The sequence below is a fragment of the Uranotaenia lowii genome, chromosome 3, assembly GCF_029784155.1.
Source record: "Uranotaenia lowii strain MFRU-FL chromosome 3, ASM2978415v1, whole genome shotgun sequence".
Taxonomy (NCBI): Eukaryota; Metazoa; Arthropoda; class Insecta; order Diptera; family Culicidae; genus Uranotaenia; species Uranotaenia lowii.
This window is the reverse complement of record NC_073693.1, coordinates 315,259,686-315,331,774: the sequence shown is the minus strand read 5'-3', so window position 1 is coordinate 315,331,774 and position 72,089 is coordinate 315,259,686. Positions and strand designations below refer to the sequence as shown.

Sequence of the window (72,089 nt, the reverse complement as noted above, 5' to 3'; positions counted from 1 at the left end):
GCTATATCACAAGCCCTATTTCGCCAAATATTTTAGGCTACATATATAATAACGCGAGGAGAAAGTCGGGTGTCGATACGACGTCCGCCGGTTGGAGAATCCAGAGGTGAAAAGGGCATACGTTGAACAGCTAGAATCCCGAGCCTCGGAGCTGCCGACAGACGGAACAGTCGAAGAACAGTGGAGTGGAATCAAGAATGCCTTTATCACGACGAGCCATGGTACTCTCGGTAAAGTTTGTGGAAGACGAAGTGAATGGATGTCGGATGAAACCTGGAGGATGATCGATGATCGGAGAAAGGCGAAAGTCGGAATTGAGCAGGCATGTACCGGGTCAGCCAAAGCAGCCGCCCGCTTACGATATGCGGAGCTGGAAAAGGCAGTTAAACGAGCTTGTAGACGAGACAAGAGAGCCTGGACAAACTCCCTAGCCGAAGAGGGAGAAAGAGCCGCCGCCATTGGAGATATCCGATTATTATATGATATTTCTCGCCGCCTTAGTGGTGCAAGGACTAATGCAAGAATGCCGCTGAAAGACCGAGCAGGTCAGCTGCTGACAGATCGAACAGATCAGCTCAAGCGTTGGACTGAGCATTTTGATCAACTTTTCCGAGTTACAAATAGCAATGGCCAACAGAACCCGCAGCTCGAGGCGCCCACAGTAAGTCGCATTAATGGCGTCAACTCGGAAGCGCCCTCGCTGGCTGAAATAGAAGCGGCAATCAAGAACATGAAATCCAACAAAGCGCCTGGAATCGATTGCATTCCTGCTGAAATGCTCAAAGCCGACCCTGCCTTGTCAGCACAAATGTTGCACCGTCTTTTCGCTGACATTTGGGATACTGCAACATTCCCGGCCGACTGGATGCAGGGTATCCTCGTAAAGGTCCCAAAGAAAGGAGACCTAACAGAGTGCGGTAACTGGCGTGGCATAACTTTGATCTGTACAACCCTCAAAGTACTCTGCAAAGTGATCCTGAACAGGATCCAGGAGAAAATCGACGCTACACTCCGACGGCAACAAGCTGGATTCCGATCCGGACGATCATGTGTGGACCACATCACAACGCTACGAATAATACTGGAACAAATCAACGAATTCCAGGACTCTCTTCTGCTGGTGTTCGTTGATTTCGAAAAAGCATTTGACCGACTGAACCACGAAAACATCTGGGCTGCTCTTAGACGAAGAGGGGTCCCAGAGAAACTAGTCCATCTCATCGAAGCACAGTACGAGGCATTTTCGTGCAAGGTCTTGCACGACGGTGTCTTGTCCGAACCAATCCCGGTAACTGCTGGAGTGAGACAAGGATGTATTTTGTCACCACTGCTTTTTCTCATCGTAATGGATGAAATCTTGACTGGATCGATTGACTGTAGACCAAACCGAGGATTGCCGTGGAATCCTTCAACCATGGAGCAACTGAACGACCTTGACCTGGCAGACGATATTGTTTTGCTCGCCCAAACACAACAAGACATGCAGAGCAAACTCGACGACCTCACCGAAAGCTCCAAGGCAGCAGGTCTCAAAATCAATGTCGGAAAGACCAAGTCGATGGAAATCAATACAGAAAATCGTTCCAATTTCGTGGTAGCTGGACAACAGGTTGAGACAGTGGAGTGCTTCCAGTATCTTGGTAGCCAGATTACGCCTGATGGTGGTACCAAGAAGGACATCGAAACCCGGATCAGAAAAGCCCGATTTGCGTTTGCGAGTCTCCGAAACATCTGGCGGTCACGCCAGATCTCTCTACGAACTAAGATCCGAATCTTCAACTCAAACGTCAAATCCGTATTGCTGTACGGGTGTGAAACTTGGTGCACATATGCGGTGACGACGCGAAAACTGCAAGTTTTTGTGAATCGCTGCCTGCGGAACATCATCCGCGCTTGGTGGCCTGGCAACTGGATCTCAAACGTTGAACTTCATCGCCGGTGTCATCAAAAGGCGCTAGAAATCGAGATTCGAGAACGTAAGTGGAGATGGATTGGGCACACGCTGCGAAGAGATGAAAACGAGATTTGCAGAGAGGCGCTTGACTGGAATCCAGATGGGCATCGAAGAAGAGGCAGGCCCAAAAGCTCGTGGCGGCGAAGTCTAGCCGCTGAAATCCGCACAGTTGACGAGAACCTTGGCTGGCAGCAAGTGAAGACGCTGGCTCCGGATCGCCAGCAGTGGAGATCTTTTATCTCAGCCCTATGCGCCGGTCAATCGGCGCTGGATCCTTAGGTAGGTAGGTTAGGTTAATAATAATGATTTTTCTTTACATTTACAAAGTCAGGATCTTCTGTGCCTGTTTTGACATAGAAAAGTCTATGTTCTCATAATGTTTATTATAAATATAAATTAAACAATTCATTGGACTATATTTTCCATAATCAGTTCGAGGGGGGTTATAATGAAAATATTTCTTGTTCTTAAATGACAGCACGAACAATAAAAGTTTAATTGATTTAGTAGATAAGCAGACTGAACGCGCTGATTAATTATGTCGTTTACGAAACAGATTGCAGCAAACTCTCTTCTTACACTTAATGTTTCTATGTTTATAAGCAGGCAACGTGATTCATAGCTAGGTAATTGGCTCTGAGACCATCCTAAATTTCGTTAACCGAATAGAACAAATTGTTTCTGGACTGATTCCAAACGGCTTTTATGTGAAATTTGAAAAGGCGACCACACAACGCTACAATACTCAAGAATGGATCTAACATAAGCTGTGTACAATGTTTTTATTGTGTATGGGTCTTTGAAATTATAACAAAACGTTTTACAAATGCTAGCATACTGTTTGATTTCTGAATTATTGAGTTAAAGTGATCTACAAAGGTAAGTTTTGAGTCCAATATAACTTCAAGGTCTCTAATCTTGTTGACTCTCTCGACAGGATCATCTCCCAATTTGACAATTTCATATGACTGACATTTTCTGCCTGACTGACTGACAGCTGGAGTTTATGAAAATCGGTTCATTATTTTTTCAGCATTTAGTCTAAATAGTTATTCAGCTTAAGAAGTCAATTCTCTGTTCAGTTCACCGTATATTCTTGTAGACTCTCAAGGCCCCCCAGCAGCGGTAGGGAGCACTTTGAATACCACTACAATTATAGTCAATATATTTCTAATAGGCTAATTGTATTTTTCAATCCTAAATCAAAGCTCATTATTGCAATCAAATACCTCGTTCTGGTACCACGTGCTTTAAACAGTAGAAGGATAAAAAACACCCGCCAAAATTTCCTTTTTCAAATTTTTAATTCTGAGCAACCTTGATTTGCTGTCCAGTGCACATGAACTGCTGGATGGTTGCTGCTAATGTCCAGCCCATGGTGATGGTGAAAACAACCCGCCAAGGAAAAAAAGTCGGTTGATAAAATGGGTGCCATGACTTTAAATTTATGGAAATAAAAACGAAAGTTGTATGGGAGGGCTGAATGGGAAAATTCCTCCGTCGTGCATTCAACGTGCGTGGTTGTTCGATCTCTTCGGGTCGGTGTAAAGCTAGTGTTTTGTCGGTTTTAGGATTTCTTTTATCTGGGTTTTCTAAAAGATAGTTAGATGAAAGTTCAAGAATCGGAAGAAAAAATCGATTTATACAATCAAAATAGAATTTATTTGAGAAAAAGGCAGGGGAACAAGTGTTGAATAGGAGATTCAATCTGGAATGGCAGCCACCCATGCATGAGTATCGCACCCGGGCCGTGAATGGGGGAATTGCGATGCGATAAAGTTGTTAAGTTGTTTTGGTCTAAAAACCATTTTTCATTATCTGAAGTGTTCAGTGATGGCCTAAATATAAATAAAAATGCGTAATCGGCTAGAATTGGTGATGCAAATATGGCGGAAAAAACCAGCCGCAAACGGGGAATAAGTGGCATAAAAAAAATCGTGTTGAAAGTGTGGGTGAAGGTGTGGGTGGAATGGTTGAATAGAAAATTGGGATGATGTGTGTAAGTGGTTCAATTAGAAAAACATACCAAACACACACAAGTGCATGGTCGTGGGAGAGAATTTTCGATGCAGTGGAAGCATGAGAAGAGAGAAAACGTGATGATGCTTAATGGCACATTGAAGATATGCGGCATACGAATTGTTGTGGTGGTAAAATGCTGGGAGAGAAGGAACTGCTGACGATCAATGACTATGAACCCGTCACTGACTGGAATATGCTGTCAATTCGAATGTGATGCGCCTATCAAAGATTGAGCTGCGCACTGGATATTTGCTTAAAAGAGGATGGATTGCGGATAATAAGCATGGATGTTCAAAAGCTAAGTATTAAGGGATAAGTTGTTAGTTGTTGTTGGTATAGAGAAGCATCTTTTCAGTTCACTTGGCGTTCCGGCACCAATCGTTTTAATTTTACTCAAACGACCATAACGTAGAGTTTGTTTTTCTTTGATACAAGTGTTACCCAGCTCGCTATGTTCAGGCCAGTAAAAAACTACTTGAATGACGAAAAGTTGCCTAATTGAAATTATTTATTATTTTATCTGAAAATTGCTCCACAGTAACGCTTAACTTATAATGATTAATGCTACTTTCCATGGTCTTTTTATATTTTATCATATTTACTGATACAATTTCGTACAATAGATGGCCAGAAGTATGGTTTAAACTTAAATGACTTTTTCAATTTCAGTTTATTTATAAGAGTAATTATTCCATTACGTTTTATGATAATCTGTTTTCACCTTTTTGGTTTTCTTCAATTTCAAGTTATTTTCAGTCAGTATATTTGATTGTTGCATAATGTTGATGTCGATTTCGCAAGGAGCGACGAATATTCAAAGGTTTTTTTCATTTGAGGGTTTCGAAGGGAGCCCGGAAATGAGTGCTCATGCTGTTCTAGCCGTGTGTTCTTTTAGCAGAGATGAATTTTCCAATATGTTTAGGTGTTTTACAATAGGGTATTTACAAGTGTTTTTTTAGCGAAAACGACATAGTTACTATTTTCTAAATACAAATCAAATGAAACTTTATTGAATGTTGGATAAGGTAGGTCTCGTATAACAAGGTAAGAATATAAAAAAAAGGTTAAGAGGTGAGATAATGATGATCATCATTGTTTGTGGCGTTATGGATTTCATTTCATTCATTAATAGGATCGAAAAACAGAAAATTTTAAAACAGTTTACCGATTCCTTCACAAGTGCAAAACACGCACATACCTACATACCGATACATACATTCAAATTATAATTCAATATTTTACTTGCATTATCAGGCTTGATTGCATAGCTGAGTGATGATTCATAATAACATAAAAATTGTTTGTTTTAGATCAGAAGGAAAATGAAATGGTTATGAAATGGATTAAGGTCGGTTACAGCTACAGGTAAGCTGAGAGTGTCTAGAGGTAAGATTGGTGAAAAGGTAAGATTATTTTACCATGCAAATATTCCATTGAATTGAATATATAATATAAGAACGTACAAACATTTGCCAGCTGGGCAGGTATCTACACGAATGCGGAATACCTGTCGTAGATTCCTAACACTAAATACGTTATGAGTCTTATACGGTTGCGAAACTGTTTGTTCGTTCTACAAATAAGACATACACCTACACGAAACATTTTCATTACATGACAGTTCACACGAAGCCATGGTGTCGGGTATGCGGTAATTTGTATTGAAGATTGGCCGAACTAATAATCTAAAGGATGCAAGTTGGCGCATGCGTTGGCGAAACTGCGGTGAATCCGTGCACCCATGGTGGATTATCTACATACATACATACATAAAAACGAAAGTTGTATGGGAGGGTCCCTTTTCTTAGGTGGAAGGGTCTCAGAACTATTACTAAAACCTTACCCTGGTCCAAATACATCTCTGTACCAAATTTCAGGCAGATCGGTTAAGCGGTGTCGATTTGTATAAGGTGCATACAAACAAACAAACATATATAGTCCAACTCAACTTTATATATTAGAAGATTAACCCGTTAACCTTTAAAACTACAAAATTTATTTTCAAATTTATAAAATTTTTGCTAAATTTTTCTCATATTTTTATCAGATTTGTCATATTTTTCTCATAGTTTTAAATATCTGAGTTTCGTAGTTTTTTGTCATTATATTGTCATATTTTATCATAATTTTATTATAATTTAGTTTAAGTTTAATTAGATTTTGTGTTCATGCAATTTCCAGTCGTTAACAATACTTCAACGTCCAGCGGAAGCCACTAAATTGGATTTTTTGATGGAGGACCATAGCGTCAGATGGCGAAATACAACTTCTACAAATTGATTCCTTTCAACCAAACATCCAAATTATGGGTGTTTCATGTAGTTTTCTGAAGCGCATTTTGAAGTTCGATGGGAGCCGCCATCTTGGATTTTGAAATGGCGTCAAAAATCTATTTTTTGACGTCCACACAGAGTGCAAAGTCATTTTCTTCAGATTCCTTCAGATTTATAAGCTCTGCATTCCTGGAATTCGCAAGGTTTTTTATGCGGTTTTACAGAATTAATGCGGTTTAATTCCGGTTTCTCAACTTCAAAAAAGAATTTTGCGAAGTTCTCATTACAAGCTTCTTTAACAAATATAAGCAATTTTTATGTCACTTTTGTCGAACACTTGAACTTTTAGATCTTGTTGGCCAATCCTGTATGAGTACAATCGATAAAAAAAAGCAAGTGGATTCGGTTAAAATGACTAAAATACAGCATCAAATCCAAAATCATGTGATGAATGACAGCTTGCTGTTAAATACCCGAAAAAAAAATGCAAATTCGTCAAAAACTCTGTGTTTTGAGCTTTAAAAATCTAAAGATGTGAAAATGTGCAAAATTACGTCAACCTTCCAATCCTCTTTTCAAAATTTATCTGGTATGGCTTGAACAATTTTAATAGTTCATTGATTGAAAAGTTCAGTTTTAATACCTCTTTTTTACATTTTTGTGGTCATAATTTCGAGAAATTTCAAACGAGATACATATATCCTTGTGTGCAACGTATAGCATCTTACTTGTTTTAAGCATTCCGTAGCTGATCTACAGTCTTTTTCCGATGGATGTTTTTTCGGTTTTTTTTTCTTAGACTTTGAATAACGGAAAACTCAACTGTTGTATTTAGCTGAAGACAATATATTTGAAACATATTTGAGACATAGCGGAAATATAGCGGTTTTAGGCGAGGAGTGTCAAATTGACACTCAAAGTAAGATAAGGGAGTTCTTTTTCCTGGGCACCCATAAAATAGTAATAAAGCAAAATTTAAATTTTTTGAAATTTATTGAGGATCTCTGATGAGAATTTTTTATTTGTTTACAACCGAATAAAGTTACAAGCCGCTAAAATTCTAATAGTGTCATTTTGACACTCAAGAGTGGAAACGGGTTAATTACTATCAGAGGCCAAGTGCATTCTATCCATTATTAAGGAACTGAACTGTTTCAAAACTCTTATTTCAATCAAAAATCTATCCACTAACCTATAGATGCTCCCTCAAAGAATGCGATTATTCAATGAAACGACACTGTCATATTTTCGCAAACATCCCAACCATTATGCAACGACACAGCTGAAGCCTGAAGTTGCAAGTATTAAAACGTCTGCTTGCGCGTCTCAAGAAGAGCCAGGCGGAGAGCATCATGTGTGTGCATATTTTCCAACATCATCATAACACATCATAAATTTATGCGACATGTCTATATTGTCTGTATTTTTCTCCTCCGGGCGTTTGCGGGGAGACTGCACACAAAGTACTTTTTTCAGAATGACATCAGCCATGAGTTTCTGGAATTGAAAAACACATCCTTTGCCAGTGCGTCAGTTGCGATATTAAAGTCGAAGGATTTGAACTCTGTGGAAAGATTCTGTTAGATGTCACACTTTGAGGATGTAAGCATGTGATTCAGATGGAAGGACCCATCATTGCCTTTGAATTCTTAGTGAATCGATCAATTAAACACTTACATACATACGTGCAGTAAACTATTTTTGTTTTTTCAATTTGACTTAAATCAACTAGCACAAAAAAACACCGGATTCCGACAGAAATTGAGAAAAAAAAATGGAAAGCTTGAAAAAAGTCAATTGCTTTCTGTTGACTCTCAACTGATTGTGTGGAGAATTTTATTTTTGATGGCTTTTAAGTGCAGGACTTTTGATGATAATGGAACCTGTTATTTTTTATTCTCAGAAAAATCGAAACGAGATTCAATATTTTACCCTTTCTTTGTTTTCTTATCAAACTGATTGATATTTGTTTTAAATTGTTTAAATGATTTTCTGATTACAACCGAAATTATAAATTTATTTGAAAGGAAAAAAACTCGTAAAAAAACTCACTTAGATTAATTTTCTTCTCCCATTTTTCCGATCTAACTACATTTCCTCTGTTAACAAGAAAATAATGCTTAGCTAATTTTACTGTACCTGCAATTCTTGGCAGCCAAAAGTACAACAAAGCCTTTTTTCCCACAATGGCAAATGTTAAGCAAATTATACGCTGTTGTAGACATTTTCCTGCCTCAAATTGATCTGGCTAAAAAGCAAATACGTAGAAGAAGCAGAAGAATGGGAGGAGTAAATTTACAACGGAAGTAGGTGGAGTGCCAACTTCCTTTGCCGTTTGCATTCGCCGAAAACCGGAAACACCACTGACTGGGGCGGCTATCAGTATACGTAGGAAAAAGGTTGGTCTTTTTTTTCTCACTTCGCCCTAGCACCAAACCACCGCCAATGATGGCGGAGTACTTTCGTTTCGGTACTTGTTTTTTTTTGTATTCTCAGTTCAACTTGAGCCAACTTTAGCTCAAAATGAATGGTTTTATCCTTGAAGTTTATTTAATCATAATTTCTTTGCCTTAGCCGCCAGACTAGAAAATTTATGGGTAAAATTTTTACAACTTTTACCTATTGAGTTCATTCTATCTCCCCTTGGTTTAAGCAGTAACATGTTTGGGCTTGTAGTAGGAATTTTTTCATTGACTTGCACTAAGAGCTTTTTGTTTATTTATTTTTTCCTATCAAAAATTCTGGTTTGATTTTTGCACAAGTGGTTTAGCCTTTTATTCTGATGCTATATTTTTATTTGAAAGGATCAAATTTCCCATAACCTGCAAGTAGCCCTCTAAATCAGCTAAGCTAATTGAACAATCCAATGCCCTGTCACTCATTAGAAGCAGATTTGTACTAACCGGCGGTACGAAATAAAAACCAAACAAATTCCATAAAGAAGGCAACCAAAAATTCAATTTGGATTTGCGGCCCAGATATTCTAGCTCTGGCTTTCCACTTCTGTTTTTCCAATTTCCAAACTGTCCAACATTGGCGATTGAAACCGAAATGAAGTGTACTGTGAAATTGAAGACACTGCGGGTGATGGTTTCTTATGTTGTTATTTTCAACCAGCATCCTTGGACATTCAAAGCAGCAGAAGCGATCAGCATGAGCTGGAAGCTGTCCAGGGCAATAGAAATCTCGGTTGCTGGCTGTCAAAAAATAATCGTTTAATCTCTATGCTGCAATTGGTTGGGATAATGCAAATGCTGAGTGGGTTTTTTTTTATTTTGAACTTATGATAGGGTACAGATGTTTTTTGAATCGCAAATCTTGTGATATTCTTAAGAGGTAAAGAGGTTTGTTCAGTTTTCGCAGCATAAAACTGAGTAAAATCTGTTTTAAAGCTAGAATATCATTAGTCTAGCATAATCATAGCATTAGCATAGCATTAGCATAGCATTAGCATAGCATTAGCATAGCATTAGCATAGCATTAGCATAGCATTAGCATAGCATTAGCATAGCATTAGCATAGCATTAGCATAGCATTAGCATAGCATTAGCATAGCATTAGCATAGCATTAGCATAGCATTAGCATAGCATTAGCATAGCATTAGCATAGCATTAGCATAGCATTAGCATAGCATTAGCATAGCATTAGCATAGCATTAGCATAGCATTAGCATAGCATTAGCATAGCATTAGCATAGCATTAGCATAGCATTAGCATAGCATTAGCATAGCATAAGCATAGCATTAGCATAGCATTAGCATAGCATTAGCATAGCATTAGCATAGCATTAGCATAGCATTAGCATAGTATTAGCATAGCATTAGCATAGCATTAGCATAGCATTAGCATAGCATTAGCATAGCATTAGCATAGCATTAGCATAGCATTAGCATAGCATTAGCATAGCATTAGCATAGCATTAGCATAGCATTAGCATAGCATTAGCATAGCATTAGCATAGCATTAGCATAGCATTAGCATAGCATTAGCATAGCATTAGCATAGCATTAGCATAGCATTAGCATAGCATTAGCATAGCATTAGCATAGCATTAGCATAGCATTAGCATAGCATTAGCATAGCATTAGCATAGCATTAGCATAGCATTAGCATAGCATTAGCATAGCATTAGCATAGCATTAGCATAGCATTAGCATAGCATTAGCATAGCATTAGCATAGCATTAGCATAGCATTAGCATAGCATTAGCATAGCATTAGCATAGCATTAGCATAGCATTAGCATAGCATTAGCATAGCATTAGCATAGCATTAGCATAGCATTAGCATAGCATTAGCATAGCATTAGCATAGCATTAGCATAGCATTAGCATAGCATTAGCATAGCATTAGCATAGCATTAGCATAGCATTAGCATAGCATTAGCATAGCATTAGCATAGCATTAGCATAGCATTAGCATAGCATTAGCATAGCATTAGCATAGCATTAGCATAGCATTAGCATAGCATTAGCATAGCATTAGCATAGCATTAGCATAGCATTAGCATAGCATTAGCATAGCATTAGCATAGCATTAGCATAGCATTAGCATAGCATTAGCATAGCATTAGCATAGCATTAGCATAGCATTAGCATAGCATTAGCATAGCATTAGCATAGCATTAGCATAGCATTAGCATAGCATTAGCATAGCATTAGCATAGCATTAGCATAGCATTAGCATAGCATTAGCATAGCATTAGCATAGCATTAGCATAGCATTAGCATAGCATTAGCATAGCATTAGCATAGCATTAGCATAGCATTAGCATAGCATTAGCATAGCATTAGCATAGCATTAGCATAGCATTAGCATAGCATTAGCATAGCATTAGCATAGCATTAGCATAGCATTAGCATAGCATTAGCATAGCATTAGCATAGCATTAGCATAGCATTAGCATAGCATTAGCATAGCATTAGCATAGCATTAGCATAGCATTAGCATAGCATTAGCATAGCATTAGCATAGCATTAGCATAGCATTAGCATAGCATTAGCATAGCATTAGCATAGCATTAGCATAGCATTAGCATAGCATTAGCATAGCATTAGCATAGCATTAGCATAGCATTAGCATAGCATTAGCATAGCATTAGCATAGCATTAGCATAGCATTAGCATAGCATTAGCATAGCATTAGCATAGCATTAGCATAGCATTAGCATAGCATTAGCATAGCATTAGCATAGCATTAGCATAGCATTAGCATAGCATTAGCATAGCATTAGCATAGCATTAGCATAGCATTAGCATAGCATTAGCATAGCATTAGCATAGCATTAGCATAGCATTAGCATAGCATTAGCATAGCATTAGCATAGCATTAGCATAGCATTAGCATAGCATTAGCATAGCATTAGCATAGCATTAGCATAGCATTAGCATAGCATTAGCATAGTATTTGGTTATTACCAAAATAACAAAAATAAGAATATTTTCAAAAATAACAAAAGTTACAAAAATTACAAAAATGAAACAACATTACATAAATAACAAAAACTACACAAAACTGCAAAAATGACAAAAATGACAAAAATTTCAAAAACTTAAAAAATTACAAAAATGACTAAAATTACAAAAATTACAAAAATGACAAAAATTACAAAATTTACAAAAATGGCAAAAAAGACAAAAAATAAAAAAATTACAAAAATTACAAAAATTACAAAAATTACAAAAATTACAAAATTTACAAAAATTACAAAAAATACAAAAATTAAAAAAATTACAAAAGTTACAAAAATAACAAAAACTTCAAAAATAACAAAAATTACAAAAATTACAAAAATTACAAAAATTAAAAAAATTACAAAAAATACAAAAATTACAAAAATTACAAAAATTACAAAAATTACAAAAATTACAAAAATTACAAAAATTACAAAAATAACTCAAATTACAAAAATTACAAAAATTACAAAAATTACAAAAATTACAAAAATTACAAAAATTAAAAAAATTACAAAAATTACAAAAATTACAAAAATTACAAAAATTACAAAAATTACAAAAATTACAAAAATTACAAAAATTACAAAAATTACAAAAATTACAAAAATTACAAAAATTACAAAAATTACAAAAATTACAAAAATTTAAAAAATTACAAAAATTACAAAAATGACAAAAATAAGCAAAATAACAAAAATTACAAAAATTACAAAAATTACAAAAATTGCAAAAATTACAAAAATTACAAAAATTACAAAAATTACAAAAATTACAAAAATTACAAAAATTACAAAAATTACAAAAATTACAAAAATTACAAAAATTACAAAAATTACAAAAATTACAAAAATTACAAAAATTACAAAAATTACAAAAATTACAAAAATTACAAAAATTACAAAAATTACAAAAATTACAAAAATTACAAAAATTACAAAAATTACAAAAATTACAAAAATTACAAAAATTACAAAAAATACAAAAATTACAAAAATAACAAAAATTACAAAATTAACAAAAATTATAAAAATTACAAAAATAACAAAAATTACAAAAATTACAAAAATTACAAAAATTACCAAAATTACCAAAATTACAAAAATTACAAAAATTACAAAAATTACAAAAATTACAAAAATGACAAAAATTACAAAAATTACAAAAATTACAAAAATAACAAAAATAACAAAAATTACAAAAATAACAAAATTTACAAAAATGACAAAAATAACAAAAATTACAAAAATTACAAAAATTACAAAAATTACTAAAATTACAAAAATTACAAAAATTACAAAAATTACAAAAATTACAAAAATTACAAAAATTACAAAAATTAAAAAATAATAAAAATTACAAAAATTACAAAAATGGCAAAAATTACAAAAATTACAAAAATGACAAATATTACAAAAATTAAAAATATCACAAAAAATAAAAATTACAAAAATAACAAAAATCACAAAAATTGCAAAAATGACAAAAATTAAAAATTAACAAAAATTTCAAAAATTAAAAAAAAATTACAAAAATTACAAAATGACAAAAATGACAAAAATGACGAAAATAAAAAAAATGACAAAAATGACAGAAATGAAAAAAACGACAAAAATGACAAAAATGACAAAAATGACAAAAATGACAAAAATGACAAAAATGACAAAAATGACAAAAATGACAAAAATGACAAAAATGACAAAAATGACAAAAATGACAACTTACTTACTTACTTAATGATCCCGCGCCGATCCTCCGGTGCATAGGGCCGTGGTAAAAGACCTCCACTGTTGACGATCCGGAGCCAGCGTCTTCACCTGGTCCCAGTCAAGATTCTCGTCGACAGTTCGGATTTCAGCGGCTAGGCTTCGCCGCCACGAATTTCTGGGTCTGCCTCTTCTTCGATGACCTTCTGGATTCCAATCTAGCGCCTTTCTGCAAATCTCGTTTTCATCTTTTCGCAGCGTGTGCCCAATCCATCTCCACTTACGTTCCCGAATCTCGATTTCTAGCGCCCTTTGATGACACCGGCGATGTAATTCCTCATTCGAGATCCAGTTGCCAGGCCACCAAGCGCGGATGATATTCCGCAGGCAGCGGTTTACAAATACTTGCAGTTTTCGCGTCGTCACCGCATATGTGCACCAAGTTTCGCACCCGTACAGCAATACGGATTTGACGTTTGAGTTGAAGATTCGGATTTTAGTTCGTAGAGAGATCTGGCGTGACCGCCAGATGTTTCGGAGACTCGCAAACGCAAATCGGGCCTTTCTGATCCGGGTTTCGATGTCTTTCCTGGTACCACCATCAGGCGTTATCTGGCTACCAAGATACTGGAAGCACTCCACTTTCTCAACTTGTTGCCCAGCTACCATGAAACTGGAGGGATTTTCTGTGTTGATCTCCATCGACTTGGTCTTTCCAACATTGACTTTGAGACCTGCTGCCTTGGAACTTTCGGTGAGGTCGTCGAGTTTGCTCTGCATATCTGGTTGTGTTTGGGCTAGCAAAACAATATCGTCAGCCAGGTCAAGGTCGTTCAGTTGCTCCATTGTTGAAGGATTCCACGGCAATCCTCGGTTCGGTGCACAGTCAATCGATCCAATCAGAATCTCATCCATTACGATTAGAAAAAGTAGTGGTGATAGAATACATCCTTGTCTCACTCCAGCAGTTACCGGGATTGGTTCGGACAAGACACCGTCGTGCAAGACCTTGCACGAAAATGCCTCATACTGTGCTTCGATGAGATGGACTAGTTTCTCTGGGACCCCTCGTCGCCTTAGAGCCGCCCAGATGTTTTCATGGTTAAGTCGGTCGAATGCTTTTTCGAAATCAACGAACACCAGCAGAAGAGAGTCCTGGAATTCGTTGATTTGTTCCAGTATGATTCGTAGCGTTGTGATGTGGTCCACACATGATCGTCCGGATCGGAATCCAGCTTGTTGCCGTCGGAGTGTAGCATCTATTTTCTCCTGGATCCTGTTCAGAATCACTTTGCAGAGTACTTTGAGGGTTGTACATATCAACGTTATGCCTCGCCAGTTACCGCACTCTGTCAGGTCTCCTTTCTTCGGGACCTTTACAAGGATACCCTGCATCCAGTCGGCCGGGAATGTTGCAGTATCCCAGATGTCAGCGAAAAGACGGTGCAACATTTGTGCTGATAGGGCAGGGTCGGCTTTCAGCATTTCAGCAGGGATGCAATCGATCCCAGGTGCTTTGTTGGATTTCATGTTTTTGATTGCCGCTTCTATTTCAGCCAGCGAGGGCGCTTCCGAGTTGACGCCATTAATGCGACTTACTGTTGGCGCTTCGAGCTGCGGGTTTTGTTGGCCATCGCTATTCGTGACTTGGAAGAGTTGTTCGAAGTGCTCAGTCCATCGTTTGAGCTGATCTGTTCGATCGGTCAATAACTGACCTGCGCGGTCTTTCAGCGGCATTCTTGCATTAGTCCTTGCACCACTGAGGCGGCGAGAAATGTCATAAAGTAATCGGATATCTCCATTGGCGGCGGCTCTTTCTCCCTCTTCGGCTAGGGAGTTTGTCCAGGCTCTCTTGTCTCGTCTACAAGCTCGTTTAACTGCCTTTTCCAGCTCCGCATATCGTAAGCGGGCGGCTGCTCTGGCTACAAAAATGACAAAAATGACAAAAATGACAAAAATGACAAAAATGACAAAAATGACAAAAATGACAAAAATGACAAAAATGACAAAAATGACAAAAATGACAAAAATGAAAAAATGACAAAAATGACAAAAATGACAAAAATGACAAAAATGACAAAAATGACAAAAATGACAAAAATGACAAAAATGACAAAAATGACAAAAATGACAAAAATGACAAAAATGACAAAAATGACAAAAATGACAAAAATGACAAAAATGACAAAAATGGCAAAAATGACAAAAATGACAAAAATGACAAAAATGACAAAAATGACAAAAATGACAAAAATGACAAAAATGACAAAAATGACAAAAATGACAAAAATGACAAAAATGACAAAAATGACAAAAATGACAAAAATGACAAAAATGACAAAAATGACAAAAATGACAAAAATGACAAAAATGACAAAAATGACAAAAATGACAAAAATGACAAAAATGACAAAAATGACAAAAATGACAAAAATGACAAAAATGACAAAAATGACAAAAATGACAAAAATGACAAAAATGACAAAAATGACAAAAATGACAAAAATGACAAAAATGACAAAAATGACAAAAATGACAAAAATGACAAAAATGACAAAAATGACAAAAATGACAAAAATGATAAAAATGACTAATATGTCACTTTTTTAAATGATCTTAGAAAGGAATGGCAGCTTGCAAAAGTTGAAAAGGCGTTCGCTGCTTCACGCTATTTCATTCTTTTTTGAACGCAACTGTAACTTTGCCGAATTTAAAGTCAAACTATGCAAATGTTTAGGAGTATTACGATAAGATTGTGTGTGTTCTAGAATTCTGAATTTTTGGTGTTCTGAATACTAAAACCTTAATTTTTTTTACCAAAGAATTCACATTTTTTTAACGTAAATTCATAATTTACTCCTACCTCAGAAACAACTCTCTGCCATCCTTAGCACTTGTTATATTTCAAATAGATTCCATGTTCTTAAAAAAGTAAAACAACGCTCAACCTCCCCTCAATCTCAACCGCATAAAGGAAGTTGAAAATATTCCTCTGAAAAAAAAGGTGCACAAACCTAGTGTTTGCTAATAATTTTACCGCTGATGAAATAAATTTTATCAAACTGTTGCAGCTTGTTTACAGTGTGGAAGTGAACTTAGAGAGAGCAAAAAAATAACGATGGAAAGTGGTTGGTACCTGAATGTCTCTTACCATGAGATGGTTGTGTTACTTTCGCTCGAAGCCGATGTCAGCTACCGTCGAACGTACTAACATACAGGAAGGTTAAACGTACTTTGTCAAAACATACGGTAAATTGCGATGCAAAATTACTAACCCTTTGCATGGTATCCATGGGATGAATTCTGTTAAAAAATATCAAAAAACATTCAGAACGCAGAATTCAAAATTGTTGTATAATTTTTATCTTCTGTAAGGCAAAGAAACAATCACTTAATCCCAACTAGTAGGTACTAGTTTAAATCTGAAGATTATACATTGTATATTCATTGTATTTCCACAGGTTGATACTCAAGGGTTACTTCCGAAAAAATGCAACGACAACTGTATGAAATCGGCAAAACACGAGCGCCAACACTGCGCCGGATGGTGGCATTTTGTGAAATAAACAAAAATTTCGCGTAAAGTTTTAGGGGAACCAACATGTTTGTTCATACCTTCCTGGTTTTTTCCCCATACTCAGAACGAAACTGTACGGAGAACGGACATGTTTCGCTCAATTTATGGTACGTGTTTTATGAACAGCTTATAGAACGGAACTCATTTTGCGACCATTCCGATAAAAGGATGCAGCGCAATTTTCGACGTAAGGTTTTTCTGCATACGATGGCAATCCATATGTCCTTGGGTATGGTGTGGGAGTTTTTATTTGAACTATCCATCGCAGTTTCATACATTTCCATGAAGTAAAATATGTAAAAAAAAAAGTACTACATTCAAATGGGCCTTATTCCGAAAAATGGCAAAATATTTGCCTTTTTTATGAAAAAGGTAAGATGAAGAAAGAAAGTGAACTTCACGATAAGTTGTCCAAAAAATTTTGTTAAAAGTTTGTTCCATCGAAAATTCAAATTCAAATCTGAACCAAGGAATATTTAAATAAGGTAGTGTCGAGAGCCATATTGGATTTTTTTTTGTGACGTCACAAAAATGAATGTATCGAAAATTTATATGCGAATGGCAGAAATTTTAAAGAAAAACATGTTTTAGAACGAAAATGAATTCCAATTTCATTTGGATTGTGTTGTAACACCTCTATTGCACTATGTTATGAAATTTTCTGGTTCTTTGAAGATTGCATTATGTTTTTTTCCCCATTTTTATAATGAACGCAATGTCATCTTGAAGCTAAAACGTTTAAAAACGAAGATAAAATCATCTTTAAAAAGGTCTAGCTGGTAGCTATTGAGTGTTCAACTGATTGTCATGATTTTTATCCAATCGGTTTACCATATTCAATTCTTATGTAGAACAATTAACATCAATTGATTATTGTTAACTCGATTTACTAAAATGCGAATAAATAATTGTATTTTTATAAAAGTTTTTTTTTGATAACTTTTTTGTAATAAAGATCTTAAACTGCACTGATTTGATCATTTTATGGAAGACTTTGAACTAATTTTAAAGTTTTGCAAATTTGAGTAGGGAAAATCCACCATTTTTTCGAACTTCGATGGTCTATTTCATACAAAAATTACTCGAAAATCCAACTTTTTTCGTACCAATCTTGAAGAGCAAGAATCCTTCTAGAATAACAGGTATTAAAAGTGGAACATTTCCAGCAAATTCTTCAAATTATCAACGAAAAAGGCAAATTTGCTAGTAAATTAACAGATTTTTCGTGATTGTGACGTCGCAGTGTGTACTAATCCTAAAGCAGGGCTGCCTCGACACTACCTTCTTTAAATATTCCTTGAATCTGAACAAAAAAACCCTGACATACGCATCAACGCACATTCAGCACACACAAATGTAAATCCACGCTAAATTAGTTAAGACATTCAATCAAACGCCATTAAGTTTTAGCGGAGCGTCAACGAATGCTCAACAAGCGATGCAATAATGGAGTTTGTATCATTTCCGGCATTTCCACCTGTTTGTTTACTGCCAACACCATTCAAACATGACAACGAATACAAAAAAATAACAAAAATTTCACACTCGCAAACCAATAAACTCTATGGGTGCTTCCAGCATCACAAAAACCAGCCACAAGTGTACAGGCAGACACAACAAAAAATAACACCCATCATTATTGAAATCTCGTAAAATTCATATCCCTGCAGAATCATTTCCAAACGGGCTGGGGGAGGTAATTGGTCCTGGGATGTGTTTTGCCTTCTCCCTCCTCAAAAAAAAGCACGCCCCAACTGGTGTGCTAAAGTTGCATATGCCATAAATTTTAATTTATATTTATTTTTATTAGATTTTTATATTTATGATCGGTTTTCTGTTGTCATCCCAACCGGATTGGGCGTGGAGGTGTTTTATACAGTTTTTTTTTTATTTCGTTGGAACAACATTCAACAAGGATAGAGCACACTAAACACGTTGAAAAAAATGGCTGCAAACACCATCAATTGATGGCATTTAGAAATGTAAATAAATGTTTGTAAATGTGTGTGCTTCTATACAGATATGTCAGATTGTATTTTTTTCTGTGTAAATATGAAACTTTGGAGAAATAAAAAAAGGTCTTTAACTCAGATTCAAATTACTCGGACTGCATAACATTATTTGGAAATCTCTTTTTTGCATATTAAAGGTGAATAAATTTGCTATCGATCATTTCATTTCTGCGTATGATCAACAGTATTGGTGATATTAGTGACTTAATGATGGAAAAAATCATTAAAAATCGCATTTTTTAGAGAAAATTTAGTATCAGTGAAAGTTTAAGACATGCTTATTTGGGAAAGTAAAAGTAGAAAAATATGAACATAGGATAGCTCGAGTAAACAAATAGAAAGATAGGTCTTTATTTAAAAATCTGTCGAAAACTAGCCCCTGTCGAAATCTAGAGTATCTACCCTAGTTGGTCTTGCTTATCCCTCATCCGCATTACTGTGTCATTTTGACAATATTGCAAGTTTGAAGGCTTGTAACTTTTTTCAGAAGCTTCAAAATACAAAAATTTCTTCGGGGACCCTAAATGAATTCAAAAGTTCTTCAATATTGCATCTTTACTTTTTTTATGGACGAACCCTGGAAGCCTGGACAAAAAAACTCCCTTTTCCGACTTTGGGTGTCATTTTGACACCACAAAAGTAAAATCTATTTAAGTCGTTTGAATTAATATGAACTTCATATAAAACATATATCAATAGAAACCTTGTAACTTCAGTAAAATATGTTTAGAACATTATATACAGCTAAAGTTACAAGTTTTCTCGTTATTCAGCATGAAAGAAAAAAAATCCGAAAAAACATGCCTCACGAAAACTGCTGTAGTTCATATGTTACACGTCCAAAAAAATATTTGACTTATGCATATGGAAGCTGAAGTTAATGCCTACATCATGAAGGCAAGAAATATTTTTTTAAATTTTTTTTTAATGAAATGGTCACAAAAAGTTCAAAAAAGTGGTCTAAAAAACCATATTTTCATTCGATTGCTTGTAAATACTGTTTGAGCGATGGTAGAGTTTTAGAAAAAATATGACAACAAACTTTATTAAAATTCTAACATTTTGCTGTCTTTAGATTTTAGATGCAACAAAAATTGAAATTACTGGAATTTTTCAAAGTTCACTACTTTGCGCATTTTTTTTACAAATTGAAATTTCATCTCTTTTTGTGGTCCACCGTCAGGTTGTACCCGGATATTCATTGCTTTCACTTTGTTTGGACCAATCAAAGGTTTATTCATTGGAAAGCAAATTTAATCTACATTCTAGTGAGATGCAACAAATCACGCTGTGAGATTTTACAAAAATATGAAAATTATAAATGTAAAATCATTCCTGAATTTCTAGAACCACAAGCACACGTCCAGCAAAACGTGTTTGTTTGCTCTCCGAGTAGGTACGGTGGGTGGTGATTTGGAAAGAGAGCCAAGCCGAGAGCCGAAATAATGATGCGTGTCGTGCGTTTCTTGGTTGGATTTCGGCATTATTTCGGCTCTCGGCTTGGCTCTCTTCCCAAATCACCACCCACCGTACCTACTCGGAGAGCAAACAAACACGTTTTGCTGGACGTGTGCTTGTTGTTCTAGAAATTCAGGAATGATTTTACGTTTATAATTTTCATATTTTTGTGAAATTTCACAGCGTGAATTGTTGCACTTCACTAGAATGTAGATTAAATGTGCTTTCCAATGAATATACTTTTGATTGGTCCAAACAAAGTAAAAGCACTGAAAATCCGGGTACAACCTGACGGACCACAAAAAGAGATGAAATTTCAATTTGTAATAAAATTGCGCAAAGTAGTGAACTATAAAAAATTCGAGTAATTTCAATTTTTGTTGCATCAAAAATCTGAAGACAGCAAAATGTAAGAATTTTAATAAAGTTTGTTGTCATATTTTTTCTAAAACTCTACCATCGCTCAAACAGTATTTTCAAGCAATCGAATGAAAAGTAGGTTTTTTAGACCACTTTTTTTAACTTTTTGTGACCATTTCATTAAAAAATATAAAAAATATTTCTTGTCTTCATGATGTAGACATTAACTTCAGCTTTCATATGCATAAGGCAAATATTTTTTTGGACGTGTAACATATGAACTACAGCAGTTTTCGTGAGGCATGTTTTTTCGGATTTTTTTTTCTTTCATGCTGAATAACGAGAAAACTTGTAACTTTAGCTGTATATAATGTTCTAAACATATTTTACTGAAGTTACAAGGTTTTTTTTATGTAAGTTTTGTTTAAATCGGTTTAACACGTCAAAAGTTATAACGATTTGAGCTTGTGGTGTCAAATTGACACTCCTAGTGCTGATTAGGGTAATGAAATCTAATGCGGATGAGGGTTATTGTACAATTAGTGTTTTTTCACAAAAAAATACCGTTTTCTTTTAAGAGTCGACTCGGCTTGTAGTGTCATGTTCTTCCGAATAACTTAAGTTAATTCGTGTTTTTTTTTTTTTGTTATGCGCTGTAACTCTCCTGTTTAGAAATGGTAGTTAGATTCTGTCATTTAGAGAAGCCTCAAGTGAGACGTCTAACGTTCATTAATTCGCTCAATTTCTCACGTCTCACTGTTACACCGTTGATGTGTTGTGAGCAGTGATGTCAACCTTCCAGATTTTCTCTGGATCTTCCAGACTTTTGAGACTTTTGCTAGACATTTTTTTAGGTTTCCGGACTTCCAGACTTCTGTCATTTTTTCCAGACATTTCCAGACTTTTGAGTTTCGGCATGAATTTTATGACAAAACAATCAAAATTCAAAATTTTCGTTGTACAATAGCAGGAAATGATTCGAATTATTTATTTAAGAGTGAGGAATGCCACGAACAGGTAGTAAAACAGGAAGTAAAGCATAAAACGTAGTACCGCTGTAGTACATCACCACAATAGTCTCAGCCATTGACAGTGTATAGAATGTATGGTTATAATGAAGTAATGAGTGTAATCCTAGACACTACAAAAATGCGATCTGGCGACTTTTTTTCGAGACTTTTCCAGACATTTTTTTCAAAATCTTCCAGACATTTCTGAAAAACAGTTGGCATTACTGGTTGTGAAAGTACCAGAGAGCCGAACTGGTAGAATTAAACAAACGGCAATAAAGCATAAGTTCGTACTCAAACACAACCGAGAGTAGTCGCGAATATTTTAACTCGTCCGAAAAACCCTCATAATTAGGCAAACTAAATTGGTCTCCCAACGTCGGAACGGGGTGAAAAGGCTTGTTTGCGTGTCCCTTAAAGTGATTTGGAAGATTGAGTGTTAACAGTTCACTCTAGTGTTATCGAACATCTCCAAAAAACATATTTTCAGTCGAATTTTCTATCACATTTTTTTTTTGTTTCGATTATAGTCGTTTTAACATCTTTATGTCATTCGCGACTTATATCAACGATGAAGTTGGCGGACAAGTCATTGAAAAACTTATCCGGTACAACTGTGATCGATGTTTACTCTTGGGCTTGAACTCATGGACATCGGCTTAGAAAGCAACTGACTTGCCAACTGAGCTGTATCACAAGCCCTTTTCATCATTTATAATTGAAGGGTTGGTTAGAAAATCCCACGGTCATAAATTGAATTTAAAAAAATGTTAAATCACGATTTTAAATTTGATTTCTTGATTTAAATATAATTAGAATACATAAGAGAGCATTTATCCAAAACACATTTGATAGATTATTGATTTTAGTTTTATTGAAAAGAAGAAAATATTAAATTGTATTTCAAGTGGTCTACATCAGAATTTTTTTGTATTCGTTCTTCCCTTGTTATCAAAATAACAGGCAAACATTGCTCCTTTTTTAAGTTTACAATACTACGTTTTTATATTTATAAAACAGCATGTTCAATTCTTAATTAAAAGCTTGCATTGATTGATCACAAAAAACTGACGAAGATTGTAAAGGAAATTCCAAGTTATGTTGAAAATATTGAAAGTATAATAAATACTTATTAAGTTAAAATTGCGCACCAAAATTTAACTTTCATGTTGCAAATTTGAACTATTTTAAAAAATTTTAAAGATTACGTTATTAAAAAAAAATTATCGAGTGAAAAATTATATTAAAAAATAGTAAAAAAAAGAGAAACGTTTATCAATTTTCAAGCGCGTATTTCCTAGTTTAAGAATTTCAAACTCTGAATATTTGGTGCCGTCAATTAAAAAAATGGGTTCTGAAAAGGATAGAAGGTACATAAATGGTTTTTTTTTAAATTTAGAAGAAAATTTTGTTTTTGAAAACAAAAATTTAGATTTGATGTACAAAGACAAACTAATTAAAAAAATATTCAAAAATTAAAATAGAAGGACTTTAAAATAAGGTTGCCAGATTGCTCGGTTTAAACATGATTTTCCAGGATATTTGATACAAAATTTGGGAAAAACGTCCGGTTGCCCAGATTTAATTGAAAAAGCCTGGATTTTGCTCAGATTTATTCACTTTATTTGCCAAATCAAACAAAAAATTCAAATTCTGTTGTAATTTTTTATCATTCATGCGTTTGAAACGAAATCTTTTGGTCGACAAAATTGAAATCAACTGCCCGGATTTTGTCAGGTTTTAACATAAAATAGCTTGAATTTGGACGTGCTTAAAAAATTCTGGCAACCTTACTTTGAAACTGATTTTTTTTTCAAACACAAATACAAAATATAAAGATATAAAGAAAAAGATAGATTTTAGAAAATATGAGAAAAAAATTAATTTTGCAAAAATGATTATAAAATTTGGGAACAACATTTTTGGTGCCTGTATTTTAATGACTGATTTTGATGAATAAGCGTCCTGAACTTGAATCTTCTGTCAAATCTGATCTTTCATCTCTAATTTTGTTGATAAAGCGTTCATAAGTTTCATACTTGAGTGAAATTAATCATTCATAACTTATGAAACAAAAAACCTTCATAAAAAAACCAAAACTGATTTTGAATTTATTTTTAATTCTTTTTATCTAAGAATAATTTTTAATCTAAGATATTCTCTTATCAAAGATACAATGATTTTGAAAAGTTTAACGCTACAAACTTTAGAAATCTGGAACGCTATCACTAAAAGTTTTTTGACATTACTAAAGAAAAAAGAATAAAAAAGGTTTCAAATCATTCAACAAATTTGTTGAGGATGGCCAATCGATTTCGTTTTGGCTTTTAAAAAACATCAAAAGTTCAGTTTGCCAGAAAAAGGCATTTTAAAGTTTTGATCCTAAATTAGGCTTAGAATCCTGAAAAAAAGATTAATAAAGGCAAGAAAATTCGTTTTAAAGTTTTGATCCCGAATTAAGCTCAGAATTCCGATAAAACGCTTCTAAAGAAAGACAAGAAAATGCATTTTAAACCTTTGATCCCAAGTTAAGCTCACAATACCGAAAAAACGCTTCTAAAGGCCAGAAAACGCAATTTAAAGTTTTGATCCCAAATTAAGCTCAGAATACCGAAAAAACTCTTCTAAGGGCCAGAAAATGCATTTGAAGGTTTGGTCCAAAATTAAGCGTAGAATCCCGATATAACGCTTATAAAGACCCAAAAATGCATTTTAAGTTTTGATCTTCAATTAAGCTCAGAATAACGAAAAAGCCCTTGTAAAGGCCAGAAAATGCATTTCAAAGTTTTAAACTTAAATTAAGCTTAGAATCTCGAAAACAACACTTCTAAAGGTCAGAAAATGCTTTTAAAGTTTTGATCCCAAATAAAGCTCAGAACACCGGAATTACGCTTCTAAAGGGCAAAGAGGCGAGACAATTTTCTGACATGTTTGTATTCAGTTATTTTCAAATACTTTTAGGGATCAAGTAATTTCCCGTAACTACGATCAATTGATTGCTTGAACTGAAAATTTTACTTGGAAAAAATTCCATGGAGGGAGGAGTATAATCTCGAAACACCTACAACCCCCCCTGATTCAGGCCTTTTTTCAGACTCTCACATTATTGACTGCCGAAGGGTAGATAATATGCAACTCGAGACCCCATACAAACAACCTTCGGGTAGTGGTCATATCGCCTCTTGTCTAACAACTCCGATTCTTAACCTCCTGCAATCTTACCAAACTGTGCGAGCAACCTTGGCGAAGATCGGTACCACGGTGGATGCTTTGGTCGCATGATATCTGAGATAGAGGGCTTCGTACGCGTCTATTCACCATGTCAGGGGCGGCGTGCGGAGTGTAACAACGTCCTAATGGTGTTCGTAACTCAAAACAGCAACATCTCGACGGTCCTCCTGCGAGGTAGTAAGGTTAGCAAATAAACCAGCAACGAACGAGAATGAGCAAGAAATTTCAAATGGGAATCGGCAAAGACCCACGCGATGAAAAGGGACTAGCGATCGGAAACTTGAACATGGAACTGCCGTTCTCTTAATTTCATGGGCAGTACCCACGAGCTCTCCAGCTAATTGAAGAGCCGAAAGTTCTACATCGTAGCGTTGGAGGAGGTATGCTGGAAGAGCTCCAGGGTATGTGCGTACCGAGATGGCTCATACTATCTACCAGAGCTGCGGTAACACACACGAGCTTGGAACAGCTTTTATAGTGAAGGGAAAGATGGAAAAGCCCGGTGGCCGATCAACCCACGAATGTGCCGATTGAGAATCAAGGGCCGCTTCTTCAACATCAGCATCAACAACGTACACAAACACGATATCAAGATCGTCATCGGGGATTTTAACGCTCAGATTGGGAAGGAAGAGGATTTCAAACCGACCATTGGAAGGTTCCCGCGCGCACCAGCTGACCAATAGAAACGGCATCAGACTAACGCCATCAGCTCTCCGTAGTGAACAACATAGGAAACCGATGCCCGATGTCGGTTAAATATACCACGGCTAAAACAATCTGAGGTAGCGGCAGACTACACGTAGTCTCTCGAAGCAGCGCTGCTGGCAGAGGGCGAGGTTGACAAAGGCCCTGTCGAGGACTGATGGGATACCATCAAGACAACCATCAACAGCGTTGTGGAGAACGTTATCGGACATGTGGAACGAACTCGACGGAACGACTGATTTACCGAGGAGTGTAGGAGGGTGATGGACGAAGAATCACCTGTCGAAACGTGGAAAATCACCGACAGCGGAAAAGGCAGTGAGTCGGAATTTTCCAGGAAAAAACGTCGCCTGGAATAGGAGAAGCTCGAGGAGCTGGAGCAACTGCATCGTTCCCATAAAACACGAATGTTCTATCAGAAACTCAACGCATCCCGCAAATGCTTCGTGCCGCAAGCCGAAATGTGACGGGATAAGGACGGAGGCATCCTGACGAACAATCGTGAGGTGATCAAAAGGTTGAAGCAGCACTTGATGAACACCTGAACGGCGCACATGCAGGTGACCAAGACGGTGGGGGAAGATACATCGCCGGCGTAGCCAACGACGTAGAGGAACTGTTACGATGAGTGAAGTTAAAAAAGCCATTCGCCAGCTGAATAGCAAAAAATCGGCTGGGAAGGCATCGCAGCTGACCTTATCAAAATGGGCCCGACAATTGGCCGACTGTCTGCACCGGTTGATGGTCTGGATCTTGGACACAGAACAGCTACCGGAGGAGTGGAAGGAGTTCCCCATCCACAAGAAGAGCAATAAAATTGGACTGTGAGAACTACCAAGCGATCACTGTCCTCAATGCTGCCTGAAAAGTGCTGTCCCAAATCCTATTTCGCTGCCTTACGCCACAAGCAAACAGATTCGTGGATAGTCATCAAGCCGCTTCATGAAAGGGCGGTCTACGACGGACCAGATCTTCACATTATGGCAAATCCTCCAAATATGCCGTGAACACCAAGCTCCTATGCACCATCGACTTCAAAGTCGCATAAATACGTCGACCGTGATGAGCTTTAGAAAATAATGGACGAGAACGGCTTTTCCGGCAAGCTGACCAGACTGATAAAGGCAACGATGGATGGAACGCAGAGCTGTGTGCGAATTTCGGGTGAATTGTCGAGTTCATTCAAATCGCGCAGGGGGCTTCGAAAAGGCGATGGTCTATTCTGCACGATGTTCAACGTGGCGCTAGAAGGTGTTATCCAAGATTTTTAACCGATCCAGTCAACTTATCTGCTTTGCCGATGACTTAACTTCTCCAACGACCAGCATGGATTTAAGCCTCAACACTCAACTACAACTAACTTACTGACCTTTACCTTGTTTGTGCATGAAAGTTTTGCAAAGAAATCTCAAATTGATGCCATCTTTACCGATCTATCTGCCGCATTCGACAAGGTGAACGATGATATTGCTCGAACGTTTAGGATTTTGTTGATCTCTTCTTGGCAGGTTCCACAGCTACTCAACTGGACATAAATTGACAGTTCGTACGGGTAACTGTATTTCCAGTCAGTTCTCAGCTTAATCAGGCGTGTATCAGGGAAGTCATCTAGGGCCAATCAATTTCAATGACATGCCACAACTTCTCGATGAACAAAAATTAGCGTATACCGACAACTTGAAAATGTTCTACTCTATCAATGACCCCGAAGATGTGAACTTCCTGCAGAACCAGTTTAACCTCTTTGCCTCCTGGTGAGATGCCAATCGCCTACCTTTAAACCGTAGTAAATGCTCAGTAATATCATTTTTCCGCAAACGACGCCCGTTCTCAGCCGTTTATTTCCTTGGAAACGATGCAATCTCTCGAGCTCAACACGTGAAAGATCTTGGTGTGATTCTTGGCGTACGGCTGGATTTTAAGACTCATACCAACTATATCGTTGAGAAAGCCTCCGGAAGCCTGGGTCTTCTTTTCCGCATGACGAAGGACTTTTAGGACATTTACTGCCTGAAGAGTCTTTAGCTTGGTTCGATCGATCCTTGAATATGCTTCTGCGATTTGGTGCCCATATTATCAAAACGGTTCTGATCGCATCGAAGCTATCCAACAACGTTTGGATGGATGCTCGTGCGACTCTACGGCGAACCCAGTATCCAGAAGGTGGTGAAGGTTTGCCAGATACGCTGGGCAGGACATGAATCCGGTAGGAACAAGACGAGCAGGGCCGCAACGAGCGAGGCGGTTAGACCAAGTGGAGCGTGATCTGACGCATGTGGGAAGTCCGAGAAATTGGAGAACGATTGTCATGGACCGAGTGAATTTTAGGAATTATGTTCGTTAAGTTATGTATGTCGTGAGACGGAATACCATGAAAATAGAATAAAATAAAAAGTATATTTAGATTAATTGTATTTATTTGTATTCAAAAAATCAATTATAAGGCACTTCAATCTTTTATACGAGATAAATATATGTTTCGACTGACAATTTCTCGAATTCATACAAAAGATTTATTTTTTTCGACTGTTTCCCTCAGCTTCAAATTTACACAAGGTTTTTCCATTTTTTTTTATTCCACCGAAGAATGACAAAAATGATGTGAGCATGGCAGAACAATGTTTTCTTAGGGGTATATTCAAATTTTAAACAACACCGAGACAGTAATTCTTGGCTGGCGCTGCCGCTGCTGCCATACATCGTAGTGGCCTTCTCGGAAGATCGCTCTCAGCTCAGTCATCCTTATTACAAACAATCTTTTGATTGGGATAAACTTCCCAAACTACAGCGCGGTTCCGTTTCCAAATAAGCGACAGGAAATTATTCGCCCCAAGCAAACTGACTGAGCAGCAGGATGAGGACGAACAAGTTTCCCATCTTTCTAGTTTTTTGCGCAACGAGTTTTGTTTTTGTCTCGGGGATGACAAAAATAACAAACTCGTCTCACACATTTTACGGTACACTTGCTTACCGGGGAGCATTATTATTCCAGGGCTAAGTTTTTCGACTGGAAGGCAAATGAGCTGCGGTTAAGCGAAAAAAAAACTGAAAATTTCATGATCTGATTAAAATAAACGCTCTGTTTTCGAAAGTATTTAAGCAGAAAAGGGGGGAAAGCTGTTGCTCATGTCGAGCAAAAGCAGTGCTTACCGGCTTCAGGCGATAAGAGATGGTTGAATAACAAAATCTATATTTCAAACATAACGCTGCTGATTGGATTTGCTTGTTGGTGTTGAGTTTTAGTATGTGGAACTATTAGTCGATAACCTTTGGCATTGATTTGCTTGGTCTACTTTCATATATTTGAACTGATTTATTTTCAAGGTGGGTTCCCTCTAGTTTTGGAAGAAATGAAAACTTTTGACATTTTTTAAAGAAATTTTCTTTCAACTTAAGAAAGATGTTTGAATTCTGTGATTTATGAATTTTTATATTTTTATGAATTTAATTTGGAAATCATGTAAAACATCAACAAATTGGAAACCTTTTACAGTTTTAATGAAAAACAATCAAATTACATGACCTTGTTTTCATGAATTAGAGTCAGAAATAAAAAGTCGAAAATGACATAAAAATTTAAAATTTCGGAAATCTGTACAAAATTTAGAAAATCAGTGGTTTGGTGAACATTTTATTAATTCTGTGATCTGTGACACAGATTCTGTGACGATTATGTGATTAATATCAGAATTATGTGATGATACTGATTTTTCTGTGATTTCGGCATCCTTGGTCATGAGATCGAATCTCGGTCACGGCATTCGACGGTTGATGGTTTTAGTATTTGTTAGATGATGTAAGGTCCCTAGTCGATAGAAGGAACCGGAATCGAGTGTAAAGCAATAAACAGTGTTACATACATAATATGAAATGATCATTCATCTGATTAGCTTGAAAATCAATAATGATAAGCATTATCAAAAGCTTTATATTTTAGCAGATCTCACTAATGCTGAGCACAGTATACTTTGAACTTTTCAACTGAAATCATCACTCTATAAAGCAGCAACGGTAAATTTTCCTCGTCAAAACCTTCAAAACTCTCAGTCTAATATACTAACTTATCATCAATTTATTTAACAGATGAAATTTTTATGGCTTTTAACCTTCGTCCTGGCGCTGATTATGGGCAGCAACGCCACGTCCCTGGTGAAAAGTGTGTGCAATCCAGGATTTGCGCACGACGCCACCGTTCATCAGTGTGTGGCCAATCGGCCCATTAATGGCCATTGTCCTGAAGGATCCAACTACAGTCTCGCCATTAACAAGTGTATCCAGGATTAGTGAACCAGTTTTTTTATGTTTGTGATATTGGCGTGAAGACAAATTGTAAATTTGTAAAAAAAATGTGATGATGGTGATCTTCAACTGAAATATTTAAATCTCAACTCAAGTTTGATTGCGCATTCAAGTGAATGAAAATAAAGTTCAAAAAAGTTTTCAAAAGGCAAGTTTTTATTCAGCAAAAATATCTGATAAAAATCGTTCAAAATTTTCGACACATCCTAATGTCCCGTGAAAACGTAGACTATGCTTATTAAATTAAGAACCGGGTTTTGACTTTATTTTCCAACCGATTCTTATCCGTGTTAGGATTTGTTTCAGGTTTCGAATAAGCTTCCAGGTCTGGTTTGAAGTTATTATAATAAAAGATAATTAGTAGTTATCATAATTACTATCATTTGAGACGCTTCAAGTTGTTAGAATTTCCAGAACTATTTTTTGTTTAATTTAAGTTAGGACTCTTTTTATTATTCAGATCCGTAGGACCAGAACTGCTTATGAAAACATTCAGAAATTTTTTCCTGGAAACTGAATGAGAGTACGGGAGGGTGTTGCTTCAAGAAGCGACAACGAACTAGTTATTTTTTTTTCGGTTTCAAATCCTGTTTATTTATCCATTTCTTACGACTAGCAAAACATGTACATAAATTTCCTAATCTGATCTACTACATATTACAAACTAACAGATGTTCAAAAAACTCTTGAAATGCTTTTCAAATATAGATTTATTATTCCAACGAACTTCGCGTATTTGTCTCTTGAAATCTTTTAACCGATTGATGTTCGTTTTTCCATGATGGTTTAAGTTGTAAGCCATAGCTTCAACTGTTAACCATAGCCCTGCTTTAAGTTTGCAACTATTCTCACCAATTACTACCGAAATCAATTCTTCTGGATCATTAATATAAATTTTAATTCTATCTCGAAGGAAACAAATTGAGCGTACCGTCGCTAAGGGTTATGTAAAGAATTTCGGGGTATCAACCTGATCCGAAAGAACGACACCAAAACGGTCCGAAGACAATTTGGTTCATTCGAGTAATGGAGAGGGAGAACATAACTTAAGAATTTCTGGATTACAGAGAGCATTTTAGACCAGGAAACACTACCAGATGATCTTTAAACAACTACATAGCGTACGTCATCAATCTTAAAAATGACATTCAATTGGTCCAGAGCGAGCTACATTTTTCGATGCAGTATTGTCAAACGGGACATCATGCAACATCGGTTTTAGATACTAATTTGTATACCACTGTACTAATTCAATTTTAATTTTAAGCAATTGGAGTAGAGGACCAAAACTATTGTAAAAGGTCCAAGGTAGCAACTATGTTTTTCTCCAAAAACCAACATAATTCCTTGAAATTTTCTGTGTTAAAGTAAATGTTAATGATTCCACGAACTTTTGGTGGATATAGATTGGGAAATATAATTAAGAAAAAATGTGTGTTCGGATTCTTTGTATGAACATATTATTCTTAAAAAAAAAGAGTGAATGAAAAATTAATGTTCTGGCATCACGGAAATTACGTCAATGAACTGGGGTATTAATGAACCCATTCATCAGATACAGCACGAAACATTGAATTGTGCTAATGCGATTCGTGTAGTTCCAAGAGTGTGTGAGTGCAAAAGGTGACTTGACCAAACGCGAAAAATAACGGTCATTCTTTAGGCATCTTTTGCGAAGAATAGTTTGTAGTGCGCGAAAGAAAATCGTGATAATTTCTCGGTCACCACAGAACTTTTTCCATAAATAGCTGATTTTTTTGCATTTTCTCGTATTCCAAAGGTTTTAAAAGAGGTTTTTAAAAAAAAATCCTCTAGCATTAATGAATTTGACATTTGAGCTAAAATATATAAGTATACTTCATAAAACTGCTTAGCTTCTTCATTTACCTGACATAAAAAGATGAAAAATAGGTTCTAGGCTGCATTTTTATCCAAAAATCTCATTCAAAATTTTTAATCAGTCAAACAATATTTCTTGTTTCTAGCAATTTTATTGATATGATTTGCAATTGATCCGGAAGTTGAGATGAGCAAAAACTTCGGAGGCGGTATATTTTCTTGCTGGTCAGTTTTTGCAAATCCAGAAAAGTTTTCTTCAACTTCAACGAAACTGTGAAACTATCTAGAAATGATTGATATGGGCCTATATTAATCAGGAAAATCATAATTGAGAATCCATTTTGTTCTAACTGCAAGATAGTGCTGCCATCTTCGACTTGAAACTGGAAAAAGTGTGTTCAAATGAACAAAAAAAAATATCAAAGTTTTTTAGGTTTATCCTGTTTTATCTGATTGAAATTTACACCGAATGTTGGTTTAATCATTTCCATGACGTGAATGAAGAAAGTAAGCAGTTTGATAAAGTTTGAAAGCTGAGAGTGCAAATTTTTTGGTGCTAGAGGAGCATTGTTTCAAACTCCTTTAAAACCTTTGAAATACTAGAAAACTCCTAAAATGGCAGTGATCTATTGACATAGTTCGTTGAAACATTAGTATTCATTTCTCCACAGTCTATTTTAGGAAGAGGAAGAAGAGGAAGAGAAGAGGCGGGATGGAAGAAGAAGAAGAGTAGAAGCAGAATGGAAGAAGAAGAAGGGAATGAGTAGTAGGAGAAGAAGAAGGAAATCGCAAAAGGATGCGGTCTGAAGAATTAGCAGAGTTTTGATTGAAATAGATAATAAGCAACAAATTTATTTTGGTTTTGTTTTGTGGCGTAGTTTTATGTATGTTTTGGTAATTTGTGTTTCCTCCCCCATTGCTAGGCGGGAGTGAAGCAAAAGAACTTCAACACTTTCCTTGTACCGCATTTTTTAAACACTGATCGGTACTGAACCGATCAGGAATTCAAATTGATTTCTGTTTGTAATGTGTCCTTTTTATGTTCACTTGACACTTTAATCAATTTGTTCGCAAACACCATTATCTGTGCACGTACCTTAGAATAAGCATAACTCTCTCACAACATAGCAACTTTCACCGAGAGAGTCTCACACAATAGTATGTAAGCCATTTTAGATATAAGTTAGAATAGATCAAAGAGTTAAACGAATCGCACGGATTTTCACTTCTTCGAAATAAATCAAAGTTAAGTCCAATCAAGCGACTTTTTACTATCTCCGAAATCGGGAATAATCAGTTGGTACAATCAAAACGGCTAATTAAGTGTTGTTGAGGAAAGCGCAATCGAATCGCGCAGTGGCACTCCGTACAATAAACGCCGAAAGTGCAAACAAAATTCTTCCCCCAGCGGGTGAACAGCTGACTAGTGAAGTGCCGAAGACTTACCTGGACATTCTTGCTGCTGGTAGATGCCGTCGACGAGAGACGGGAAGAAATACCCCGAAATACGAACCCCCCCATCGGCCGAGCCCGAACATTTGGTCCTTCGAACCGGATTCGAGGACATCATCTCATCAGGAACCAGCAGAGGAATCAGCATTCGCCATCTTCCGAGCGCCAAAGCAGTTGTGGTTTGTAGAAATCCACACCCAAGGTAGGCCAACTTGTGATTTTCACACCGCGGACAAACTATTACGGCCCAATTATTCACTTGGCCAACGGATAATTTTGTAAATTGGGCGCAAAAAATTAACCGACACCGCAATTATAGCCAAACAGTCGATTAATGAATTCGTAGAATCAAAACAAACGGGAAACTTTTACAGTGCCGTTCAAATGTTTTGAAACACAGTGCAGCGCAAAAGTTTTGCAACAAGGAAAAATTAAATAACTTTTTTAACCAAATTGCATTTTTTGTGGCCAAAAGTCAGTTCAAGGCGCAAGTGCAAGTGCATTGAGGGTGGTGCACTCTACAGTGTCGTTCAAAAATACACCGACACTTGAAAAATTGAAAGTTTTTTGGAAAAATTGGAATTCACTTCCAGTGGTCTCTGAGACACTGTGAAGCATTGCTGATACGCATTGGGGCAAGTGGCCAGACAACAGTACTGTACAAAAGTATAGCGACACTGGTGGATTTTTGGAAAATTTCAAAATCGCTTTACCTGTTAATTTTGAGGCGATTGTAGCATTGCTGGGTGGCGTTTATACAAGTTGCTGACTACAGTACCGTCCAAAAACATAGCAATTAGAACAAAATAAAAATAATTTGGAGATTTTCATATACAAATCGCATCCAAAGGTCAATCGTTCGTGGCATTTACGGTCTTTTTTGGTGCAGTTACGTGTGATTTGAGTGGTGTTGAGTGATGACTAGCAAGGCGGAGAAAAAACTTACAGCGGACCTTCTGACGAGACGACGAGCGTGTGCTGAGCGAGATGTGGTGGAGAAGTTCATCACGGACTACACCTATGAACGGGATTGCTGCCAGGTTTCGGTACGTTTGGAGGCTCTCAACAAATGCAACGAGTTGTTCTTGAACGTGCAGAACGACATCGAGATGGGTGACATCGAAGAACGGTTCGAGGCGCATCTGGAGTTCCGGGCGGATTTCGAGGATCGGTTTTGCAGAGCGAAAGGTTTTTTGTTGTCTAAGCTGGAAAGCAGGGAGCATCTTCTGAGTTCGACGATCATGCACGCATCGACTTCTCATAGCATGTCTTCCAGTTTCCATCATCGGCTGCCTAAAATCGATCTACCGAAGTTTAGCGGGGATGAATCGCGATGGATATCATTTCGCGACAACTTCATTTCGATGATCCACTGCAACGAGGACATTCCAATCGTCAACAAGCTGCAGTACCTATTACAGTCACTGGAAGGAGAGGCCAAGAAACCATTCGAATCTGTGGACGTTCAAGCCGATAATTATTCATCGACATGGGACGCTTTGAAAAAGCGGTATGACAACAAGCGTTTCCTTAGGAAAGAGCTTTTCCGTGGCCTGTACAACCTTCCACCTCTTCAGCATGAATCCGCACAAGACCTCAACACACTGGTTGACGATTTCCAGCGACACGTTAAGGCACTGGGGAAATTGGGTGAACCTATCGAGCATTGGGATACGCCGCTCATCTTTATCCTGACGAATAAGTTAGATTCGGCGACGATTCGTGCATGGGAGCAAGATACTCGACAGAAGGATGAGGTGAAATACGACGAGCTCATCGAGTTTCTCATCCACCAGTTCCGGATGTTGAAATCCGTGGACAGCGATCTCCAGCATCGTTCCTCAGTGCCCACCGTTTCCAAGGTGGCCGGCCAAATCCCGAAGAAACCATTTCCCATTCGGTCTGTCGTAAACACAGCTACATCCGAAATTCAATCCAGCACTTCGCCATGCCACTGTTGCTTGAGGACACATCCTCTTCACCAATGTCCAGCATTTTCGAACCTGTCAAGCTCCCAGCGGCGAGAGCTCGTGACACAGAACAGTCTTTGTTGGAATTGCTTTCGTGCAAACCATCAGGCAAGATCCTGTAAATCGAAGTTTCTGTGTAGGATTTGCCAAGCGAAACACCACACCATGTTGCACGACCACCAAACAGCACATCTAGAGCAACCCACTACTGAAGAACCACATCCCGTACAAGCGAATCCAGGTTTTAGCGGTTCAGTAAACCCACCAGCGATAAATCTATCCGTGCATTCAAATTCGACGGTTCTATTGGAGACGGTCACGCTGTTTGTTGTCGACCGATACGGCAGAAAGATTCCTGCTAGAGCTCTGCTAGATTCTGCAGCGATGTCCAACTTCATCACTAAGAAGCTGGCGAACCAACTCGCCACCCGTCAAAGGCCCGTGGACATCTCAGTTGCCGGAATCGGAGAGTCAGTGAAGCGCATCAAACACAAGTTAGCTGCCAAAATCATATCCAAGAACAGCGACTTCTCCACCACACTCGATTTCCTCGTCATGAAGAAACCAACATCATATCTCCCCACATCCCCGATCGATTCAACTGCCTGGAGAATGCCGAAGGTTCCATTGGCGGATCCTCAGTTCAACGTTCCAGCAACAATCGACATGATCATCGGTGGAGAATGTTACCATGAGTTTCACACAGGCGTACGCCACTCCCTTGGTAACGGTTTCCCGTTTTTGGTGGACACCCTCTTTGGCTGGACAGTTTCTGGCAAAGTGGATTCCAGCTCCACCACCACACCGCGAGCGTGCTTCCTCTCCACCGTTGATCAAACCCGAGAAACGATCCCTGAGGAGTTCCGGCCAATGGACACCACCGATGGGAGCCAAAGGATGGACGTTGAACCCTCCACCACTCAAATCCACGACGAAGGATACGTCGCCTGCCATTCACGGTCTAATGATCCACAAACCACCCTTGGAGATAACGAAACGAGAGCCACACATGGAAACTCCACCAGATATTCACACCACAGCGATTCTGTTCAACACTACAAACCACACTGCTATCTGCCACATCACCCGGTGCTCAAGGATGCCAGCAAAACCACCAATGAATGCGTGGTATTCAACGCATCCTGTGAGCCCAACTCAGGGTACGCGCTCAAGGATACGCTGCTCGTCGGTTGCATCGTTCAACATAATCCGCTGTCCGCCACTCTTCTAAGTGCCGCCAAAAGCAACGACAAAGTAGAAGACGATGCTGATGGATCCAGCTGCTATATCGTTCCTTTGGCCATGCAGCCCTCTGGTACCTGCCTGGAGTTAGGTGCACCTCTTCTACCAACGGAATCGTTCCAGAAACCCCAACGGTCAAAGCCGCCACCGCATCGTTGGCGAACTCTTGCTGCTAAACGCGCACCAGTTGTCCAGATTGGTACAGACGGGCACAATGTGACCAGCAATCTGTCCAACATGTTCCATTTCCCCGATAAGCGTCAGTGCTCCTTGGAAAGCTGGCCTTATTCCGCCACTTCGCGGCCACTCGGTCGCTGTACAAGGCTTCATCCAGGTCGAGATGGAGTCATTCAGCCAGCCAAGCGAGATTGTCATCTTACTCATCGCCAGCCCTGTTGACAGTCAACGCGACAACTAGAAAGCTACAAAGACCGGTAGAGCACGCCGAACGTGCTCAACGCGCTAATGGAGCGCTAACAGGTGATTAGCGTTCCTATCATTCTATCCATATCGTTCGATCTACCGGGTCTTTGTTGTTTACAGTTCCTTAGACGCCCTTTTGTACCCCGCCATCATCGAGATCCTTCTACAAAGACCGGCAGAGCACGCCGAATGTGACTCACTGCGCATGTAGAGCGCTAATAGGTGATTAGCGTTCCAAACTGTCACATTTTCTCGTTCGATCTACCGGTTCTTTGTCGATTGCAGATCCTTTCCTACAACTACCCTACATCTTCATCGAGTATTCGTTGCCATTGACCAAGCCACAAGTCCGAAGCAGAATCTTCTAAGACCGGTAGAGCACGCCGAACGTTGCTCAACGCGCTAACGGAGCGCTAATAGGTGATTAGCGTTCCTATCATTTTTCTCCTATCGTTCCATCTACCGGGTCTTTTGTTGATTCCAGATCACCAACTATCGTACATCGTCGCAGCATCTCATGGGCCACCACCGAGAACGGCCAACAACATCGGTATCAACAGCAGAGTCTTCAAAGATCGGTAGAGCACGCCGAACGTTGCTCAACGCGCTTAAAGGGCGTTAACAGGTGATTAGCGTTCCTATAACCTTATCCTCCGTTGTTCGTTCTACCGGATCTCTTGTCGTTCACAGATTCTGCACCAGTGCCGATGTTGCGACTAAGTTCCTCGATGAGCAACATACCAGCCGTGCCTTCGAATCCAGCCGAAGAAGCATGTAGCAACCCGTTGGGCATATGGGTTATTGAAACGATCGCCAGCAGTTTCAAGGTGGCCGGAATGATCGGTACTGAACCGATCAGGAATTCAAATTGATTTCTGTTTGTAATGTGTCCTTTTTATGTTCACTTGACACTTTAATCAATTTGTTCGCAAACACCATTATCTGTGCACGTACCTTAGAATAAGCATAACTCTCTCACAACATAGCAACTTTCACCGAGAGAGTCTCACACAATAGTATGTAAGCCATTTTAGATATAAGTTAGAATAGATCAAAGAGTTAAACGAATCGCACGGATTTTCACTTCTTCGAAATAAATCAAAGTTAAGTCCAATCAAGCGACTTTTTACTATCTCCGAAATCGGGAATAATCAGTTGGTACAATCAAAACGGCTAATTAAGTGTTGTTGAGGAAAGCGCAATCGAATCGCGCAGTGGCACTCCGTACAATAAACGCCGAAAGTGCAAACAAAATTCTTCCCCCAGCGGGTGAACAGCTGACTAGTGAAGTGCCGAAGACTTACCTGGACATTCTTGCTGCTGGTAGATGCCGTCGACGAGAGACGGGAAGAAATACCCCGAAATACGAACCCCCCGAACAAACACAAATCCTATAGTTTAAGAACATCAAAGATTTGAATAAAAGAAAAAAAACTAACTTGATTCATCTTAAGATGAAGATGCGAAAAAGGATATTAAATTCGATGGAGACCATATCAAAAAATTAAATATTGAAATATTACCTAGATATTGAGTTCTTACAACGAGACAAACACATACTGCAATAATTCTGATTACGAAAACAGTTAGACAAAAACTGATAGAAATAGATTACCACGCTTGGCTTCTTGATTATTTGTAAAGGTTAGAGTTGAAAAATTTAGTTTATTTTACAATCAAGTCTTCAGACACCAGACCCAGACATCGGCAAAGGTTCAAAGATAAGGTGTTCAGCTATCGTCAGAAAGATTCGAGGTTTAATTCTTCGAACATGCAGATTTTCAAGTAAGTATGAAATTCATGAAGTGTAGAGAGTAGATAGAGCAATAGAAAGTAGTGTAAGATTTTAAATCTAAGACGCTTTAATTTGTAGAAAAGAGTGGAGTATCATGAGCCATTTTGTTTTTACTCCATAACTTCATTGTAGTAAAAGATAAAATGAAAAAAAAAAATGTTTTGATTTTATACATTTTTAACGTATCAAAAAACAACACTTTTAGTTTTTTAGTAAATTATTTTCTCCGAGCTCTGGCTGTTTCAATATATATTTTTTTTTTTTTTTTAAAAATGGCGGGGTAATTGGCGGGGTAACCACCGAATTCAAACTGACCAAATAGCAAGCAAAGTTTATGAGTTTACCCAAACTGTAATTTCATGATTCATTTAGTTATTTTAAAGTTATTTCAGGTGAAGAAATCTATGTATTCTTTCTGGAAATTTTGTTTGATTTTTTCCAAGGACGAGGCCCCCCGGGATGAAGGATCAAGTCTCCTTCAATAAAGGATCAAGTCTCCCTTAACTTAAAAAATATCGCAATTTTTTTTACTCCCACGAAAGTGCTTCTAGTTCATCTACGGGTTCATAAATTGTTCCAACTTTTTGATTATATAAACTTGAAATTACACGCTGTCAGAAAATGCAAAAGACGGCGATTTGCTAAATTTCTCCAAAAAGATATGATAAAAATAAGAAAAGGGGATCAAGTATTCCCATTCTCCCCTATTCAATCGATCAAACTGAAGACACGGGTTTAATTCTCACTGTAGGACAAACGCGTAACGGAGTTTGTTTGCAATTAGCGGTATCTTCAACTTTCGAAGTTATCCATAGAGTAGGGCAACTTCCTTTCGGAAAGTCCACTACTTATTTGATCCAAAATACAAAGATAAATTCTTTATTGAGATCACTTTTTGGTAAATCTTTTTCAAACATTGATCTAGATACTTTACAAGCAACCATGGCCAAGTCCAACAAGTTTTTGAAAGACACTAAAAATACCCAGGAATGTGAACGGGATCACAATTGTTATTTAAAAAAATATTTTCTAATTTAACATAAATTACATAAATTAATTGCAAACTCTTCATTTCGACACACTTCAACACAACCACTCTTCAATGTATTCTGTTCATATGTCCTCCATCGTGGCTGTCATCGACATCGACCCGCACTTCCGGCTCCGGCCTATCCTCCCTCAAACAACTGTGATCACTGCCATGGCGACCGTTTCCCTCGTGGTGGACCTGTCCATCCGGGCAAAGATGTCCCAACGAGGTTCCAACCAGAGTGGTCATTACAAACAGCAAAATCCACAAAAATTTCATCTTGAAATCTAAACTTAAGTAAACCGAAATAAAGTTAGGAAATATTACCACTTTGGATTGGAAGAAGTCACGTACCTACCGGAGCGATAGTAATGCACAAAACGATCGAGCTCGATGGTCCCATTTTATATAGCCATTTTGCAGATATCAACGCAAGGTTTTCTGTTGGTGTTATTATATTGAACATTATCAACATTTAATATGAAGTACGGGACAAATGAATATAATTATTTTTATCGGATTTTTTCTAGTCACTTTCATGAATGTTGGAGCAAGCTTCTCTGCTTCAGTGTATTTTGGCATGAAATCCTCTCTATGATAATGTACGCAAAGACGAAATGTCATAATTTAAATATTCAAAATAATTTGTTTGCCCACTCAACTGTGAATGTTCCTTTTAAGAATATCCTCTTAGATTAGGCTTGCCAAATTTCCCGGTCTTATCCGAGTAGGCCCGGATATTTATTAGAAAATTTGGCAAAAGCTCGGTTGCTCGGATTTTATTTTAAAAAGTTTTCCCCTGATTGATACACTTTATTTGCCAAATCAAACAAATAAAACAAATCTTGTTATATATATTTTTTTTTATTTTTACTATTTTTTTTTATTTTTAGACCTAAAATACAATTAATAATCTGCTGATGAGCTTTGTTGAAATTTATTTTAAATTTTTTTTTCATAATTTTTGTTCAGTAATTCCTGGGTTTGGCCAAATTTGCCCGGATTATACCAGGTTTTAGGATAAAATAACCAGGATGTGTCGAGCCCATATACGTGTTGAAAAAAATTTGGCAACCTCATCTTAGATGCATTCGCTATCTACATCAGAATGCAAATAAACAAAATTCCTAATGCAATTTTCTCTCATTAAATAAACAAAAATCCTTAAAAAAAATTATGAACAAATTAACTCGCAATATTTTATTCTAATAAACTAAAAACAATCAACCTCATAAGCCATGCAAACTTAATATAAATATTCCCGAATTGTTTTTTGCACGCACTTGAGTCGCGCTTTTTTTCATAACCTGGCTAAATCCGAATATTTTATAAGAAATTTTTATGAATTTTAAGAGAAATTGAGGATAAGCACCAGAAGAAGTTATTTCATCAAACACATGAACATGTCAAATCGTATGTTTTATGTAGAATTTTCAAAAACGGATTGGACGCTGAAACCGAACATTATAATAACTCCATTTGATTTTTTTGTATAAAACAGTCTTCACTTGATTTTTGAACGATTCGATTTTCGCATAAGAATGTGCCAACATTCAACAGGTTTTGTAACAACATTACTATATTTTTCGCTTTTACTGGCCCAATATAATGCAACCAAAATTATGAAAATAGTGTGAAGAATTTAAAAATGATTGAAACAATAAAAAATTCCATAAGATTTTATAATTAATTGCAAACAAAAGGCTAAAACCTGCAAAAAAAAGGCGCTAGAAAATTATGTAAAATGACACAAACTGAAAATATGATCCAAATTATAAACATTTTAAAAACCTAAATGTACTTAATATGCTTCAACATGATACAAAAATTTTTTAAAATAAACTCTATAAACCCTACAAATTTTCGAAACATTAGGCTGTTGACAAAAACAATGGGTTTATTTTTAGTAGAACGTATAAAAATCGAAGGCATTTTATTTTGGCAACACTTTATTGCGAATAATCAGTTCTTTTTAAAATCTTTTTCGAAATTCATGCTCGAGAATGGCTTCATGGTTCTGCATGAATCAAGGAGTAAATACAATCCTTAAAAAAATCATCAACTTTTAAATACTGCCATTAGAGTTGAAATCAACTTCAAGATCGAATCTGAAGAATATTTAAGAAAAAATCTGATCGGATTAAAGTTTTTGTACCGGGATTATAACGAAAGGATGACCTATTTTGTAAATGGCCGAATCAACAACTGATTTCGCGGTCTTCAGTTAATAATAAGCAGTACTTCCTAATACGCTAGCAGTTAGGGTTATCATATCCCGCAATGCTAAAAAGTATAGAAAGGAAAAAAAGTCCAAAAGAGTAAAGAAAATTATATTATTTAAATAAAAGAAAACAGAGCTAATTAGAGTCATTCAAATACTGCCAATTTGATGGGCGTAACAGGTATGACTAAGCATTCAAGATTGCCAGCTTTTTCAAAGAAAAAAAAAGGAAAAAGTCCGGTCCGGCCCGGTTGCACAAATATCGAGAAAAATGTCCAGATTTATCCAAAATCTAAGCGTAATCCAAACCAAAACAACATTTTATTTCTACACAATGTAAAGTTTTTTAAGCTTTTTTCATCGAAATACAAGGGCTAACATTTTTTTGGAAATGTAAAATTTTAATTGAACCCTGCTGATGTGACTCAAAAATGAGCAATTTTCCATGTGTTCTTTTTTCACTTTTTCTCTAGAATATTCATGGGAAAGGCCTGGTTTTTGTCTGATTTTCCCGGTTTTTCAACTAAAAATTTTAAAATCCAATGCCCGGATTTTGCAAAATTTTTGATTGAAAATGGCCGGATTTTACCGGCCCAAGTACGCTCAGAAAAATGCCTGGAAAGCTTAGGAATAACGTACGTATATGAAAATTATAAATTTTCTGATAATTGCATAATCTTTTTTTTTCAACTAATGAAAAGAGAAAAGTCAGGGACTGAATTTTCCTTTTTGGATTATTCGAAGGAAAATTAGTATTTGATGTTATGCTAACAAATCACACCAAACCCGATAAAATACTGGATTTAAAAAAAAAACAAATATTAAATTTGTGCACTACGAAGCATTTGAGTATATTGCTTTTGTGCTCTTTGGTGAATGTGCGGGGGTTTGTTGCATACTCAAAGGCGCTTATTGCGCCCACTGTAAATAACGATTTAAAGATGCCTTCATGAATACGGAATATTTAGGTAAGGTTTTGGAAGTTTTTGTAAGTTGTATTTCTACGCCCATTTCTCGATCGAAAAAGAGAACATGTACTTTTAAAAGAGTACGTTTTGGCAACCCTACGCTAGCTTACTAAAAATTTAGCGAGAATATTATCAAAGGTAGAGAAATGATAAGCACGGACGGACTAAAGGGAAGGTAATTGCCCCGGGCCCCCGGCTCAGGGGGCTCCAAGGGAAAAAAAAAATGTTCAACATTATTTAAATCATATCGGTTTAAGTTCTAGAAAACTAAGTAGATAAATATAAATGGAAATAAAAACAAAAAATCGAAATTAAAACATCAAATATAACAAGTAATGGGGCCCCGTGAAAAAATAACTCGAATAGTTGTACTCTTGTTTAAGAAAGGGTTTAACATTGCAGAATTTTTCCCGGATTTACGCAAGCTGTGCAAAACAGGACAAAAATTTATAAAACCTGGCAAAATCTAGACATTTTTTTAACACAAAATCCGAAGAAATCTAAGCAGAATCAAATCTATTTCAAAATAAAAAAAACCATGTAGTTAAAGCTTGCTGCAATTTGATTTTTTATTCTAGCAGCTTTTGTTCTCGTGAAATGTTTTGGTAAAAGTAGTTTGAAAACTCAATTACGAAATTTGTGCACTTTTTCCAAATCTCCCAAAATCAGATATTCAAACATAGGCACCAAAAATCTACTAGCGAATTTTAAGTTTTTCAATTTTGTATTTGAATTTCATTTGTAATTTGTTTCATTAATCTTGATTCAAAAATATTGTTTTATAAAAAATAAGAGATTGTGCTTCTGAATAAAATCTGATTTTAGGTTTTAAATTTTACTCTTGTACTTTTAAATCTGTATCTCCAAGGAATTTAAAATTATTTCTTTTGATTTGTTTGATTGATTTTGGATGTTTTACCAGAAATCTTTGTGGTACTTCCTAATCGTCATGAGAGAAACATGTATTTTGCTTTCGATAAAGGACATACCAAGATATGATGAATTGAATAACATTTTAATATCTATTTTCGATACTAGCAGATGTTAGTTAATGATAGAGCTATTGAATAATTTTCTAATTGAATTTTTCTTTCAACAGCTTCAAACAGAGTTTTCATTTGCAATAAGTTTATGAACTCTTCTACAATGTTTGCTCGTGATGTATTAAATAAGAACTATTGTTTGAAGAAGAAGATACATACTAGAAACTACTTTCTTGGCTGCCATAATGGAAAGTAGAAGCCACTTACCTACTAAACTTATTTCCAGTTTTTTTTTAATATTATGTATTTTCTGAGAAGTTATTTGAAAAAAAAAATCAAATCGTAGGGGCCTCCCGATAAAATTTGCTCTGGGCTCCCTGATGGCTTAATACGGTCCTGATGATAAATTGTTATATGATAGTAGTTTCAGTGGGAACAGATTAATGTATAATAATAAAATTAAAAAAATAATATATATTATAAAAAAATCATCAAACTAAATTTGAAAATCGCAGTACTTTCACATGTATGAAAGCAGTTATCGATCTGTTGTAGATAGGGATGAATTGTGGTGGATTCTTATGGCTATGTCTCGAAACTCTTTTTCTCTTTTTTTTAAATATATTTTACACGCTTATCTTACTCTACACGCTTTTATAATTTTAAAGAACTACGTGTTACTCTAAACTATCTTTACAGATAAGTTTCAAAATTTAACTCGACTTTTAGGATACTATAATAATTTGTACCTCATTTCCTACAGTTGTTAGTTTACAAATTTGAAGAAGTTTATTTTTTGAGTTATTTCAATTAAACAAAATGTGACTTGATGATCAGTTTTCGTCGCTTTCGAATGTTTCCAACATAAAAATTTGCTATTTATAATTTCATCGATCGAGTTGCATACAAAATTTTATGCAATTTCGAAACATTAATTTCTTGAAAATCCAATAAATAACCTACAAGAAGCGCATTTCTACAAACAACCGCATGTGGATGAATTTCTGACCAAGTAGGCCGTGAACTGAACTTTCGCAAGAAAAAAAACAGTATCGTAAATAAGCACTTTTCGATACTGGTTTTGGTACAGAATAGTTTAATTTTCAGCACTGAATTGTTCCAGTACGTCAATCGTTATCTGATTGGCTGATAAAAAGACTAAGAAGTCAATTTATAAATAAAAATTTTCTCCCTTAAAGTATGCTTTGATAAAGGGTTTAAGACTAACTTTTATTATTCTCTTTTTCAAAGACTTATAAACTATGAAATAAAAAGAAATAAAGCCAAAAGTAATGAATGAACCATTTTTTTTATTTTGTTTAATTTTTGGCAAAGGGCTGGGCCCACTTAGTAAAGGATCAAGTCTTCATTCTTTGAAAATATCACTTTTTAGCTCGGTTTCAATTCATCTGCGGTATTTAGTATCATTCTTATTTATTGAGTTTATAAACTTGGAGTTACATGCTGTAAGAAAATGAAAAAGACGGCGAGTTGCTAAGTCCAAGTCATTAAATAAACATGTGGGTTTTTCAAACACGTCACGGTCATGTCAATTTAAGTTGGAAATCTATTTGTTTTGATGCAATTCACCATGTGCAGATCGCGAGTTACGATTCGTAACTCGCCTAGAATGATAAATTGATGAATTAGGCAAAACACATTGACTGTTTCATTTTCCAATTCACAGTCGAGGCGAGGCGGCATTCCGTTTGATGATCTGCCCTTAATTAGGCACGTTTAAATTACACAACGATTCTTTAGTCAGCTGTCTGGATAGCACAGGAAAAAGTTAACAATAAGTTATAGAATTGAGGGAACAAACTTTTGAAAACTCAAGTTCACAGTTTTACGATGATATTGGGTTTGATAATTGCTGCAAAATTGATGGACACAATTAAAATTAAAATTATACCAGCAACCGGTTTGCAAGTCCCGGCATTATTGATTACTTGTGTGACCTAACAATTTCAATGCCGCCATAAATACCCAGAAGTGCGGTGAATAATAGGGTGTGTCGTTTTGCAACCTTTTCCGAATTTCAAAAACCCTGTAGTCTAAAACGTTTTCATTTCTGGTCAAATCGAACGACAGAGTTTTTGAAGTTGTTTAAAATAAAATTTAGTTACCCGGATTTTGATTTGGAATTTGGTATGGAAAAACACGAAATTTTTTTCGGAGAATATCACGTTTTTGGTATTTTTTGAATATTTTGTTCTCACGCAATACTAATAAAATTTCAATATATGAAGCTTACTGTTGATTTCTCTGGCTACAACTTTGTTTGACAAGACAAAGCGATAGGAGTAGAGAGAAAATAGTTATAACGCCCCAAACAGAGAATTCTATCTTCCATGAAAAGAAACTAGCAACACTGAAAGCTATTCAGTCTGATTTTCTGGAATAGTATTTATATCAAAAAGTTATTGGGTAAGATGCAACATTTGTATACCACAACACTTATTTCATTTTTATTTTTATAAAATGTAATGAAGTTATCATTTCATGATAACAAAATGATGATGACATAGTTTCTCACATTGTGAGATAGTTTTTAAAGTTTTCGACTTTCATAAAAAAAATTTAAAAAAAACTAGGAATAGTTGTACTTTTTTTTTCGATGCCGTAAAAACTTTACCTAGTATACCTACAAACTTTATATTGCTTTTATCATCTAATACCAACAATTTTGGTGTAAAAATGTTTTTTCCAATAATCATCAATTTTTTTTATTAATTTTTTTCATCAGTTACCAGTCTAGGCTAAAATGCATCAAAATGCCAATCAAAGATTATCCTCTTAAATCTAGTTTCTATTTTCTAGGATATGATTGTTTTGCATCACGCGATAGTTAATTTCAAAATTTCATTCATCCAAACATTATTTTTTAAGATTTCGGCTAGTAGAACTTTTTGTAGTATTTTTAACCCCTAAATGTATGCAGCACCATTATGCTTTTTCTTTGAAAACATTTTTGACAGAAAAAAATGTAAAATTCAATTTGAACAAAATCAAAAATTTCTGCAATTAGTACTCCATGCGTTATGACATCACAAATATATTTAAAAAAAACTATAAATATTCAAACGATTTCTTTTGATTTTTCATTAAAAACAAAGTTTGTTGCAACTTTCCCCTTTTTGTTAGTAGGAAGAAAATCGCAGGTTTTTGTTAAATTAAAAATAACTAGTGAAATCAATAACTTTTCTGACTACGCTAATTTTATGACCCATCAAACTTAACACTTTTGATATGCAAGCTGTATGATTACTTGTGGACGTTAAGTTTTAAGAAGCCTTTGAAGTTGAAAAGTGTTGCATACAATAATGTTCGTCTAGAATTGCGTAATATTGTAAAGGAAAAGCATCAGTAAATATTTGTTCCATTAGAAAATGCCAAGATTTTCATGAATTACAATTTTTGCTTGAGTATAGTCTTCTTATGTTGCATTCAAAACAGGAATTCAGAATGTTTTATTCCCCTAATTGTTTTTATTCCCTCAAAATTATACAAAACTTCAATCATAAATTTTCTTTGTGTACCTTTGTCAAGAAAGACGAGCAGGAGACAATCACTCGGTCAATCAATCATTCAAAGTTGCAACATTTGGTTCTCTCGAGCTGTAGATGTGATGATTTCATTCACGATAAAACAGGTAGATTCTAATTTGCCTGCCCAAAATCCCCTTCAATTATCTTACCCTATATAATCTGAAGAAGAGAAAGCTGACAGTCACAGTTGAATTCAACCTTTGAAACGTTGTACAACACTTATCTAGAATCGTAAGTTTCGAGATCTCTAACATATAAGTTGCATTCAAAATTCTTAATTTTTCCAAATAAAAAAAAACTTTTCAGATGAAGCTGCTTTGGGTTTTGACCATCGTGCTGTCCCTGCTGCTGGGAACCGCAGTGGCCCATCATTGCCGTCCCGGATTCGACCACTATCAGGATACCGATACTTGTGTTGCTGATCCCGTTAACGGTAGATGCCCTCCAGGATCCACGCTGGACTCCAGCATCAACAAGTGCGTCCAAAACTGAGTCAATGACACGACTGAATCCTGATTTCCGATTTTTACAAATGGTAAATTAAATTAAAATTCAATGAACATCTAGAATCGGCATTTTTCAATTACTCGAAGAGATCAAACGGGAAATCCTCGATGAAGTTGGTATTCAAGTTTAAAATCATAAAATTCAGAAACCGAGAACCATAATTCATAATGTTCCGAAACATACCAGAATGTTTAACAGCTAAAAACTTTATTTAAGGATGGGAATAAGAATAGATTTAATAGTTTAGATTACTTTAGGCTTATTCTAAAATATTGTAAGAACACATAGATCAAATTTATAGAATTTTCTTCGTTGAACTGACTGCAGAACAAAGATTTCCGACAATCTAGTACATTATTTTTCTTTGTCGGAAGTCGGAAGTGCGGACTTCCAAGTAAAATTTAGTGCTAGAGCGATAGGGGAGAATGAGGATACTTGATCCCTGGGGATACTTGATTCCTTAGCTACATCTCGAAACTGGAATGTCTTACAAAGATCAAATGTTCTAGAAAAATGTGAAAAAATGAGCAAAATAACAATGCTTGTAGTTTAAAAAATTTTAACAAAATAATTGTTTGAGTAATTGAACTTTGTTTGAAAAATTTCACAAAATGTAACTTGAAGATCTTTTTTCATCACTTTAAAATGTTCCTTACATTGGATAATTATAAAAATAATATTTATTCCAATGTATCAATCGTTCGAGCTTAAAATGAACTTCATAATGCCATATTTTCAAAGCAATGGAAAACTCTCAACTTTTTCCAGAAAAAAGTTTTCTAAAATGTTGATTATGGGTACAATTGATCCCCTAGAGTTGGGTACAATTGATCCCCCTTCTAAACGGCATATTCTTCTTCTGAATTGATCGTTATGATAGCTGATTACGAAATTACTAATATTTATCCAAAAACTAATATTTATCAAACAATTGTCCGAAGAAAAGAGCAAAATAATTAATTTTCTCTTTATTTTAAAAAATAGCGCCTTTAAGTATGCAATGTTATTAGCGTTGAGACAAAGTTATAGAATTTTCTTCTTATGTCTGCTATAAATTGTGAAATGAGAACAAACATGACCAAAATAGTCAATTAACATTCTATCTTGGGGTTTTGTTAGATTTTTATACAACGATTAGGGCTTCAAGTCTCAAGGGGATCAAGTCTCCCCTAACTTCAGAAAAATCGCAATTTTTTTACTCCCACGAAAATGCTTCTAGTTCATCAACGGTTTCAAGTATCATTCTAATTTTTGGAGCATAGAAATTTGAAGTTAAAAGCTGTCAGAAAATGTCAAAGACGGCGAGTTGCTAATTTTTTCCAAAAAGATATGGTCAAAATAAGAAAAGGGAATCAAGTATCCCCACTCTCCCCTAATATTACAGAGTGACCACTAAATTTTCTTCGGAAGTCCGGACTTCTGACTTTCAACAGACTTCCGGCAAAGAAAAGTGATTTATTGAAAGGATTTCTTTTCCTGAAAAGGTTCAAATATTCTATTATTTTTATTCCAATATTCCCAGTGATGGATAAAGGGTGATACGGTCAAAATTTGGACATTATCAACTTGACGTATTTCTTTCAATTTTGCATTTAAAAATCCCGAACACCCCTCATTTTGAAGGTGTGTGTGTGTGTAGAATGTTGCTCTTATTTTGATTTTTGAATTTACTCTTCAGTTGTCAAAATGCCGTCCAAGGAAGAAGAGCAGCGTATCAAAATTTTGCTCGTGCATCGCGAAAATCCGAGCTACTTGCACGCAATCAACCGTTACAAATTTAATTAAAGTGTTTGGGGAACGTTTGTCGACAGCCAGGAAGTCTGGATCGGGGGAAAATCAAAAACCGGATGCCGCTGAGACGACAATGAGAGTTGCCGGTAGTTTCAAGCGAAACCCTAACCTCTCTCTCCGAGATGCCGCAAATAAGCAGGGCGTATCGTCTACAACCGTGCATCGAGCCAAAAAAACGAGCCGGACTATCGACTTACAAGAAGGTAGTGACTCCAAATCGCGATGATAAACAAAATACGACGGCCAAAGCGCGATCCCGGAGGATGTACACGACGATGCTAACGAAGTTTGACTGCGTGGTAATGGACGACGAAACCTACGTCAAAGCCGACTACAAGCAGCTTCCGGGACAGGAGTTTTATACGCCAAAAGGAAGGGGAAAGGTAGCAGATATTTTCAAGCACATAAAACTGTCAAAGTTCGCGAAGAAATATCTGGTTTGGCAAGCCATCTGTACCTGTGGCTTGAAAAGCAGCATTTTCATAGCTTCCGGGACTGTGAACCAAAAAATTTAAATGAAAGAGTGTTTAAATAAACGTCTGCTGCCTTTCCTCAAGAAACATGGTTGTTCCGTACTGTTTTGGCAGGGTTTGACATCTTGCCATTACGGTAAAAAGTCCATGGAGTGGTACGCCGCCAACAACGTGCAGCTGGGTCCCAAGGACAAGAACCCTCCCAACACGCCTGAGCTCCGCCCAATTGAGAAATACTGGGCTATTGTTAAGCGGAACCTAAAGAAGACCAAAAAAAACTGCTAAGGACGAGCAGCAGTTCTAGGCAAATTGGCTTTTTGCAGCGAAGAAGGTGGACAAGGTGGCTGTACAAAATCTGATGGCAGGGATTAAGCGTAAGGCCCGGCAATTCGGATTTGGAAAAGCGGAAGCCTATCTGAATATTTTTCCTGAATTTTATACTAATTAAACTTTAAAAAGAAATTTAATTTGATTTTTTAAATAAACGATTTCACCGATTTACACGGGTTTTCCGTCGACCAAATTTTGACCGTATCACCTTTAAAGCTAAACGCCTTTGTTTAGACAATGACTAGGTTGAGGAAGAGGATTTGGATCGATCACAATTAATTTTCACACATATGAATAAGAAATTTTAACACAGTGTGTTTAAAAAAATTAAAATTTATTACAAAACAAAGACTCCACCACGAATAAAATCCATCACAAACCCGCCTCAGTTGTGCACACAGAGGTTAATTTTGGCACTGTACTTCGATCCCTTGGGGCACTCGCCGTGATGAGGCCGGGCCACGACACAGTTGTTCTCCTTGCGGCTAAATCCGGCCGGACATCCGGGGCCGCTGGCCATCGCTCCAACCAGGGCCAACAGGAACGTCAAGAGCCACAGGAATTTCATCTGAAACGAAGTGGGATTTTTGAAAACCACGTTCTACACTAGACGGTTGTTATCAGCAGAACACTCACTTTTAAAAAACTGTTTATTGAAGAAAGTGACCAAGAATACTTGAAAATTTGGACTAACGTCCAGTCAGGTCCGAACATCTGCTTTTATATTCATTTCGGTAGGAAAAAGATCGGCCTGTGTTGTTTTGATTTCGACTTTCGTAAGCTATCAAATTTCGGGAAAGACGAATTATAGGTCAACTTCTGATTAGAGCACTGTTTTTTTCGGTGCTCTGGTCCGAAAAGTTAACTGATATGGAAAAGTGTGTTACCAAATTATGTCTAGGTTACAAAACCGGTGGGGCCATTTGAAAACTCTTTATTAGGATCCAGCAGTCATCTGAACCACTCTGAACAGCGATTGAAGAGTTTGTTTGTTTTGATTTGGACTTAATGTTTCTGAAAGGTCGAAGGTAAACACGTGTTAATGATCGTTAGGGACTTCTTGCGTATTTAACCAAAATGTTGTTCATGTGCATTTTTATGAATTCAAACCTTTCATTTTTTGGTTCTCCTTTTCTCATTTTATTGTATTGAAAAAGCGCCACACATTTTCCACTTTGATCATTATTATCTCCAGAAATCATAAACTAATATTTTAAAACTCCACAATATCTGATTCCTACAGTGAATACACTTAGCGTTCGTCAAAGAGATTACAAATTTACGATGTTTTCAAATCTCAGGAAAAATATAAACAAACTTATTTTTTTTATATAGATTTTTCCGTTTTTCTGATGATGTCAGTCAATTATAGGCTCTAATTTGAATTTTGGTTTTTTTTTCATTCGAGCTTTTTAGCAAAACTTTCCAAACATTCCAAAAAAAAGAAATTGTTCTAATTGTTTAAAATTGTTGCAAACTGTGCAGTTATCGAGGAATTTTGATCAGTTCCATTCCATCTCTCCATCTCAGTTCCCCGGAAGCAATCACTTTCATTTTCCAATACGAAATGAGTATTCAAATAATCGAAGCTTCAGCTTGAGTTATTGTTAAATCGTCACAAATCAAAAGAATTATCGAAGGACGTGTTTTCATTCTCAAAGTTTATTTTTGATTTCCTTTTCGACTCCTCGACATTTTTCATGAGAAGCTTTAAGAGTGGGATGAAAGTCTTAAATTCATCTTCATTATTTTGTCTACAAACAGGCGATAAAAATAGTAGAAATACAACAACCCGTAGATCGTAGTATAACACCAGGCGCTTACTTGTAGTGTTAAGAGCAAGGTTGCCGAAATCACAGAAAATTCTGTAATTTCACAGAATTTTGACCAAATTTTTATCACAGAATCTGTGTCACAGAACACAGAATTTTGAAATATTCACAGATTTCACAGAATTTTTGAATTTTGAATAGATTTTCAAAGTTATTATCTTTTAAGCCAGTAGAAAATTTAGATTTCTTACTTTGAATTAGCAAAAAAAAATATGAAATTGGTAATGTTAATTGATTTTTCCCAAATAAAATGGAAAAATAACGTAATCCACAAGGTGTTTTTTATTAAAATTAGAGGAAATAGCGTCACAGAAAACCATCACAGAATTTTTGGGTAAAATTACAGAAAGTCAGAACTTTTTTTTTAAAACACAGAATTTTTTTCGGCAACCTTGGTTAAGAGCAATAAAGAATATTCATCAATTTATGTACTTTCAATTTGCTAATAAAAGACACTTTAATTACTTACTTTACAAGTAGAACAAAATTGTTAATTTTTTTTCAAAGACAGCATTATAATGTTTATTGCAAAATTACTTCCAACTATAAGAATAAATCTTACTTTCAAGTAAATGATAAAACGAGAATATTTTAAGATTTGAAAGAGGCTTGATAATAAACACCGAATTACCTACATTTCAAATATGTTGTGCGGGCCTTAACGGCAAATTTTAATATATTAATTTTCTTCTAAGTTCATGCAATCTTTTATGATTCTTATAAATAATCTTAATTACAAACAGGAGTTTTTCCAGCGTGCATTTGTTAGTTGCTCTACTACTCACTAGGTGTAACTTCTTTACTAATTGAAGCTTCTCTCCTTGGCCTTGTTGTGGCGCTAGTGTGTTGATGTAGGTCAATCATAGATTCCTCCTTGAAATAATTATAACGATTTGAAAATTTCATACTGTTTTGTAGAAAGAAATTGGTTATTCTCTCAAAGTTTATCGAAAAGTCATATTTCCAAATCAAATTTTCATTGGAACATCTACAATAAATGTTTCTAAAAGCTAAAAGGGATTTTTTAAAATCACCATTAATTTGTTCCAATTATCTTGATCTTCGTAATTTATGGAGACCCCAACTGCTCCCATTCAGCTGTCACTTTTTCAAAACAAAAATTCACGGATTCGAGCGAAAAGCATTCGCACATTAGCTGACCGGAATTCGTAAAAAGCCAAAATGCTTTCCTCCCGTGCCGCTTTGTTGGGTCGTTTTCTGCATCGCACCGTGGCCAATTCCCGGTCGGTGACTCCGGCCATTCGGCAGCAAATGGTCCGTCACGGGGGACACGAGTAAGTACAGTTTATTTCTCTAAGGTCGATTTAATTTATTATGTAATTTGCGATATGTAGTTTGTTTTGATAGAATCCTAGTATGGATTTTTGTTAATGCTGTTTGCCTTATTTTCCAGTGTTTCCTACCGGATGAACGGTCCCAAGCCGGAAACGGCTGCCCGTGTTCTGTCGCAAGTCGCTGGAGGATTGATGTGGTGGTGGGTTCTGTGGCATCTGTTCCATGAATACGAGCATATTACGGTGAGTTGCTGAATCTCGTTAAATTTTACACATCTAGATGATTGTTTTTGTGATTTACAATTTTAGGGAGAATTCGACTACCCAGATCCGGCTAAGTGGACCAATGCTGAGCTGGGAATCCCAGCTGATGATGAGGAATAAAGTTTTTCGTAAATTGAAGCGCATGTTGGTTGTAAATAAAAGTCCGGTAGCCCGAAATAGATCGTTTTGGCTTTTGACTTAACCATGTTTAGTTGCAAAATCATTAATATCAGGAGCTTTTTTAAAGCAAACTCCTGGATTTTCAATCATTGTTGAAAGCGCAAAATTTAAACGTGACTTATTAGCTTACAATTTGATATTGAAAACAACCTTATTACTTTCTCTGAATCTAATTTTTATTTCAATCAAATATATTGTGAAGTCTTAAACGACAAATTGTTAGAAATCATCAATTTCTATCTATTTTATCTATCAAGTCAAGACGGCTTTTTATCTTAATCTTATTCTTTATTTTATTAAACCTTTCACTGCAAAGTTTTGCATAAAACAACTTTAATTGGATTATATTGGAAAGGCGCGAAAATTTTGAGTTAGTATATAACTAAAAATGGTAGTTTTACTGACTGTAGATTTCTAAAATAATTGAACTGCATGCATTAGATGTTCTACTTATAAATTTGATAAATGAATAATTTAAATTTAATTCATAGCTATCTTTTACTACTTGTGGAAAAGTTCTATGAATTGTAAGTTCTATTTCCAAAATGTTTGTTCAGGATTTCAATGGGTTCAAATTTTAAGTTTTTGATGAAATTTCTGGCAGTAATTTACAAATTATTTAAATTAATTTCCCCCCAAGATAGATTCACACATTCCAGATTTTTAGTGTTTCTATGCATAAAAATGAATGTGGCCCATTTTTCGGGTGCTGATTTCACGTTGAAATGATTCATTATGAAATTGCCTGTTAGTTTCAGGTAAATTTGATTTTGTTTTTCACCTGCTCTTAAATTTTCAGTTGAAAATGTCGAAAGATATTAAAGATTTTTTCCACAATCGATAATAAATTGAATATTCAATGCGTGTTTTATCTGATGTTGTTGCTCAAATTTTACATTGAAAGTTTGCTCTTCGCCTTCCGAAAGTTAAGTCCAGCTCAAAATTTTAACACATTGCGGACCAAATACGAGATGTTTCGTTTTTCCGCTGATTGCGAATGTGCTGATCTTAGATGCATAATTCAAATGTTATAAATTTAAAAATAGGACGCAATTCAGCCAAATGGAACACAATACTTTCGGTTACTCAAATCAGATAGTTACTAAATTTTTAGAATTTGGTCCAAGGTTTTGACATACACGGTCCTTAATGTGTTTAGTCAATCAAAACGGCAAAAACTTGAATTTAAATAATGCGTTTAGGAACTCGTTTTTAGTTTTGGATTTGGTTTTATTTTGTTTTATTATGTACATGAGTGAGCTCATTGGCAACTCTATTCAAAAATTAAAAATTCTGCATCACCTTTAATAGAACGCAAGCTTGTTAGCAATAATTTCCCAACTGCGTGGAAGCTTGCTCACAACTCAGTACACCTAGTGGAAAGTAGAACAACTGGTTACGGAGGCTTGTTCTAGCTGCTACTGGTGGCGCTAGTGTTCGGAACGACATTTAGTGGTATGAATAAGGTTTAGTAATTGCTTCGGTAGCTTTTACTTTGCTCGAAATCAAGCAAAGCAAAAGCCCAAAGCATTTGCTTAGTTTGGTATGAATAAACATTTGCTTAGCAGATGTGTACTAAAGTCTTAGAACATAGCTTTTGCTTCAAAAAAAAGAGCTATCCAACCAGCAGAATCTGAAATTTTCTAAAGTAAAATGAAAGAAGACAATAAAAAAAATGAAAAGCACGACTAAAATAGCCATGAAATCGACGGTGCGGGTGGTGGGTGTAAGAACGATCGGAAAAATTTAAGTCAATACATGCTCGTATGTTGATGTTTAAAGAAAATTGAATATTGTCAAACAAAAAATGGCCTAGCTTTTTAACATTTATCATAAGCTCTCCCACACGTTCTCGGATCGGGATAATCCGATATATAAAAAAAAATAGGCAATAGGCGTGCATCTTAACTTAAGATGTTTTTTTAAATCATTGAATTATAAAAAATCATATAAATTTGGGAGATCTGAATTATGTTTTAAATTATTACAACTTTCTTCCAACTTCAAGCCGATTGGGACTTCTTCCACTGTAGCCGGATTTTTTTAATTTGAAATATTTACTAATTGATTTGTTTTGTTTCATCTTAGACGAATCATTTCATACAACAACAGGAATATGAAAAAAGTTGGGTTATCACTTCGACTGTTCTTTATCTATGTTGAAAATGCCTTTTTAAATTGTATTGCAGTGTAATATTGCTAATTTTATAAATTCATGACGTTGTTGAAGAATTTGTTTATTGGAAAAGTCTGCTACCAAGCATGCTTAGAAAATAAAGTAATTGCTAGGAGATTTCTCGAGCGATTGCTTCAGATTTGGGTTTTATTCATACCAAACTAGCTTGTTCTAAAAGTAAAATCTCCTGACTGAGAAAACAGCTGTCAGAAAAAACTTTATTCATATCAACCGAAGCAATTGCTTTCTGCGACTGCTCGAATGCTCGATTTAGTTTAGCAAAAGCAATTGCTAGGGTTTTTTCATACCACCTATTATTAGGCCTGCTCAGTGGATTTTATTGTTAAAGAATTCAAGTTTCTGTAACCACGTTTGGAAAATGAAATCGATTTCATAACGTGCTAACACGTTTGTCGCCATGGAACAATATTTGGGGGCCGGGTGTATTTCCTGGGAGGCCCGTCACATAAAAACGGGCGACGCTCTCTTAGTAAAGTTAGCCGGTCATTTCCGTCACCACGAGTTGATAAATCTCGGATTTCCCTCTCTTTACTTCCACGCTTTTTGGGCTCGGCAAGTAAACCTACTTAAATTCTCTTGGTGACGAACGTGTTAAAATTATCAAAACTTCAAAATTGATAGTTTTGATCGATTAGCAAAAATTTGAAGCGAATATTACATCTGTCCATCTGTGATTATACATTATGATTTGAAAGCTCAATATACCTTAAATAGGGCTCTAGCAAAAACAAGGTAAATTTTTGTCCAGACTTACAAAAGCAAAAATTCATGAAAACCTAAATTAATAAAACATTAAACATATGTATCCTTTTAAAACAAGTTTCCCGTGTTGAGAAAAAGTGGTAGAAATTTTGGCACTTGAAGCACATTTTGAAAGATTTGAGCCCGTTAAATTTATACAACACTGTGTGGCTGCTTGCCACCGGAGAGGAATCGTCCAAGTGCGTCCAACCTGGTCGACGGTCCACGAGGAAAAGAGGATGATTCCATGTGGTTTCCCATTTGGTCGGCGGCTGAAAGATGACAGCTGTGCTGTCACAGTTGGTAGTCCTGCAGGGTGTTGTTAGCCCGATAAAGCTGCAGTGTTGCCGAAAGTCAGGAACTGTTCCGTGTGCGTCACATCTCCCTTCTACTTAAAAGAAAAAAAAAAATGAATAAAAGAAAAAAACGTTGCTCTATTCCTTTTTTTGGATTTTCGCATTCCCTTTAACAAACGAAAGAACATATTAAATGGTTATAGTTATAATGGTTTGCATTTTATTTAAGTATCGATATTTTTGTTGGACAACTGTTACAGCATTACACGTAATCCCCGAGGTATGTTGGAGCTTTCTTATTTCTGTATGGGCGATTCAGTAAAGAAGTTTCATTTTCTTCTTGGTCTACAAGAGGAATTGTCGGGGATTTCCGCCATTCGGATACTTTCTTGGTCATTGTAACATGACGCTCGATAGTCTGCCCATTTTCTCCTTTGAGAAGAAGGTTGCCATTGTCCTCACCACAAACGACAAATCTTTGAGGACCAAATCGACTGTCTCCTTTGGACCGTACCTGTCGTTCAATGATAACTGTATCTCCAATTTTAACAGCGCATTCTTTCGCTCCTCTTCGCTTATCCTCAATTTCTTTGGATTTTATTTTCGCTTTGCGGTCACGTTCGTTCAGTAATGTTTCATCATGCGAAACGTTTCCGCGTTCTAGAAGAGGCAGGCATCTTTTAATTTTCCTCCCATACATCACTTCTTCAGGGGGCACTTTTGTAACGGAATGCGCCGCTGCGTTGTGTGACTGTACAGCTGCTTGCAATTCTTCATTGTAATCGTTACCTGTAGAAACTGCCGTTGCCATAGCCTTGTTGACCAGTTTCATATAACGCTCAACTAGTCCGTTTTGTTGAGGGAATAGTGGAGTTGACGAAATCACTTTAATGCCGCGTTCAGAACAATATTGTTTGTATTCTTCGCCATTGAAAGGAGGTCCGTTGTCACTCTTTATGCTGTCTGGGTATCCATCTCGGGAGAAGATTTCTTCAAGTACCTTCCTGGTTGATTCGAAGCTAGTAGACCTTACTACCCGGGCTATCAAGTACCGTGATGACGAGTACGTAAATTCCACCAAACCTTTGATATGGTCCGTTGAAATCTATGGCAATGGTTTCCCAGGATGATTTTGGAGCCATTATGCGACGCATAGGTGTTGGTTTTTCGGGTTTACCATTCGTTGCGCATGGTTGGCATGAAGCAACCCATTTTCCTGCGTCCGTTGACATTCCAGGCCACCATACACGCTCCCTTAGAATGGACTTTAGTTTCGCAGCCATTGGGTGGCCCCTATGGGCGATTTCTAACGTTTTAGTACGCAACGATGAAGGTATGACGGTGCAACCTTGTTTTATAACGATTCCTTCTCTAACATGGAGGTCTTTTTCTATTGCTCGATACCTATGTAATTGTTGAGGCCATTCTCCTGAGTCTAATGATTGCATTACTTGAATTAAGACATCATCTTTAGCAGTCTCTTCCCTGATTTCACTTTCAGTCAGAAACTGACAACTGTTTATTTCTAGTCTTGCTATTTCCCAAGGACTGTTATCTTCTTCAAATGGTTCATCTGTTCCGTTATAGAGCCTCGAGGAAGGGTCTGCGATGTTGTCCCGCCCGCGTACGTATTCAATATCATATCTATAAGGGCTTAGGCGTAGCGCCCAGCCATCCGCTCTTGTTAGGGCACGTTTCGAATCTTCCCTTGAACGATCTAAAATGAATGCGACTCCTTTTGCATCGGTTCTCAATGTGAATCGTCGACCTAACAGGAAGTACGAAAAGTGTTCGACTGCCCAAACAGCACTCAACGCTTCTCTCTGATTCTGTGCATATTTTTGCTCAGTTGCTGTCAAAGATTTGGAGGCAAAGCTTATAACCCGACTTTGTTGGTTGCTATTCTCTTGCACAAGCACCGCACCCAGCGCAACAGGCGAAGCGTCAGTATAAAGTATTGTTCTATCTTGATCCGAAAAGTATCCCAGCGTCACGGTAGATTTTGAAATGCCTTTGCTTGTTCTTCTCCCCAAGACCAAGATTGATTAGATACCACGGCCCACAAAGGACTAGCGAGATCGGCGAAGTTATTAATGTATGAGCTTACAAAAGAGGCTAACCCAAGAAAGCTCCTAAGTTCTGATACGTTACGTGGTTCCCGAAATTTTTGAAGATCAGCTACTTTCTTTTCATCTATATGAAAACCTTCCGCATCTAGTTCGTGCCCCAAAAAACGTATTCTCTGCTTATCAAACTCGCATTTTTCCTTGTTCAGGGTCAAGTTGTTTTGTCTTAGTATACCCAGCACTACTCTAACGCTTTCAGTGAGGTGTTTAGGACAATTGGAAAATATCAAAATACACAGTAAACGAAAACTACCGAGTTCGGTAATTTAGTTTACAGAACCTGTTCTGTAATTCGAAATATCTCGGTAATTGATCAATCTGACGTCTTGTTTTTACCGAGTTCGGTAAATCGATTCTTGATTTACCGAAGTTAGTTTATTTTTATGTAAACAAATCGGTTTGCCGTAAATTTTCGGTAAAAAAACACCGAAACTGGTAAACCAGTGTCGATGTCATCACAAGCGTCAAATTTCAAGCGTCCTTTTCTGGCAGCTTTGAGTGCAACTTTCTCTCTCTGATAACCGCGATATTTTACGATTGGTTCTACCCTGTTCTACCGTGTGCTGGAGAGGGCTGCTAAAAATAGCAGTAGTCGCCATTTTATGTAGTCTTGTTTTCAAGTGTTGAGTTGAGGTATTTGGGTTGATGTGATAATAATTAAATTGCTGGTAAGAATTATCGTCGTCGCATAATGTAGAACGCGAGGACGGTCAATTTAAAATAATTTCGCTGAAATTTGAGTACCGCGGTCGTTCTGCCAGATGGATGGAAAAAGGAGATAGAAAGAAGAATACGTTTACTATTTAACGCATTTAACCGCGGTTGTTTTGTTTTTGTTGTGCCGTAAAGTACCGGATTCCATTTTTTAAAAGTCTTTGCCAAAGACCGACTTTTAAAACCGATTTGATGACAATATGCGGAGAAAGCTATGGGTAAGTTGGTGTTGTTTTCTTATCGAATGCCGTAAGGCGATAGCTTTGGGGAAAACAAATAAAATTCAATTATCAGGATCGGACTGACCAGAATCGGAGCTCACCGTTGATCGCATTTTTCTTTATTTCCAGTGTGAAATTCTAACATTCATCTTTTCGGAACAGCACCTTCCAATGTTGTAATCTTTCCCAGATATGCGAATTCCTTGGAAGATGAAGGAGACAGCATCAGCAAGGCGTCCTTCCGAATGAGTTCGGTGAGTAAAATTGTTCAAGTATTCTTATTCAAACTCCGGTGAATTTACGGAATATTTTCATATTCCAATAATGAAGAATCAGAACCTCGAAAGAAAGATACCTAATTCATGAAAACTTCATGAAATAGTGATAGATGATTGTTTCCATTTCTTTCAGATTAATTGGTTCATTTTGGCCGGGAAGGATTTTCCCAACAGTTTTTATCTTTATGAATGTAAATCCTTCAGGTACGGAATATTCTCGGACGGTTCATGCGAAGATTTAGTGGTTTCTAGCAGATTTTGCAGCAGATGGATAACGTGGATGCCTCCGGCGATGCAGGTAGAAAAAACCGTTCTTGCGAGAACCCATGTCATACGCATACCTTGTTTCTTGGTCCGCAGTCCATCGTACTGATGAAACAACCGTTCAAATCATCCATAAATGACAGTAGTACCTACTGGTGGCTCAAGTAGAACTGTTGCGACATTGACGGCCGCCGAACATTTGGTAAGTACCTACTTTTTTCAACAGAAATTTCAAACTTCAAAATTTATCTGTTAAAAATCAAATTTGCACAGTGACCAATCGTTACTAATAAATGATTGACAAGCATTGGCAGAATGAAATATTTATGAAGTTGTCTACAAAGATTACCTAAAAGCCAAATGTTAGTTTCCTTTCCCAAGACACTTCGTTTTTTCAATTTCACTTTTTCACTTAAGTAATCAAAATTTTATAATTTAAGACCACTTGAAATCTGCAACAAACACTCTTACTTTCTTCTAGAATCCCGAATCAAGAATTTAAAAGTTTTGTTGGTTCAGATTACCAGAAGTCTGAAAAAAGTCAATTTTAAATAAGTAAAATGGTGAAATTTAAAAACGATATTTTTTTTACAATTTCGATATTTTTATAAATTTTTGATTTACAGCTGTGGAGGAGATTATGGTGAAGACCGAGGCATCAGAAGGCAGAAGTTTAAGGTATGTAAATTCTTAGCAAAACATTAATTTTTGTATAATGTCTAAAACCAATAACTTTCACTACAGGTTGCCATTAAACTGGGAACAGCGGAACGACGTGGGCGACGGAAGCAATGCGCACACATCGAACCATCAACCTAAATTGACAAACTTTAAAAAAGAGTACGCTAGCCTCACATTGTTGAATCCAGGAATTGATTATACACGGGTGAGTCGTTGAAATTTTTTTTTTTTTTTTTAGATTTTCATCCGGTTGGATGATTCATCTCATGAGTCGTTTGAAGTTTCTCAGTAAGATATTTTTTTAACCATTTTCTAAGAATCCGCATTTTGATTTACGTACATACTTTCGATGAGTTACAAACAAAGAAGTTCTGCTAAATTGAATTGTTCCGCAATTTAAAGTCAAGCCCATTTATAGTCCTTTATAGCCAGAGGGGGCTACGTGCATAACAGGATTTTGAAACAAGGCAATTATACTAAATTTTTCAACGATTTATTTTTTGGAAAAACTTTAATATAAGGTACACCGGGGTAAGTGGGGACGGTTTTTCGTATAGTTCAACTTTAAAAAATCAGCGGTGGATCAATTTTGATAAAATCGTATTCAATGTGATGCAGAACATTTTTTTTGCAAATGCTGAAGAGATGAGCTTGATAGACGAAAAGCGAAAAAAGTTATCACGTAAATTGTTATGAACTGCTGGTGTCTTCACTTACCCCGCTTTATGGGGTAAGTGGGTACGGTATATTTTCCCTTTGGTTTCTCAGGAAATTTTCAACAAATTTGTGTTTTCTTGGTTGAATACGTTACTTAATTACTCGAACCGCCCAAAATTTTGAAAAAAATTCATGGTACACCGTAAACATACGCTATTGTCGGAACCGTATCTCTTTTACAGTTGATGGATAGATTACAAGTAAATTTAACATTCTGCATTAAAAGCTCGAAAAAATAGTATACAGTATTGTTTTAATAGCCACCGTCCCCTTTACCCCGGTTTACCTTACACGATTTTGTGAATAAAAACTAAGCATTTGACATCTTTTTGACAAATCACATTGCATTTTTAGCGTTTATTTAAGCAGTTCACTCTTTTCAATACTATGGCACTCTGCCCCTTTGGCTCAAAGGATATGCCCTCTGCCACCAAACTTGAATTGAAATTTGATTTCGATTGTGTGTTTCACTTGGTTCTATAAACGGACTGCAAAATTTCTCCGAGGAAAAAATTGTGTTCAATTCCTCACCTTTCACCCATCATTTAAGAGTGATAAGAAAAAAAGAAACTTTCAAAATTAAATCACTTTCAATTTCGAATATTTTTTTGTCCGGTAGTAAGTAACTTCTCTTTTCATATAAAACTTATTAAACTTTTTCAATATTATTTTCAATAGTTTTTTTTTCTTTCAGCCCATGACTCTGATATCTGATCAGAATGTGCAAGTTACTGTTTATTTAAAAACTTGAAACGATCTCGATAACGAAAGGAGGAAACCGTCTATGTATATGGATGTTTCGCCATCAGGTTTCGAACCACAACGCAAGATTTTCCTGGCTCGGTTACTCTACTACCCGGCAGTCCCGACGTTTGTACTTGGGCAACTTCACTTTTCGTGGCACCTTAAAGGAAATGATGGAATTCTTCAACCAACGCACCTTATCTCACTGGCATAGACTGCCGCAAATCCGGTGCTAGCAAGCGCGGTTGTGAACGCGAACGATGCTTTCGTGAGATCATCTGGTCCCCGACGAAAGTGCTCTGCCTGCTGAATACGGTTAGACCGGCTGAGTTGAAGGACGAAGACGAGTACGAAAAAAACCAGGAGGACATTAAGGATGAATGCAACAAATACGGTGTTGTTCGGAGTCTGGAAATGATGGAAAGGTGTTTGTCGAGTTCAACTCGATCGTCGACTGCCAGAAGGCAGAGCAGCATCCTTCGACTGCCAGGCCGTGTCGTTGTTACTTTGTACTTCGAGCTTTAAACTAGTTTATTCCACAGTTATTCTGCGATTTCGAAAAGCATCCAACTGACAGTGTAATTGACTGGGTTTGGGGTTAGGTTAGGGACACAACGAAGCTTATCGCTGCAATACAAAGAGATAACAGAAACTTGTGTAAAGTAGACAGTTATTCATAGTAAAAACCATTAACTTAGTTTTTCATATTACCTCACAGTATTTCTCTATTTAAGGGTATATTTTCAAAACTAGTTTGGATAGCCGCTAGCTACAGTCAAAACCATGATGGCATCATTTTCAAATAGGTATGTTCGCGACGGGAATGACCACTGAATAACCAAAAAAAAAATGATGAGGTTAATTTCTCACGGCGTGCTATGGGAAATGAGTCGAATAACAAATGACCAAGAAGGCGTTTTAAGCAAAAGCAAAAAACGTCGATTTGACAGAGCCTATAATTCCCATCTGTGTTCATCAAAATTGAAATTTCCTCTTGAAGCGTCTTTTGGAAATGTTGGTGTTTTAATAACACACGGCGTTCAACGTGAGGGGCACTTTTTCCAGAAGGCACTTCGGCACTACATCGATTTAAATGAGTCTCTGACGACCATATGTATTCCTCAGGATTGAAATTTCTTGCTTGAAGTATCCTCTGGAAACTCGAATCATCTCGTTTATGCGCTTTGCACCATATGGTGAAATTACCGAACGTACACTGCCGGCCAAAAGTTTGGAATCACCCGCTAAAAAACACGCAAATTTTGATCGTTCATATCTCAGCCGTCTTAGGACATATTGCAAATCTTCTAATCTCATTTGAAAGATAATGAGCAATAGCTATTTCGGAGGTATTTTGCCGATAAATAATGTTTTAGTTTTGCACCTAAAACTTAACCTAAAGTTAGAACATTTTCAAAAAATCGCGCTCAATATTCAAAGCCAATCATCTCGCGATAGGGTGAACCAAATTTCAAAATTGGAGTTGCATTAGAATCCTTATTCTATAATTCTCAAAACACAATCCAAAAATTGTGTGCAAATATTTAAGAATGTACTTTTAATTAATAAAATAGACACTTAAGTTATCGTCCAAAAGTTTGGGATCACCCCTCAGTATGGTGTATCGGCCAAAAACATGAAAATTTATCTCATTCATATCTTTAATTTCTCATCATGCATCGTATTGCAGATCTGAAGGGTGCATTTGAAAGCTTAGAATTTGTGGTTTTTTCATAAATTCATAAAAAAATTATATTTTAAAGTGATAGCCATAAAAAATTTACCTGAAATTAATTGTTTTTTTTGAAAATTCACACTTATGATTGTGAAAAATATTTTGTGCACAAAATTTTTTGATTGTGTTTTGAGAATTATAGAATAAGGATTCTAATGCAACTCCAATTTTGAAATTTGGTTCACCCTATCGCGAGATGATTGGCTTTGAATATTGAGCGCGATTTTTTGAAAATGTTCTAACTTTAGGTTAAGTTTTAGGTGCAAAACTAAAACATTATTTATAGGCAAAATACCTCCGAAATAGCTATTGCTCATTATCTTTCAAATGAGATCAGAAGATTTGCAATATGTCCTAAGACGGCTGAGATATGAACGATCAAAATTTGCATGTTTTTTAGCGGGTGATCCCAAACTTTTGGCCGGCAGTGTATAACGGCTTTCGTAAAAAATTACCGAAAATTTTACAGTTTTCGGTAAATATTACCAGCATTTCGGTAATAATTACAAAAATTTCGGTAAAAACCACCGATACTTCGGTAAACGTCGCCGGTTGTTCGGTACATGTTACCGAACTTTTTGGTAAAACTTACCGGTATTTCGGTAATATTTACTTGGATTTCTGTAACATTCACCGGAATTATGGTAATAATTACAGGTATTTCGGTAAAATATATCGGTTGTTCGGTAAATATTACCGAGCTTTTACAGCTTTTCGGTAAAAAAAATTACGGTATTTCGGTAAAATTTATAGATATTTCGATAATGATTACAGGTTTTTCGGTAATAATTTTAGGTATTTCGGTAAACTCTACCGGTTGTTCGGTACATATTAACTAGCTTGTATAGTATATCGGTTAAACATTACCGGCCTTTCGGTAATAATTAAAGACATTTCGGTTCAACAATACCGGTTGTTCGGTAATATAACGAGCTGTCATGTTAACAACTGTCAATATTCTGACAGATGATCTGCCGAGTTTTGGTTATTTTTTACAGAAAAAAGTCCGTATATTTTGACAGCTGTCACTTCTCGGCCATGAAAAAATTACCGAACGGTTTAACGAACTCCACATGTTAGGATTTCGGTAAAAAAATTACCGAATTCGGTAATTTTCGTTTACTGTGTATCGTCGATGTAGACAATTACGTTTTCGACTTCCGAAAGGATCCGGCTCATTTCTCTTTGGAAGATCTCGGGAGCGCAGTTTACTCCAAACATTAGCCTTGTAAAACGATACATTCCATTTTCCGCAAGAAAGGTAGTTAGCTCCCGAGATCTCCTAGTAAGTTCAAGATGGTAATATGCACTGCTAAGGTCGAGCTTAGTAAAGAATTTGGCCCCATGGAGTTTGATTCGCATTTCATTCAAAAGTGGTAAGCGAAAATACTCGCGCTTAATGGCCTTGTTCGGGGCCCTCATATTTACTACTAGACGAAAATCATCTCGGCCTTTTGGTACGGCCGACATGCCACTTATCCACTCAGGTGCGGTCTTCACTCTTTCGATAATATTCTGGGCTTCCATCATTTCTAACCTCCGCCTTGCGCCGTCCCTAAATGCAGCAGGTACATTGAAGTACGCGTTTCTAACGGGGACAACTGATTTGTCAATACAAAAATTGACCTTTACCCCTGGCATTTTTGGGAATGGCTGGATTGTAGACGGAGAGTTGCAAACATTAATGCTAAGGCCCATTTTCAATACATTCATGATACAGGCTGTTTCTCGACCAAGCAGCGATCTGGAACCATCTGGTATAACCAGAAATTTCGCCCGTACTGTAGGTTTTCCTAGCTCCACAGTTTCCACACTGGCTATAAATGATAATGTTACCCCCATCGGCCGTTTTGAGGCAAAAGCTTTAACTATATAGGATTCAGGAGGGTGACTGATTTCTAATTTGGCCAATCCTAGCTCGTATTCCTTTCTAAGGAAAGCCCAATCGGTACCCCCTATAACATTTACGTCTGATCCACAGTCAATGAGGAAGGTAATCGGTTTTGAAGAACCCACTCGACATTGGATAAGTGCATTATTCGAGTTGTAAGGCCTCATCGGCTGTAAACGAAAAATATAACACAGGAAAAACTCAATGATAACGCTAGATCGTATTTATTTTATTAAGCAAAACAATGAACAAAAAAAGGGATTTCAAACGAAGAAAAAGAGAAAACAAAATATAAATCTGTTAACAGCTATACCTGTTCATTGTTAGATGCGTCCGAGATCTTTGGGTGATCGGTTGTTTTAGATGTAGCTTCACGGGATCTACACACCCTGGCGTAATGTCCGCCTCTACCGCATTTCCTGCACTGCTTGTTGATAGCAGGGCATACCACTCCATGATGTCTTTCGTTGTCGCAATTTGGGCAGCGATTTCTCCGACTAGGGTTGCTCCCGTCAAATTTTTGGCGTTTTCTGATGTCGTTGTTGCTCTCCGTCCAGTTACGCTTTCGACCTACGATGGCTGCGATCTCGGGATTACTCGCTGTTGACACCTTTGTTGTGAAAGCTTCCGCACGTGTACCGGCTTGGACGACTGATGCCGTATCCGTGTTGTAGATCTGGGCATCAGCAGCGATTGATTGGTTCCTCATCCCTTTGAGTAGCTGGAATCTGATCAAAGCGTCTTCGCGGTCTCCATATCCGCACAGCTTTGCCCTTGCCTTCAATCTAGCATAGAAAGCAACGACGGATTCGTCAATGGACTGTCACATTTCTAGGAATGCTCCATGTTCAGCCGTTGCATCCACAAGAGACCTTAAAAAGTTATCAACCCTCTCAACAAACGACGCGTAAGGGTTAGGTTCAGTAGGGTGTGGAAGGATGTTGTTGGCCCTCAGGATCTCCTGGAGTTGTTCACCCATCATGAGAAACAACATTTGAACCCGATGGAATCCGGTCACGCTGTTCAAGTCTGCGGTAAGATCAAAGTTCGCTTTGAATTTAGCCCATTCCACCCACATTTGGCTCGTTGCTACTCCTTGCGGAAAAGGGCGCACGTGATCCCAACGTACACCTGGGAAGTTGGCCGTTCCAGGGATGGTATTGCTGTTAGAAGCCTCTGGTTCAAGGGTGGAATTTTGACCAACGATTGTGGTTTCTGGTTTCTCAACCCTCTCTTTCTCGATCAAAGCTTGTGTGAGATCGACCAGGGCCTTTGTCTGTGAGTAAGTAACCCTCGGTACGCCAGCGTCTGACAACATATTTGCCACCCGTTCGGTTCGATCAGCTACGATCATGAGCATGGAGAACGTATAGAAGACGGTCGTCGTTGTCAGCCGGTGTGTTGGTCAGACAGAGATCCGCTCCGAACGATCTGAGGCCCGATCACGAACCTATGGAATTGGAACCCGATCAGAGAGTTGCGCCGATGAGAGAAAAACATCGCACATCGGTCTGGCGACGACAACCATAGCACTGATCGATCAGTTGTAACCAGATCATCGTCCGTTCCGTCCGTGCTTGTTGAGGTATTCCTCACACGGCCCGTATTTTTTGTTAAGTGTTTAGTATTTAAGTTTATGTTTAATGTTCGATAATAAATTAAAGTATTTTGTGTAAATCCGCGTGTGCCTTTGTGTGTGATGACCACAATTTGAACGGGGACTCCTTTTTCACCCGGAATTGGAACCGCAAGCAGCAGCCGAACAATAGCAGAGGTTCCACCACCCTCCCGAAGCCCTCCTCTCTCGGTGTTGGGACGCCCGACCCCATCAGCTGCTATCGAAGGCGGGATTGAACACACTGCAGGTAAAAGGTTTTTGGACGACCCAACAGCCTTTTCGAGTATTAACAATCGCTGAGAAATGTCCTCTGGGAAAACTGCAACCGGAATCTCCTGTACTCGATCATCAATAGGCGGGATTTCTGCTGGGCATGCCGCCGATGCATTTTCAGTGTTTTCAACAGGAAGATCTTCCTCGTCTGAAGACATGTAGTCTTCGGTTCGCACAAACCGTCCGCCTGGCATTTCTAATGCTGAAATCGTTTGAGTATGCTTACAATACCTTACTTTGTTTTATTTCATTTATTAACCCCATCTAAATATCTCTTTTCTCTTTCCCTCTCTCTTTCTTTTCTAAAATATATTGCCAAATACACATTATGACGATTTTATTTATTTATTTGTTTATTTTATTCTTGATTTTAAAAGTCTTGAGAACGTTGAATTTCCAAGCAATAATCACATGTAAAAACTATTCGTCGTCTGTGCGAAAACGTCAAGATAAACCAAAAAATTATCTTTTGGAAGAATAAAAGAAAAACCAAAGCAAACTTATTTGTATTATATTATGTAGTCACTGAAAGAAAGGTATTTTCGACGTTCCTATCGAACTGTTTCATCTGCTCCCAAACGATACTACAATCATATTACTTTAAGGTTTCTCATTGTAACAAGGAGCTTCGCGTACCGCTTGGCGATCTCGTGACAATCATAAATTTATTTAAAACATCAAATTTTATTCGTCTCATTGTGACAAACAATTTTTTCATTTTCTTTCGTTTCCCATTGTGGCTGGGAGTTTCTATTGCATGTGTCGTCACAATCAGGAACTAAACATCCCAAGCAACTACAGTTACTTGCTTTTTTTGGTTGGGTGTCCCGTCGCAACCGCTGTTCCATTGGATGTCCCGTTATGATCTGAAACATGAGCATCTAGTTGGAAGTCTCATCGCAATAACTATATCAAGTCTTTGGTTGGATGTCCCTTCGCAACTGAGTTTCCATTGGATGTCCCGTCACAATCAGAAACTAAACATTTCGTTGGCTGTCCCCTAACAACTAGACAATCTTACTCTTGGTTGGATGTCCCGTCGCAACCGCGTTTCCATCGGATGTCCCGTCACGATCAGAAACATGAGCATCTAGTTGGAAGTCCCATCGCAACAACTATTGCAAGCCTCTGGTTGGATGTCCCGTCGCAACCAAGTTTCCATTGGACGTCCCGTCACAATCAGAAACCAAACATTTTTCATTTTGCTGGATGTCCCCTCACAACTAGAAATTCTTGCTCTCGATTGGATGTCCCGTCGCAACCGCGTTTCCATCGGATGTCCCGTCACGATCAGAAACATGAGCATCTAGTTGGAAGTCCCATCGCAACGACTATTACAAGACTATGGCTGGAGGTCCCGTCACAACCAAGTTTGTATAGGTCCACTATGTTGGAAGCTACGGAACTTCAAGACGATACGATACGTCGACAGACACTCAACCGGCAGGTGGAATTACTTCACGGTTTAATTGATTTGTTCCTTGACCAGAAAAGCCTTTGTAAATCAACCTCAACCTTCATCGTTTTGGGAAAGCACTTTTGTCACTCAGTTGTGCCCAGCTTATTCAAAGGCCCTCAACCTTACTCCCTTTCACAGGTAGACTTCCCTAAGTCTGGACCAGGAAGAAAACGCAGTGGCAAAAGATGAATAAAAATATTTCAGAAATCAATTCATTATTCTTTTTCAAAAGAACTATTCGTGGTACTCAATTTTTGTAGAAAACGAAGGAAAATAATTTGATCAAAGGAAAAAATGGTTTCAAAAAAAAGGAAAAATTTAAGACATTAAACGAAAACGCTATAGATTCAAGGGATTTGAGATTTTGAATGAAACCACTTTAGATATTGAATCAAAACATTCTTTTGATTCAAGAGAAAACATTTCTAAGAAGCAAGCAAAAAAAAAATTTATTTAAGTCTTAGTAATTTTAATTTGTCCCGAAATAAAAGGGAAAAAACTTTGTTCTTTTGAAACACTTTCTTTTGAAACTTATTTTTATTTTTCTGCTTGTGCGTTTTTACTCTCAGCAGACGAAAATTTCAAAAAAAAATCGCTTAAAAAAAATCAGATTTGTTGACCAACTAATACAAACGAATAACTACACTTGTATTTAACGATAACTCACACAATGCTCACACAATTTTTGATTACTATACAAAACTCCATGGAAGGTTATACTGTTGAAAAATTTTCCACACTTTGTTGAGTTACACCAGGGAATCTAGTTAAGTTCATATTTATTTCATATTTCCCCCACTCCACGCACATTACAAAATGGCTACCAATCAGAGAGAGAGAGGGAAATTCAAGAGGCCAACATGAATAAAAATGACGCCAACGATGGGTGAAAGAAAAAAAAAATTGATGACTTACCGGTGCCGATTTCTTTCAGGTTTTGTTCAACTTTTTTTTTGCCACTTTTTCACACTTCCACTTTCACTGCACACACCTTTTTGCGCTAATTAAAAGAAAAACAAATTCACTTGCAATTGGACGATTCCCTCTCCACGGTTCTTAATGTTCTAAAAAAAATGAACAGCCTGCCACGGTCGCCAAAATGTGTGGCTGCTTGCCACCGGAGAGGAATCGTCCAAGTGCGTCCAACCTGGTCGACGGTCCACGAGGAAAAGAAGATGATTCCATGTGGTTTCCCATTTGGTCGGCGGCTGAAAGATGACAGCTGTGCTGTCACAGTTGGTAGTCCTGCAGGGTGTTGTTAGCCCGATAAAGCTGCAGTGTTGCCGAAAGTCAGGAACTGTTCCGTGTGCGTCACAAACACCAGTGTCAAAATCGACCGTAACTTTCGCCATTTTCTTTCGCACAAATTTAATTTTTCTCTCGCGCCAAGATTTACAACATGAACACGTTTTTCACTACATTCGTCTGATTGTTCAGGCCGCTTTTATTCTCGCAGCGGCTTTCTCTTTTGCGCTTCTAAAACTCACATTTTCCTCTATAATTTTAAGGAATGCTCCCACAAGAGCTACAAAAGTCGCAGAGTACATCAAATTTCGTATTCTCAATGCTGGGGTTCCCAATGAAATATTGGTTGTACATTCTATCTTTCTTTTTTTTTTAAAGATATTATCCACTAGCATTATTCCGTAGAACCAGTTCTATTTGTAGGCTGTGTAATAAAGCGATTAACTATCGTTTTATACTATGGGGATGTGTCATCAAAAGGACGGAACACTTCTCTGTTAGACGTAAACTATTGAATTGACTTTATTCTTTTACTTTTGCCTTAACCTAACCTACCAAGATATTTGAAGTCTTTATTTATTATTTATTCCTTACAGCCAATCAGAGAAGGATGCGAAAGGCGGGAGAGTGCTAAGCAAGTCCCGAAAGAGAGACTGCATGGTCAGCGCCGACGCGCTGTGTGT

At 36.9% G+C, this 72,089-nt stretch overlaps 2 protein-coding genes and 1 long non-coding RNA gene across 3 annotated transcripts; all 3 read left to right on the top strand.

Annotated features, from left to right (window-relative positions):
- Positions 1-30,044: 30,044 nt before the first annotated feature.
- On the top strand, positions 30,045-38,275 carry LOC129757507 (uncharacterized). The gene is made up of 2 exons (XM_055754770.1): positions 30,045-31,843; positions 32,574-38,275. Exon 2 carries the CDS (start codon positions 34,272-34,274, stop codon positions 36,963-36,965), a length of 2,694 nt encoding a protein of 897 aa, XP_055610745.1. The 5' UTR covers positions 30,045-31,843; positions 32,574-34,271; the 3' UTR covers positions 36,966-38,275.
- A 9,348-nt stretch (positions 38,276-47,623) lies between these two features.
- Positions 47,624-48,103, top strand: LOC129757161 (uncharacterized). The gene is made up of 2 exons (XR_008739634.1): positions 47,624-47,765; positions 47,841-48,103. It is a non-coding gene; the product is annotated as an uncharacterized LOC129757161 (long non-coding RNA).
- Positions 48,104-53,573: 5,470 nt separating this feature from the next.
- LOC129757419 (NADH dehydrogenase [ubiquinone] 1 beta subcomplex subunit 2, mitochondrial-like) lies at positions 53,574-54,207 on the top strand. The gene is made up of 3 exons (XM_055754636.1): positions 53,574-53,762; positions 53,882-54,005; positions 54,072-54,207. Exons 1-3 carry the CDS (start codon positions 53,650-53,652, stop codon positions 54,144-54,146), a joined length of 312 nt encoding a protein of 103 aa, XP_055610611.1. The 5' UTR covers positions 53,574-53,649; the 3' UTR covers positions 54,147-54,207.
- Positions 54,208-72,089: the final 17,882 nt, after the last annotated feature.

Excerpts from the sequence above, each read along its gene's own strand:
- LOC129757419 (XM_055754636.1), top strand. The coding sequence starts at position 53,650 with ATGCTTTCCTCCCGTGCCGCTTTGTTGGGTCGTTTTCTGCATCGCACC. Across the intron at positions 53,763-53,881 it reads GTCCGTCACGGGGGACACGA|TGTTTCCTACCGGATGAACG; the intron begins GTAAGTACAGTT and ends CTTATTTTCCAG. Across the intron at positions 54,006-54,071 it reads ATGAATACGAGCATATTACG|GGAGAATTCGACTACCCAGA; the intron begins GTGAGTTGCTGA and ends TTACAATTTTAG.
- LOC129757507 (XM_055754770.1), top strand. The coding sequence starts at position 34,272 with ATGACTAGCAAGGCGGAGAAAAAACTTACAGCGGACCTTCTGACGAGA.